Source organism: Sarcophilus harrisii, chromosome 3, assembly GCF_902635505.1.
Source record: "Sarcophilus harrisii chromosome 3, mSarHar1.11, whole genome shotgun sequence".
NCBI lineage: Eukaryota > Metazoa > Chordata > Mammalia > Dasyuromorphia > Dasyuridae > Sarcophilus > Sarcophilus harrisii.
The window spans coordinates 604,157,303-604,220,023 of NC_045428.1; the positions used below are offsets into that span (position 1 = coordinate 604,157,303).

The window sequence follows — 62,721 nt, forward strand, 5'->3', positions numbered from 1 at the left end:
GATCTTGTCTTTGTGAAGAAATCCACTTCCATCAGAATCCATCCTCATACTTTACTGTATATTTTTAGAACTGGAAAATGTATGTGACATATTTGGAAAGTATCCTAACAAAATCCTATACAACAATAAGTCACCATTGTAAGGCATCTAAAGAAAGAAAGAAAAGGAGATGCAGGTATTCTTAGAGCACGTGACAAGATCAAACACTTCAGACATTTATCATCATTAGATCCTCAAGATCAGCAGGAGCTGTCTTTTGGCCTCCTCTGTATCCCAGTGCTAGCAGTGCCTCGAACACAATAGGTGCTTACCAAATGCTTGATGATTAGCTGACTCATTGACCTCCAGATAGAGCCTCTAAAATAACTAAGACTCGAGAGTAGAATCAAAAGGCCCTCCTCGGGAGAATGCAGGAATTCAACCCGACCGGTCGACAAAGAAACATCAAATAATGATCATCTGGAGGGTTTGTGGATGGAAATCGATTTATGACGGCAAATGAGGATGAGGTCTTTGCCAGCAGTAACTTATCATGGCCCGAGTCCCTGGGACATCACACCGATTCCTACAAAGCGAAGAACGACGCTTTTGATTCCTTGTACTGGTCGTCTCCAAGCTACGTGGAACAAGAGCGTCCGGGCTCGAGACCTAGTAAAGAAACTAAATCACAGGGGAATAAGCCATCCCTCAGTGCCAGTGTTGTTTCTCAGAGATTTGGGGTAAATCTTCACCCTTGTATTCCCGTACAAAAAGGAGTCATTTATCCTGTGCAAGAACCCACAGAACACACAATAGAAAAGAAAGAGATTTGTCCCCGGGGATGCTTCTATCTAAACTTCACAAAGGCAAGGAAGGAAGAAATGGAGGGGGGGAGGAGAGGAGAAGGAGAAAGAGAAGGAAAGAGGAACAGAGAAAGAAAAGGGGGGTAGGAGGGAAGGAAAAATAAAGCAAGTGTTTATTAATGTGCTAGACAATGAACTAAGTGCTGGAGCTACAAACAAGCAAAAAAGCAGCTAGCCCCTGGCCTAAAGGAGCTCACACGCTAATGAGGAAAAGAACAGCCACCAGAGGGAGCTGAAAGGCAGGGGCAAGGGGAGATGGGGCAAGGGAACGGGAGTATTCTGGGAGAGTTTTGGAGACCTGAGGAAGTCAGGAGTAAGTCCAGAAGAGCAACGGAAAAATCAGCCTGCTAAGGAGCCCCTCCAGAGAGGAAGGAGAGGAGAAGGGGAAGGCACAAAGTGCGCAAGGGCAAGCAGGTGAGTGTATGTACTTTATGTAAGACATCTGCATCCTTTGTCCTCTGACACTTGAGAGATAACAGTATGTGGGATGAGGAGCAAAAGGGAGCCCCCTCCCCCAGCCTCCAAGCCCACGGGTGTGCGGGGCAACTTCTCATCGGTGGAGAGCTCTCCCAGCACGCAGGTCCACTCTCAGGGCTGGTCCAGAGCTTCGGACACATCCTTAGGTACAGAGACAGCAGAACTAAAGGAGAGGACGCCCCCCCCCGCCCCCACCGAGGAAAACTGTCCATTTCTAAAGCAAGCTACTGATGTAACGACCCCACAGTAGTCCCTCTCCCTTGGCCCTGCTGGGTGCTATATGGCACCGTGTGTAATACCATTCTTGGGGTCTCTGCGTCCTGGGGCAGGATTGGATCTCATCTCCCTTCCCCAATGGTTCTCTCCATAGGGGTTGGGGGGGGGCAGAAGGGAACTTCTGAGCTGGGGGGGGGGTGCACCAGATTCTTCCAAAGGGTCTCATCTCCCACAGGAGAGAAGGGGGACTGGCCGAGGACCCGAGCAGGCTGGCCCACTTTGACCCAGGTGTTTGTCACCTCCCCATCGTCCCCCCACTTTCTTCCCCCCCACCCCCCCTTCCCCTCCCCTTCCGCTGCCCCTTCCGCTCCCCCTCTTTTCTTCCCTCTCTTCTCTCCCTTACTCCCCCTCCCCTTCTCCTCCCTCTCCTCCCTTCCCCTTCCCTCTTCCCCTCCCTCCCCTCTCCCCCTTCCCCTCTTCTCCCCCCTTCTCCCTCCTTCCCCTCTTCTCCCCTCCCCCCCTCCTTCCCCTTCTCCCTCCCCCCTCCATCTCCTTCCCCCTGTCTCCCCCCTCCTCCCTCCTTCCCTTTTTTCTTTTCCCTATTTTTTCTTTTGTTTCCCTTTCGTTTCTTTTTCCTTTCGTTTCCTTTTCCAATGCCTTTCCTTTGGGAGAGATTCGTTTGTCTGGAGAGTTGGGGGGAGGGAGGCAAGAGGGGTTTGGTGGGGAGAAGGGACTGTTTGGGGGAGGAGGCGGATTTTTCGGAGTTGGGTTGGGTTTTTGGGTGGGGTGGGGGGGGTTGTTTTTTGGAGTTTGCCTGTTTTGATGGCCCCGGGGGAGGTGTTCTGAGGGGAGTGGGTTTGGGGGTGGTTGTGGGGTTGGAAGCTTTGCCCCTTTGGGGTGGGATCGATGAGGTGGGTTGTTTTGTTTTTTCCCTTTGTCTCTTTTCCCTCGAGGGCCAGGGAGAAGGGAGGGATGGGGGGGCAGAAGAGGGGAATTGGCTTTTCCCTACTTTTATTTTGGGTGAATTTAAGGGGTTTGCCGGGAGTGTTTAGTTTTGCCTTCTTTGGGTTTTGTCCCTGGTCCCTTTTTGAGACGACCTCGCGTTTTGCAGGCTTTTTTCCTTTTTAAAGGTCGGTAATGATTTAAGAGTGCTGGGGGAGAGGAGGAGGAGGAGGAGGAGGAGGAGGATGGAGGGAAGGGAGAAAGGGGAGGGGGAGGAGGAAAAGGGGAGTGGGAGAGGAGAGGGAAAGGGAGGGAAGGAGGGGGAGGAGGAAAGGAGGCGAAGGGGAGGAGAAGGAGGAAGGGAAGGGGAAGGGAACGGAGGAGGAAAGAGAAGAGGGAGGGGAGGGAGAAGGGGGGGGTGCAGAAGAAAAGGAAGGGGGAGGAGGAGGAAGGGGAAGAGGAAATGGAAGAGGAAAGAGAAGAGGAAGAGGAGGGGAAGTGAGGAAGGAGAAAAGTAAGGGAAGAAAAAGGAGGAGGAATTGAAGAGAGGGAGAGGAAGGAAGGGGAGGAGGAGAGGAAGGAAGAGCAAGGGGAGAAAGAAGAGGGACCTTTTAGAAAATGTTCTGGGGCTGTTCTCTGGGTCTGCGGCATTGCCACCGTCCCAGTGACCCCCACCCGTCCCCTCCCTTGAGACCAACGTGACGCGATACAGCCCGGCCGGCTCGGGCTTCTGGGCACTGCGTAGGGAAGGGGGCGGGGAATCCGTGACCCCGGAGCGCCCAGCCCAGACTACAAGTTCCGGCAGGCCGCACGGCGGCGGCGAGGGAGCGCGCACGACGTGACGCGTGCAGCGTGGGACCGAGTGGGCGTGGCCTCATGAGCCGCTACGTGCTGCCGCTGTCCGTGGCCGGGACCCTTCTGGGGGCCGCCGTGCTGCTCCGGTGAGTGGGGGCTGCATTCGGGGTCTCTCGCGGGAGAACTAAGAGCCCGTGTTTCGTCACCGCGCCCTCCCCCTCCTCAGTTCTTTACTCTACCCGAGTCTTTGCTTCCCGTTCTGTGAAATGGGCGCCTTCCTGCACGTGGACACGTGAAGCACCGGGGGAGGGGCGAGGGGCGTGGCCGTTCCCTTCCCCCCGCCTCCAGCCCGCCCAGTTTAGTCTCCCAGGATCCCTGGGACCCAGAAGACGGCCCATTTTACAGATGGGTCCACTGAGGCTCAGGGAAGAGAATGGCGGGATTGGAGGCCAGGGCTTTTTATATCCCCTTCGGAAGGGAGGGCTTCCAGCCTGGAACCTAAGTACTTAGTAAGAAACTTCTGTGTCCAAGCACCCAGGCCAGGAACAAGGGAGGGGTCAGCAAGTCTTGGGGGCTGGAGAGGACACCGAGTGGCCGGCCCAGCTTGGGACGTTTCCTCTCTGCCGAGCACCGGGCGGGTGTCCGATACTGATAGAATGATGCTCAGGGACGGTGGCGGCTGACCTGCAATGGAAAGGTCGCCAGAGTGGCTCACGGGATCCCCGCAACCGCGCTGGGGGGGAGGGAGGGCCCTTCTTATCCCCGTTTTACAGGTGAGCAAACTGAGGCAGGGGGGAAATGGGAACAACTGCCATCTTACTGACCTAGGGGACTCTTAGAGGGGGAACCTCTTCTAAATGAAAGCTGGCATCCTTTAATCTCGGAGATTTGTGGAGATCCTATTTCCCACACAGAGATCAAAGAAAGGGGCATAGGATTCTTCTGGACAAATATATTCACGGCGATTCTTTTTGTGGTGGCAGAGAATTGGAAACTGAGGCAATGCCCGTCAGCTGGGGAATCGCTGAACAAGTTGGGGTAGATGACTGTGGAGTGGGGTTGGTCTTTTAAGTATGGTACAGTCCTGTGGTCCCGTGCTATTGGGACACTGTGTCGTGTTCCTTGGCGTCGTCAGCATCGGGCCGTCCTGTGGCCCCGTGCTATTGGGACACTGTGTCCTGTGGCCCTGTGCTATTGGGACACTGTGTCGTATTCCTTGGCGCCGTCGGCGTCGGGCCGTCCTGTGGCCCCGTGCTATTGGGACACTGTGTCCTGTGGCCCCGTGCTATTGGGACACTGTGTCCTGTGGCCCCGTGCTATTGGGACACTGTGTCGTGTTCCTTGGCGCTGTCGGCATCGGGCCGTCCTATTGTACTGCGCTGTTGCAGTACTGTACTCTACTACCTTGATGTTGTGAGCACTGAATAATACTGTTTTGCTGTCCTTTTGTAATGCTGCACTGCACTACATTGTTGTAAGTGTTGTGCAGTATGGTTGTACCATATTATTGAAATATTTTACTGTCCTGTAATTACCTTGTGCTTTAAGAAGTGGTAAAGAGGATGATTTCAGAGAGACTTGAGGAGGCATGGATAAACTGAGGCAGAGGGAGGTGAGCAGGACCAGGAGAATGATTGATAAAACACCAATGACACCCTAAAATTAATCCTCTTGGGATTAATCGGGAAGCCAAGTGGGCTCTGCAATGACCCATCCAAGTTGCAGAGAATCTGTGAGGAGGGAAGTTGCCTACTCCCGGACAAAGACAAGGACGCACATGCAGTTGGAGCTTCCATTTCTGGACGTAGCCACTGTGGGAATCTGCTCGAGTCTGTGTGTGTTACAAAGGTTTTGTTTTTTTTTTTCTTTTGAATTGGAGATGCAGATGAGAGAGAAAAAACATTTTTGTTCATTGAAAAATAAAATAGAGGGGGCAGCTGGGTGGTGCAGTGGATAGAGCACCAGTCTTGGAGTCAGCTTCAAATCCAGCTGATACATTTAACATGTACTAGCTGTGTGACCCTGGGCAAGTCATTTAACCCCAACTGTTTCACACACATACACACACACACACACACACACACACACACACACACACAAAGGAAAAAAACAAAATAGAGTTGCTAAGAACATTAGTGTCAAACTCAAATAGAAATGGGGTCACTAAGCCATATAGAAGGCTTCCTGCTGGTGCGCATTGACTTAAAAAAACCATATAGTCACGTCTATGCTGTAGCATATTTTTAGTTACTTTGTTCTTCATTCTCCAGTTCCATCCTAATCTGAGTCACAGACACCAGCAGACCCCTGGGTCTGCCAGTTTGGGCTTAGATTACTGACAGGGTCTTGCCCAGCTGGTAGGAGTCAGTGGTTGGGTTTGACCTCAGGTCTCCCAACTCAGTCCTTTGCGACCTGCTGCCTCTCGTTCCTGCCATTATTTTTGTTATTCATGGAGAGAAGCAGCGTGCCTTTGCAGTGGATAGAGGCAGCTTTGGCCAGATCAATGGCCCTCATCTGTCCCGGACTAGCCATGGGACCCCGCTCAGTCCTAAGCTGAGACTAGAAGTAAAATGCGAGTTGCTGGCCTGTTACCGAGTTACTCTCCTTAGAGTTCTGCCCAACTATGATCATTGTCACGATCGGTAACAAAAGAAGTCAGGGCCCAGCTCCCTTCCGGACACCAGACTTAATCCTCATGGGGAAATACAGGAGTCACAGTGAGTCATCTGGCTCGCCCAGCTCAGCATAGGAAGACAGACCGGGAGGACAGGCTCAGGCCAGGAGCGCACAGTATGCCACGGAGAGACTGTACCAACCCACACTGGGATAGGTGCCAGCCAGCACTTTTGTCATTCACTACCTCTTCCCAGGTTACAACAGGGCAGAATGGGAAGGGGACCTGCACAGGATGATTGAGAGGCCCTGGGCTGTATCCTGAGAGAGGAGCAGAGCAGGGTCTCAGTTCCAGCTTCTAGCCTAGTCTGAAGCCTGCAGTGGAAGAACCAGTGCAGGAATCCCAGGCTAATGGGAAGCCATCAACTCTGATGCTCTGATCTAGCAAAGTCTTATAGCTGATTGACAAGGGTGGAGGCCAGCGGCATCTACTTACTCAACCAAAATCCAGGTCAGAGCTCAGACCTGGGAGCAGCAATAAGACTCTGCCCTAGATCAGATCCGTTGGCAAGTTCTGAAAGCTGGCAGGTCCCCAGCCTGGCCCTGAGATCCTGGAATAACACAACACTCAATACCTCAAGAAAACAGCCACAGGACCAGCCATGAATATGGCAGAATCCAGCACTAACATCAGATCTGAAGTCAGAAAATGAGCAAAAAAGAATCCAACCATAAGGTATTATGATCAAAGGGACACTCAAGACACAAATACAGAAGAAGAGAATGACTCCAAAACATTTGCAAACAATGACTCAGAGAAAAATACAGCCTGGGCAAAACTTAACTAGAATTCCTGGTAGAAATTAAAGCAAGGATTAATGTTTTTTTCATAAATCGGGAGGGGAAAAATGGAAAAGAAATGAGAACTATAGAAAAATAATTGAAATTAATCTTGGTAAAAGCCTTTCACGAGTCACAAACTTCAGAAAAACTAAAATGGATCAAAGAGAAGCCCATGCATCTAAAAGACAAAGCAAAATATTATAATAATGTAAAGACTGAAGATATAGAAGAAAATGTTAGGTATCATGGGAGTGAAGATGGGGAGGGGAGAGAGAGAGAAAGAGAAAAAAAAAAGTGGAAGTTGAAAACAGCTATTGGTTTCTCAAAGAAACCCCAAAATGAAAACATCCAGTAATATTTTGGCAAACATGCTTCAAAGGTCAAAGAGAAACTGCTTCAAACGATCAGAACGAAACAGTGTTGTGGGCAGGATCACACGGGATTTAGCAGCCATCACTTTTAAGAAGTGGAGAGCTTGGAATATAAGGTACCAGAAGGTAAAGGCTTATAGCCAAGAGTAACTTACCCAGCAGAGTTGAGTGTAATGCTTCCAGGCAGGGTTGGGGAAGGAGAATGAATCCTTAATGAAATAGGAAACTTTAAATGTTCCTGATGAAAATTCCAGAGCAGCACAGCAACTTTGCAGAACTGAAGAGAAGAAAAAGAGAAAGCGAAATAGTGATATAGGACTTCACAGCCATTAACTGCTTACATTCAGATATGGGGGGGATGATACGTGTCCCCTTAAAACCTTATCCTCTTCCGGGGTCATAGAAGAACTCGAATTAGACAAGGTCTCGGAGCGATGGTGAGGGTTTTCATAATTGGTTATTTTTTCATTTTAAACTTCCTTTTAAATTGTGAGTTCCATATTCTCTCCTTTGTTCTAGCTGCTGCTTTGCCCACTGAGAAAGCCAGCAATGTGATATCAGATATCATGTGAAGTCATTTAAAACATTTCCATGTTCATGTTGCAACAGCAAAAGGCGAGAAAAATTTAAAAAGCAAAAGGCAAATGCTTCGGTCTACACACGGTGCTTTGTCTGGGGACGGATAGCCTTTCCCTCCAGGAGTTCTTTGGAGTTGTTTTGGATTGCCCTATTGCTGAGAACAGCAAAGTCGTTCACAGCTTTGTGAACAGTCGTTCACAGAGACGATCACAGCTGATCGTCGTAAGGTACTGCTGTGTGCGCTGTTATCCCATTCCGCTCTTTTTCACTTTCCGGTAGTCCTCCAAGTCCGGTAGTTCTCTCACGATTATGTCACGGCTTGTTCAGTCATTCCTCAACGGCTGAGCATCCCTTCAATTTCCAATTCAAAGCTGTCACAAAAAGAGCCACTGTAAATATTGATGTAGAAATAGGTCCTTTCCTTTCTTCTTTCATCTCTTTGGAATACAGACTTAGTAGTGGTATTTCTGGATCAAAAAGCATACACAGTTTGTAGCCTTTTGGGTGTGGTTCCAAATTGTTCTCCGGATTGGTTGGGTTGGATCATTTCCCAGCTCCACCAATAATGTAGTGGTGTCCCAGTTTTCCCACATGCTCTCCAACATTTGTCCTTTTCCTTTTTTGTCACCTTAGCCAATGTGCTAGGTGTGGGGTGATGATGCTTTAGAGCATTTTTTCCTATGACTATTGTTACCTTTGATTTGTTTCTTCTGACAACTGCCCGTTCATACCCAGCGAGAGCAGCTGGAGGGCCTTGGGGCTTGTAGAGCTGAGAGTGCTCTCTCTTCCCGTGCAGGGACTCGCTTGGCGGCGGGAGCTGCCCCAGCAAAGCCACCATCCATGGGAAGACGGTCATCGTCACGGGGGCCAATACTGGCATCGGGAAGGAGACCGCCCGAGAGTTGGCCCGGAGGGGTAAAAGTCACCCAACCCCACATCCCCTCCCGGGGAGCGCTGAGGTGTAACGGAGGAAGGGAGCCCCGGACTTGGAGGCAGTGATGCCCCGACATTGGCCAGCCGCTGGGCCCTGGGTCTCTTTGTCTCTTGGATTCAGTGGCTTCTGGGGCCCTTTCAAGTCTGTGATATTCTCGTGCAGGGGGGTTTGTCCCAGTTTCCTCATCTGTAAATCCAGAGAGTCAGATGTCCGAAGCCCGTTCCCGTGGCCCTGTTTCTGGGTGGTCGCCCTTTAGCTTCAGGACCCCCTTTCTCCCAGCAGGCCCCTCCCCTCTCAGTTCCCCTTTTCCCTTGTTTTCAGGAGGCCGCATCATCCTGGCCTGTCGGGACATGGACAAGTGTGAGGCGGCAGCCAGGGAGATCCGGGGGGACACGCTCAACCACCACGTGGACGCCCGGCCTTTAGACCTGGCCTCTGTGAAGTCCATCCGAGCCTTTGCCAAGAAGATCGTGGAAGGTAGGAAGCCCAGGGGCCCACACCGGCAGGGGCGGCCTCCCCTGGGGGTCGGGGACTGGCCCAGGCCAACCTCTCGGAGCCTCGGGGCTTCCTTGTGTGGAGAGGGACTGGGGAGCTGCCCCAAATCAGACCCACGCCCACGGGACCCCATCCAGATTGCCGCCAGAAAGGGGAGGAATAGGGGCAGGGCGCTCACTTGCCCATCTACTGGGTAGGGGCAGGGAGGGGGGAGGAGCCCCGGCTCCCCCCAGGGCAGGGCCCAGAAGGAAGGGGCTCAGCTCCCTGCCCAGGACTGGGCATGGAGGGGCCCTGGAGGGGGGGAGCTCTGCCTGCGGCTCAGGGCCAAGGAGCAGGTTCTGACCAGCGCACAAGGGGGCGCTTTGGAACAGAATGGGGTGGCGTCTGTCAGGGGGTGTAGGCTGGGCCTTAGAGGCCTTGAGCAGGGCATCAGATCTCGGTGCACCCCGTGCCTTGAGGGGCCCCACGCTGAAGACCGGGAGCAGAAGGGGCCGGGGTGGAGGGCTGCCTGGGCAGGGCTGGGCTCCAAGCCATTCGGCCTTTTCTAGAGGAGGAACGTGTAGACGTTCTGATCAACAATGCGGCCGTGATGAGATGCCCGCACTGGACCACTGAGGATGGCTTTGAGATGCAGTTGGGGGTCAACCATTTGGGTAAGTGGTAGCCCCTCCTGGGGAGGTCCCCAAGCCCCCCAAGGGACTGGCTCCCGGCTCCCTTATCGAGGGCTACGGGCTGAAAGGCAGCCCCTGGCTGCCAGAGTTGGAGGGCGGGCGCCGGGGGGAATGACCGGGGGCCTCCTCCCCATGTCCCTCGCCCCACCAGGCCACTTCCTCCTGACCAACCTGCTGCTGGAGAAGCTGAAGGCGTCGGGGGCCTCCCGCATCATCAACGTCTCCTCACTGGCTCACGTTGCGGGCCATGTGGACTTCGAGGACCTGAACTGGGAACGGCGCCCCTATGACGCCAAGGCCGCGTACTGCCAGAGCAAGCTGGCCGTGGTGCTGTTCACCCGGGAGCTCAGCCGGCGGCTGGCAGGTGAGCCCGAGGGAGGCCGGGGGCTACCACCGGTGTGAGGGAGGGGCAGACCAGCCCACGCAGGAAAGGCGCGACATCGGGGGGTGACCCTCAGCTCAGGGTCCAGGATCCCAGGGAATGTGGTGGGCAGGCCACGGCTGCAGATGGCCATCTCCCCCTCCCCAACCCCCCCAGAGCTGCAAAGTGCCTTGCTGCGGGTGAGGAGGAGGAGGGGTCCCAAAGGCAGGACCCATGCTCTTCTGCCCCCCTCCCAACAGGGACTTCGGTCACTGCTAACTCCTTGCACCCCGGGGTGGCCGGCACTGAGCTGGGCAGACACACGGGCATGCACAAGTCTACCTTTTCCAGCACAGTCCTTGGTAAGTCCCTCAGGCTGCCCCCTTTCCCCCCCCGGGAAATGAGCGGAAGTTCTGAGAGCCCCCAGGATTCCCCCAGAACCCACTAGGGAGGCACAGAAACAGAGACGGGCCATCACCTGGTGGGGAGGGGGGCTCCACAAACGTCTTCCTCTCTGAGAGCCTCAGTCTCCCCACCTGCCAGACAAGGCATGTCTTTCAAGGCCTCCCTGACTCCGTATCTCCTGTGTGCCGACCCCAGGTCCCTTCTTCTGGTTGCTGATAAAGACGCCCAAGTTGGCGGCCCAGCCGAGTGTCTACCTGGCCGTGGCCCCGGAGCTCAGCGAGGTCTCGGGCAAGTATTTTAACGCCTTCCGGGAGAAGGACCCGGCCCCCCAGGCCCAGGACGACGAGGCGGCTCAGAAACTTTGGGCCTGCAGCGCTCAGCTGGTGGGGCTGCCGGAGGCCGGATCGCCCACGAAAACCACTAAAGTGCGGGGCTCGTGAGCCCTGTCTTAGGCCACTGGGGTCCCGTCCCCCCAGGCCCGCTCTCGTCTGCCCCTGCTCCTCAGCAGGGGCCTGGACCACCTGGGCACCCCTCTGGGAAGGCCTGGGGCCCCTCGCGCTCACCGGGGCATCATGGGAGGCTCCAGATGGAGACATTCTCCCAGAGCGCAGGGAGTTCCTGGCTAGGGGCCCGGCTCCCAGGAGACCCCCGGCGGCCGGGGCCAGGGAAGCTCGGCACCAAAGTCATGTGAGATTTCAGTGAAGGATTAGCAGAAATAAAGACAGTGACCTCATCAAGAACGTTTCCTTGGAGTTGCCTTCCCATCTGGATAAATGGGGAGCCTGGGGAGGAGGACTGGGGTCAAGGGGCAAAGGTCAGACCCAACTTCCCCTCTCAGCATCTCGGGGTCCTCGTCCAAAACGAGTGGAACTTATGTCTTCAGAGCCCAGCTCTCTGGCCTGCCTGGAAATAAGCCCCCTGACCCCCCCCCCCACGCCCCCAGCCAATCCCTCCGACTGGGGACGCCCCCTCCTCGCAGCCGGACCCCTCTACCCAGGGCCCATCTAGCTCTAGCCCTGACCCCTCCCCTCTCAGCCTCTGCTGGAGGCCCTCCCTGGGCCCAAGCCCTGATGAGAGCAGAGACGCCCCGCTTATCAGATGGGGCAAACCTGGGCAGGGCGGCAGATGCCAGGAGCCCCAAGAATCTGGACAGAGCGGGCCGGGGAAGTCCCTGAGCTGGACATCTCCTGGCGGGGGCTGGGAGACCTTGGGGAGGTCATGGGGGCAGGAGACCACCCTCCAGGGCTTAAGAAACATGGCCCGGAGCGAATCGGGAGGGAAGGTCTGGGCTGGCCCCTCACCATCCCCCAGGATCCCCCGACCGCCCTGGGGCCAGGCTTCAGGACAGTTGCCCAGAGGGCTCCAGTGCAGCCCAACTGTATTTTAGAGTTGGGAAACTGAGGCACAACACAGGGAAGGGCCAGGCAAGGGTCCTTTCTGGGGTGGGGGCCCTCCAGAGTCATACCGGTCACCGGACCCCTCTGGAGTCAGAGGGAGGGTGGAGCTGGGCCTGGTACAGACGCTGCCCGTCAGGCAGTCCCTTCCCCCTGGGCACTGGGAGATGAGGAAACCACCTACTATGTGCCAGTGCTCACATCGGCCCAGAGGTGGGGAAGCGATTAGCCCCGTTTTACAACTGAGGAGACTGAGGCAGAGAAAAGGGGAGCGGGGCGGGGCCCGAGGCCGCCCCACAAGCCGGAAACATGAGCCCCTTTCTCCCCCTCCTGCCCTGGGCCGACACCGGGGCTCCCTCCCGGTGAACAAACAGGGCCGGGCTCAGTCCCAGCCGGCCGGGCAGGTTCCACGCCCGCCCAGGGGGAGGGGACGGTTAATTGTAATCCCGGGCCCACCCTCGGGCACCTTCCCGGTCCGGGAGCTCTGGGCTGCCTCCCATTGTACGAGTTTAACACCCGATACCTGCGGGGCCCCAGGGTGGGGGCGGACGGGGAGCGCCCAGGCCCGGGATGCGCCAAGGAAGTGAATGTAGCGGGCGCAGCTGAAGGGAGCCTCGGACGGCGAGGGCCAGGGGTGGGCTCAGCCGGGGTCCGCGGGCCAAGGGAGGAGCAGCCGGGGTCCGCGGGCGGAGGGAGGGCCAGGGGTGGGCGCTGTTGGGCCCCAAACCATCCCAGGCCGGCTGTCGTTTGCAGCCGCTGCTCCCAAGTAGGTGCTCTGGCGGCTGTGGGCCGGCCCTGCCCCCACCCGGCCCGCCGCCCCCTCCAGGACAGGGCAGGCGCTCTCCCGCCAGCGCGGGGCCCGGGCCGGCCCCAGCCCCAGAAGGCCCTGCTCCGAGCCGCCTGGCTGAGGGTCCGTGGGCACGAGGGCTCCGCGCCAGGCTCCTCGGAGCCCCGGCTTTCTGCCGCTGGGAAGGACCATTCCCCCCCCCCCCCCCCCCCCCACTCCTAACTCCCGCTTCCCCCACGCTCCAAGGCTCCCGTGCTCCTTCAGGGGCTCAGGGGCAGGGACTCGGCCAGGCTGGCCCAGTCTCACTGGGAAGCGTGGGCCTGGACGGGGATGGGGGAAGGAGGGGGGAGGAGGGGGGAGGGGGGCGCCCGAGGCCTAGCGGAGGGGGCGGTATGGGCAGCTCAGGTGCCCCGCCCCTCTCCCGGTGTGCCCGGACTGACAGGTGTGCTGGCGGGGGCAGGGAGGGACTGGAGCAGGGGAGCAACAGGAAGCAGGGACTGGCTGAGCGCGGGAGGGAGGGAGGGACGTGGGGCTCAGTTTCGGTCACACCCAAGGCCAGCCACAGGCTGCAGAGGGGCCTCCTTCCACTGTTCCACTCCGTCTTCTGCTTCCAGGGACCCAGGTATCCGGATCCCCCAGTGCCCGCCTCCCTAAGGACCCAGGTATCCGGATCCCCCAGTGCCCGCCTCCCTAAGGACCCAGGCATCCGGATCCCCCAGTGCCCGCCTCCCTAAGGACCCAGGTATCCGGATCCCCCAGTGCCCGCCTCCCTAAGGACCCAGGTATCCGGATCCCCCCGCCTTCCTAAGGACCCAGGTATCTGGATTCCCCCGCCTTCCTAAGGACCCAGGCATCCTGATCCCCCAGTGCCCGCCTTCCTAAGGACCCAGGCATCCTGATCCCCCAGTGCCCGCCTCCCTTAGGCCTGGGCATCCCCCTGCGCCACCTCCCTTAGGCCTGGGCTCCCACTGGAGGAGCCCCAACCCCACTCCCAGAGCCACAGCCACGGGGTGAAGGCTTAGGTACGTGGGGAGCGGTGGGGCCCGGCCGCCCGGTGCAAGAAGGGAGCCTCTGGTCCCTTTCGGCTCCGGGGCCCCACGACAGCCCAGCAGCAGCGCCCGGCTTTCCCCCCCAGAGCAGGACCCGAAGGGCCCCGCCCCCAAGTTCCCGGGGTCTCCCGGCCCCACCTAAAGCCTCTCCTCTTCCAGGGCGCCTGGACTGGGGCCACCATGAGCAGCCCCGCAGGGTGAGTGTCCCCCCCCATCCCTTCTTCCTCTTGGTTCGGCCCCTCAATGGGGGGACGGGTCTGACCTGCTTCACCCTGTGACTCTCTGACCCTCCCCCCAGGCCCGCTGCAGCCCCCAAGCCCAGCGCCAAGTCCATCTATGGTGAGTCGGGGGCTGCCCCGTGGGGGGCCAGGCAGGGCTGGGGGCCGGGCGGCCTTGGCCGTAAAGGAGCTGCCCAGAAAGTGCCCCTGCCCGGCCCACAAGCTCCCCGAGCCCAGCCCAGAAGCTCGCCGGCCCGGCCCAAATGGATCCGCTGGGGCTGAGGGGAGGAGCTCTGGAGGTGGAAGGCCCCGCCCCATGCCCCCAGGACCCGACTCCATCTTTCCTTTGGGCCTCAGTTTCCTTGTCTGTAAGATGGGTGGGGGTGGGCAGACAGCCCTGTTAGCGCCTTCTCCCTCCAAGTGGAGGCTCCTCGGGTCCCTTCCTCACTGGCAGAGCAGGGAGAGTCTGAGAAGGGGGTGCAGAGCTTGGGGGGCGGCGGGGGCGGGAGCGACTGTCCCTTAGCTTCCCCCTCTGGTCCCAGAGCAAAGGAAGAGGTACTCCACGGTGGTCATGGCAGACGTGTCCCAGTACGCCGTCGGGGGGGGGGGGGGGGGGGGGAGGGAGCAGGGGAAGTAGGGGAGCCCGGGCTGACCTGCCTCGCCCCGCCCCCCCCCCAGCACCTGGTGACCTTCTGCTTGGGGGAGGAGGACGGGGTCCACACCGTGGAGGACGCCTCCAGGAAGCTCTCGGCCATGGACGCCCAGGGGCGCATCTGGGCCCAGGAGATGCTGCTCCAGGTGTCCACCGGCCACGTCAAGCTGCTGGACGTGGACTCCAAGGTCAGGAGGCGGGCTCTGGAGCTGGACCTGAGCCCCGAGGTCACCCTCCCGGCCCCCTGGCCCGGCTTCTTCCTGTGGAGAAGCAGAGTGGGGGGGGGGGTTCAGGGAGCTGCCTCTGGGGTCAGAGGGGACGGAATGGGGAGGGGGGCCGGAGACAAGCAGCCGCCCCCTTGCCAGCCTCCACGCCCTCCCACAGGAGGAGCTGGAGTCCTACGCCCTGCCCTCCATCCTTCGCTGCGAGACCGTGCTCCCCCCGGGCCAGACCCACTCGCTGCTCCTCCTGGTGTGCCAGGAGCCCGAGCGGCCCCAGCCCGACGTCCACTACTTCCAGGGCCTCCGGGTCGGGGTGAGCGGGGGCAGGGCTGGGAAGGAGGAGCTGCGAGCTCCCCCCAGAGCCCGGTGGGGGGCGGGGCGGGGCGGGGCCGGGGGGAGGGCCCCCGGGGCTAGCTAGTGCTGGTACAACCAGGGACAAAAAGGGGCTCAGGAACTCAGGGGGCAGGGGAGGGAGGAGCGAGGGACGCGGCATGAGGGGAGCCCGGCCCTGCTCCGGCTCTCGGGGGGCGTCTCCTGGGGGGCGTGCTCGGGGAGGGAGCCCGCCCCCACGTGGTCTCTGCTTGGCAGGCGGAGCTGATCCGGGAGGACATCCACGGGGCCTTGCAAGCCCAGCGCTCGGGCAGCGGGGATCGGCGGGCGGCCGCCCTCAGGTGGGCGGGGAGCCGGGCCCGCGGGGAGGGCAGGGGAGGGGGCGCTGAGATCCCGGGCCCCGCTGACCCCCGCCCCCCCACAGGGCCACGCAGGAGGAGCTGAGCCGCGCGCCCAGCCCCGGGCCCCGGGACGCCCCCTTCCAACGCCGGCCTTCCACTGCGGCTGCACTCCTGGAGTTGCCTTAGTGAGCTGCGGCCGAAGGGAGGAGGCGCTGTGGCTGAGGAGCAAGAAGGCAGGCTGGGGGAGCGAGCCCCTGGGAGCCCCTCATCTGCGGGGCCCTGGTCGGAGATTCAGCCCCTGGGGCCAGTCCAGGCACGAAGCTGCCAGCCGCGGGGCCAAAGCCGGCCAGTGGCGCGAGGGGCGGGGAGGTGCTGACGGTCAGCCCATGCCCTGCCTTTGCCTCCCTCCCCAGGTGCCCAGAGGCCGGCCCTGGACCTGGCCAGTGTGGAGGCGGAGCGCAACGTGGTGAGCCCCGGGCCGGGCAGGAAGCGGGGGCCGCCAGGGGTCCCCTCCCTGTCTCACCCTCTCCCGGCTCCTAGGACATCCTGAACCACATCCTGGATGATGTCGAGAGCTTCGTGGCCAAACTGCAGAAGTTGGTGTTTGAGGCCTCAGTCCCACACTGGGAGCAAAAGGGCTGGAGGGTCTATGGAGGGGCCAGGGAGGTGGGGGCCTGAGGGGGGGGCCTGGAGGGGGCCTGAGAGGGGGCCTGGAGAGGGGGGCCTGGAGGGGGGGGCCTGGGGCCTGAGGGGGGGGGCCCGGAGGGGGGGGCCTGTCTGTCTGTCGTGCTCTGCCTCTGGGTCTGTCTCCCCCATCCCCCTCTCTCTCCTGCCTTCTCCGCCCCCCAAGCCTCCCCGGGTCACATCCCCCACCACCCAGAGGCCCCCCCAGGCCGCGCTGGCAGCAGGCGGGAGGGATCTGCCTAAGCTGGGACGGGCCCGAGGGCTGCCTTGGGGCCCCTTCCCGCACGGAGATTCTCCCCGGTCTCTCCCTCAGAGGGGCTCCTGACCCTTCGGGCCAAGCCCCCCACGGAGGAGGAGTACACCGACATCCTGCGCAAGATCAAGTACTCCTTCAGCCTGCTGGTGAGCCCGCCCCGCCCCCGGGCCCGCGGGCGCCCGCTCCCTGGGATGGGGGCGGCTGACCCAGAAGCCTCTCCCCGCAGGCCCGCCTCCGAGCCAACATCACGGACCCCTCGGCCCCCGAGCTGCTGCACTTCCTGCTGGGCCCGCTGCAGATGGTGAGGGGCCCGCCGGGGGCGGGGCCGCAGGGAGGGGGCGGGGCCCGCGGGGGCGGGGCCGGATGGGGCACCGCCTCTGACCCCTCCCCCCCCGGCGCCAGGTGGTGGATACGTCGGGCGGCCCCGGCCTGGCGCGGGCCGTGCAGCAGCCCCGTCTGACCGCCGAGGCCGTGGCGCTGCTGAGAGAGACTCTGACCCCCCGAGAGGCGGAGCTCTGGACTTCCCTGGGAGACGCGTGGACCAAAGCCCGGTACTTGGGGCCCCCGGTCTGCCCGACGCCCCCGGGGGGAGGCCTCGCGGGCCGGAGGCGCGCGGCTCAGGGACCCTCCCGTCCCCCCCAGGCTTGAGCTCCCGCCGGAGGACGGCGCCCCCTACAGCCCGGCCTTCTACAGCGGCTGGGAGCCCGCCCCCCAGGCCCCCGGGGGCCAGCCCTGGGAGGACCCCGTGGAGGGGCAGCACCGCCATGAGAGGTTGCAGTGAGGTGCCTCCCGCCTCACTTGGGCTTCTGGGGTCCTGGGGGCGGGAAGACTGCCCCCTGTCCCTCAGCCCTCTTCCTGGCAGCAATCGGCCCCGCAGGTCGAGGTCAATGGTGAGTCTCAGGCAAATCTGGCGGGGCGGGTCTGGGGGCAAGGAGCTGAATGCGGGGCCTGGGGTGGCAGCCTGATCATGGGGCCATATCAAGGGCTGGCATGGGGTGGGCCGAGGCGCCAACCTCGGTCTCTGTCTCTCTGTGTCTGTCTCTGTGTCTCGGGGCCCGGCGGGGGGGGGCAGGTGGCAGAGGGGTGGTGAGAGGTGGAAGGGCAGGGGAGGGACTCGGACACGATCGGCGGGGCCATTGATTTTATGGTGAGGATGGGGAGACAGAGGGAGGGGCCGGGGCAGAGACACAGAAGCACACCCAGGAGGACTGGAAAGGGAACCGGAGGACGGACGGGGGAGGAGCTCCGGGCCGGAGGGGGAGGAATCAGCTTCGGGGAGCGGAGAGCCGAGGGGCCCATGGAAATACAACTCACCCCTGGGCGGCCCTTTGGTGTGGAGGTAGGCTCAGGACTGGGCCCGGACAAGCAAATTGAACAGGAGGGCTGAGGCCTGAAGACCCCTCCCTTGCACAGGTAAGATTGGAGGGCTCCTCCCTGCCCTCAGCCCCAGAACACATCCCTCCCACTGTCTCTCCCCCTCTTTTTTCTGTCTTGTCTCTTCTCTCTCACTTTCTCCCCTCCCCTCTCCATCTCTTTCCCCCCCTCCCTCTCTGTATCTGTCTCTCCCTCCCCATCTCTATCTCTGTCTCTCCCTCCGTCTCCCTCCCCTTCCCCCCCTTTCTCTGCCCGGTTCCGGGGTCTCCGTCTCTGCCTCAGTTTCCCACCTTTCACCAGTCTGTTCTTGAGGCCCTGGGCCAGCCCGGCTTTCGCTGCCCCGCCCCCGCCCCGCCCCCCTCGGGGAGGCAGCTTCCCTCTGACCTCCCCCCGCGGCCCCTCTCAGTCACACAGAGCCAGACTCCGAGGCGGAGCCCGAGGCCCAGGCGGAGCCCGGGGCGGGGGTCCCGGGGAAGTGGGTTCTCTGTAACTACGACTTCGAGGCCCGGAACGGCAGCGAGCTCTCTGTCCATCGAGGGGACCTCCTGGAGGTGACCAGACCCTGGGGCCCGGATCAGGGGAGGGGGGAGCAGCCGAAGCAGGGAGCAGCCGAAGCAGGGAAAGGGGGCGGGAGGCAGAGCGGAGACCTCGCCCCCCTTCGGCGGTCTCTCCTCCCCACCGGCTCCCCCCGGGGCCTGCGGCAAGGGCGGCTCCCTCCCCTTCTCCCTGCGCCCTCCTCGGGATCCCCCTGCAGCGCCCTGGGGGGGCCCTTCCACTCAGGCGGAGGCAGTGACCCCTCGTAGGAAGAAGCCCCCCCCCCCACCTGCCTTCCGCCCCGGCCCCCGCCCGTCCTTCCTGCTCCCCTCGCCAGGGCCAGGTCCTCCCCCTCCCCGAGGTCTCTCCGGGGGCCTCTGCGCTCCCGCCGCCCGATCCACGACCAGTTCCCTGCTAGTCTCTCCGCATGCAGGGTTTCCCAAAGCTCCCCCTAAAACCATCAGTGGCTCCCATGGCTACAAGCTCTGGCTGTTCCCAGGCTTCCACTTCCTGAGACGGGAGCCCCGCCCGGGCCTCCTCCCCGCGGGCTCTTGTGCCCGAGACAAGCCCCTCCCCCCATGCCCATCCCCTGGTGGTCAGTCCCCGGCCGGGTTTTGCTGCCCTGTGCTGGGGGAGGGGGACGCCTGGCCAGGGATGGCGGAAGGTCTCTATTAGACCCTGCCCTCGAGGGGCTCACATGGGGAGGGGCTGTAGCCGCCGAGAGCACTGGGGAGGCTTCCTGCAGGAGGGGGTCCTCCCCAAGGCGTCACCGCGGGCCTCCTCCAGTGAAGGAATAGAGGGTCTGGGCTCCTTCCGAACTGAGTCTGTCTGCCTCCCCCTCCCCGCCAGGTCCTGGACGATGCCCGGAAATGGTGGAAGGTTCGGGACCTTCAGGGACAGCAGGGTTACGTCCCCTACAACATTCTCACCCCTCACCCCGGGCCCCGGAGCCGAAAAGCCAGCCCTGCCGGGGCCCTGGTGAGCGGGGGGCGGGGATCCCGGTGAGGGAGGGGGGAAGCCCGCGTCCCGGAGGGGCCAGGAGGCCTGAGGCCCCCCCCAGGTAACTTCCTTGTCCCTGCAGGAACAGAGGACCCCGCCCCCGCCCCCAGCCCCAGCCCCTCCCAGGCCCCGCTGGGGCAGCACAGACAGCCTGGACTTGGACGCTGGGGAGAAGGGTATGGGGGTGGCGGTGGGACCCCGGGAGGGGGGGAGGGGGGTGGCGGTGGGACCCCGGGAGGGGGGCATGGGGCCCCTTCCATCCAGGACTGCTCCCTGAAGGCCCTGTTCTGGAGCCTGTGTCCGCTCTGCACATTCTCCGGCGCGGGGCTGCACCCTGGTGGGGGGGGGGCCCCCAGCCTTGACCTCACTTGCCCTCCCCCCATTCTGCAGAAAAGTTCGCCCACATGTTGAGCGTCAACGAGGAGCTGCAGGCTCGGCTGGCGCAGGGTCCCCGGAATTCCAGCCGCTGCTTCCTGGCCCCGCCTGCTGGCCCTCGATTACCAGCCCCTGCCTCCCTGCCCCCAGGTCCGAGCCTGGCTGCAGGCCAAGGCTTCTGGGCCCAGTGTGCTATGTAGAAGCGCGGGACCTGGGCTGAGGAGTGGGCTTTGGCTTCTGAGTTCTCTCTGCCCAGTGAGGAGCTATCCCTGGGAGGGGATGAGGGGGCTCCGGACGCCTGCGTTCTGGCGGGCAGGGGCGGGGGTGGCCCGAGGGGGGAGGGGCCCCCTGACCAGCTTCCCGTCTCCCCCGCCCTTCGATAGGACCGTGAGTGCTCTGGGGGTCCTAACGGGCGCCCAGCTCTTCTCTCTAAAGAAGGACGAGCTGCAGGCAGTGAGCCCAGAGGAGGGGGCCCGGGTCTACAGCCAAGTCACCGTGCACCGAGCGATGCTGGAGGCGAGTCCGGGGACGCTGGGTCCCAGGAGGGGAGGGGCAGGGCCCTGACGCCAGTGCTCCCCGAGGGAGGGGGCAGGGACCCTGACGCCGGGTTCCCCTGAGGGGAGGGTCCAGCTCCAGTCTCCTCTGATCCTGAATCGGAGAAGCTGTCGGAGCTCCAGGCAGTGATGGAGAAGCAGAAACGGAAGGTGGAGGGGAACACGGACGAGGACGCGCCGTGACCCTCGCGCCCCCATTGCCCCTCCTCCTTCAGAAGCACACCGAGCACCCCGCAAGAGACAGACGGGTCCTAGCTCCTCTCCTCGCCCGCCGGCCCCGCCCAACGCGCTCCTGATTGGCTATGGGCGGGAGGGGCGGGGCCACCGGCCCGGGGAATAAAGTGTGTTGTGTCTACTGCACGAGGCGTCCCGCTTGGCTGCGGCTCTTCACCCAGCATGCGCCGGGTCTGGGATCCCCCGGGATCCTACGCACGGGAGGGAAGGTGCCAGTTGGAGCGCAACTCCCCAACTCTGGGATGGCCACCAGGGGGAGCCACGCCGGATCTCCCAGGGGCCTTTCTACGCAAGGGCCTCGGGGGCCCCACCGAGCTCCCATTGGGACTCCTTCCATTCATGGGGCGCCCCGCCCCCCACCTAAGCTTTCCTCTCTCCAAAGTCCTGCCCGCTATACGTCCCGCCCCTGCGGTCCTGCACCCCCTTTCCCTCCATTAGTCATCTTGCCCCACCCCACCGATGGCCCCGGCCCCCAGTCTCCACACTGAATTCTCAAACCTCCAGCTCCCCATCTATTGTCCCCGGACACCCCAAACCGAGCCCAGGAATCGCTCCTCTCGACTTGCTAAATTCTCCTCCACTTTCTCTGCAAGTCTGCGGCACGCGCTCGCCACCCCCCACCAAGTTGCCACGGCGATGGTTCGGGACAACTCCCCTGCCCGTGCCACAGCCGGGCCGCCCACCTCCTCCCTCCTCCCTTAGCCCCCTCCCCTCACGAGGAGCTCCCCGAGAGGCCCGCGCACAGCAAGAGCCTAGTCCATGCCGACTCCTCCGGAGCAAGCCCCCAGCGCGCCCCCACACACAGAGCCTGACGCCCACAGCAAAGTCACACCCTTTAATCGCGGTGCCCCGTGGCCACGGCAGGTCTCAGGAAAATACTTTCTCTCAGCGTGGGTGCCCTCCCCCCACCCCGACCCCAGGCGGCGGGGGGCAACCCCGGCCACAAAAATAGAAGCCTCCTTCCCCTATTGCACATCATTAGTGGGCGTGGGGCCCCCAGAAAAAACCCACGCCCCTATATACACGTCCCAGCAGCCCCGGCCGAGGCTCGAGGGGGCAGGGACCATTGGCACATTCTTTGCTCCCTGGAGGGGGGAGGGGAGGAGGGGGTGGCGGCACACGTGGGGGAAAGGGACGGGGAGGGGGAGGGGTGGCTGGGGATCTCTCCGTGCCCTGCTCCCCAAAGTCTGCATCCTCCGTCTCCGGCCGCCCCGGGCCCCCTGCCGCCTCCAGGCAGCTTGGGGCCCGGCCGCTTTCATCCACTTCCTCCGGCCTTCACTCCCTTCGCTCCGTGCTGCGCCCCTCCCAGGGGCTGGTCCCATCCTTAGCGGCCCCAGCCCCCCTCTTCCAGCCCCCCCCCCCCGGGTCCCCAGGCTCCTTCCAGCCCAGGCAGCTGGATCCCCAGGGCCCTGAGGGGCTGGGGAGTGGGGGGGGGCGTATGGCTTTTTTAGGGGAGTGATTGGGGGGAGGAGATGAGGACGTCCCCTCCAGGTCCCCAAGTTTCACACAAAGGAATGGTTTGTGGCAGAAGCAGCTGCATAAATAGGGGTGAGGGGAGCACGGGGGAGCAGAGCCGGCCCCCCCACCTCCCGGGGTGGGGGGAATCACTTGGAGAGTTTGCTGATGACCCGGATCAGGGCTGCGTTCTCATCCTTCAAGCGCTGGTTGTCGGCCCGAAGGTCGGACAGGGCCTGAGAAGAAGGAGGGGGTCATTCCAGAGGGAAGTGGCAAGATATCCCGCCCCCGCCCCCAGCCACTCTTCTCACCTTCAGCTCCTCCTCCAGCTGGGCTGCCTTCCTCTCCAGGGCCCGCCGCTCCTGCGGAAGGGGCCCGTCAGACGAGGGGGACAGCGGGGCCAGCCCCCCCCCCCTTCCCTTTCCTCCCACTTACAAATCTCTCCAGCTCCAGCATGGCCGGCCGCTCCGCGAACTGCTCTTGTCTCTGGGCGGGGAGAAGAGTGAGGGGGCAGGGGAAGATTGAGGGAGGGGAGAGAGGGAGAGCTCGGAGCTGGAAGAGGCCTGTGAGGGCGGGGCGAGAGGACAGGGGGCAGGACAGGGGCGGGGCAGGGGCGGGGCGAGAGGACAGGGGGCGGGGCGTGGGGAACGCTGACCTGTGTGGCCCGCTCCAGCTCCACCTTGAGCTGCGACAGCCCCAGGGTGGTCTCCTGCAGGGTCTCCCTCAGCCTCTCGTTCTCCCCCTGCAGGCTCAGGTACAGCTGCGGCACAGTGGGGGCAGGGGCACCGCCCAGGACTCAGAGCCCTTGGAGAGCTGGGATGCAAGTCCCGCCCCCCAGAGCACAGGAAGCTCCCCTGGCCCCGCCCCAAGTAGCCCCCCCCAAAGACTCACCTTGCGGAAGTTGCTGCTGTCCCGGGGCCGGTCCCCGGGTTCCGCCTGAGGCTGGAGTCCCTTGGAGCCGTCCACCACGCTGGGGACCCAGGAGAGCCAGAGGCGGTCAGTCTGCAGGCCCAGGCCGCCTCCCCCACCCGCCCTCCCCCGGGGCCGCAGGTACCTGGAGGCCGGGCTCTCGGCGCAGGTCGGGGAGTCCGCGGGCTCCGCCTCCTCACCCTGGAAGCACAGGGGGGCGTGGGGACGGGCACCAAGTCCTCCGGCCCTCCCCCCACCCCTCCGGTCCCTCCCTCGGCCCTCACCTCGGCCGGCCCCCGATGCTCCCGCCGGCCTTTCCTGCGGTCCGGGGCCGCCTGCTGGCTGCGCCCTTGGCCCTCAGGTTCGTCTGCTGGAGAGAGAGGGGGTCAGAGCGAGACCCCCGCGGCCCACCTGCCCTCCCTGGTGAGCACGGGGGCGGGGCCTCCCCCCTCTCTGTACCTCTGGGGACTGCGGCGTCTGAGTTCTCCAGCCCAGGGACTCGGGGCCTCCAAGCAGGGTCCTGGAGGAAGGGAGGGGGTGTCAGGCAAGGCGGGAGCTGGCCCCGGCGCCCCCAGCTCCCCCCTGACCCCCAGCTCACCAGGCTTTCGGGGCTCCTCTCCTCCTTCTCCGGCGCAGAGGCCCGAACGCTCTTTTCTGCCTCCTTCAGGTCCGTCAGCGTCACCCCCTGGGGAATGGGGACAAATGAGGGGGGGGCCGCTCACTGGGGGGGGGGGGGGGCACTTGGGGGCTGGAGCCTCACCTGGGTGGATCTCCGGGACTGGCGCATGAGCCGGGAGCGCGCCTTGCGCTGGGACTCGGACTCCTCGTCCCTCACGGGCATCTGGTAGGATCTGGGGGGCAAAGGGCACGGTCAGGAGCTGGCTCTCGGGCACTGCCCGCTCCCGATGCCCACCTCTCCCCCTTCCCCATCCCGTTCCCCCTCACCTCCGCCGCTCCCGGGAATCGGTGGGGGCTGGCAGTGGCGTCGGGGGCTCCACGATCCTGGGGTTCGGGAGGGGAGATGACGGTGAGCACCGACATTTCGGCAAGGGCTCCTCACCCACCCCTGGTCCCCGCCCCCCCTCTGCCCGGGGTCTGGCGCACTCACGTTTCGGGGGGCTCGCTCGGCTTCCGGGAGAGCGTGGGGGTCACACGGGCCAGACGGGGCTCCTTGGTCTGAGGGAGAGAGGGTGGGGAGAGGGGAGGAGTCTCCTCAAAGGTCACTTCCAAAGCCAGCCCAGACCCCTCACCCAGATGAATCGGCCCTGCCCCCGAGCAGCCGGCCCTTAGCCCAGGCCCCTCCTCCTCACCTTGGGGCTGGGGGAGTCCGGGGTCTGTGGGGTAGACACTCCATTCAAGGCACTGGGCTCTGGGGGAGGGGGGCGGTCAGAGGTCAGCAGGACTCCTCCCCCCCGCCACCCCCCCCACCCAGGCCCCGGGGCCTCCTCACCTGGGCCTTCCTCCTCACCCTCCTCCTCGTCACGCAGTGGGGGGGCCCCGGAGCCCCCCGGCCGCCGTTCCTTGGAGAGATCTTGGAGCGAGATCTTCTCCCTGCTGCTCAGGCGGCACACGGAGCTCCTGTGGGGACACGAAGAAGGGGTGAGGGGCCCGGCGGGGGGGACCCCGGCCCGGCCCGGCCCAGGCCCAGCCCTACCTCCTGTGTTTGCCACTGGGCGGCGGCGGCGGCTCTGGGCCGGCCTCTGTCCCGCGCTCCTGGGCCAGGGCCTCCTTCTGATTCCGAAGCTGAGGAAAAAGGGAAGGGGGTGGCCGAGGGGTCCGGGGGAGGAGGCAGAGCGAGAGGGCCGCAGTCCAGCAGGCCCCGGGGAGGCTGGAGGGAGGGGGGCTCTGGGGGGGAGGTCAGGGGGGGACACCCTGGGGGGGGCCTAGGGGAGGGGTGACGGGGGAGACCCCTGGACCTCACATCTTCCTGCTTCTGGGCCAGCTCCTCCAGAAGGCTGAGCACGTCCTCATCCGCCAGGTCACAGGGACGCTGACCCTGGAGTGGAGGAAGGGAGGAGGATGACGGTGGGCGCCACGGAGGCCAAGCCCCGCCCCCGGCCCCCTGGGCACACATTGCTCCCTTCCTTTTGTGGACATTTATTTAACCCCTACTGTGTGCCACCCATTCGCCAGCCTCAGGGGCAGTGAGAAGGGAAGGTGCGTTTAAAGAGCGCCTACTGTGTGCCGGCATCCATTAGGCATTTACAAGTCTTGTCTCCTGAGCCTGCCCTCCAGGGAGACCCTTAGAATGCCCCCACATCTGCAGTTAGAGAAGGGCCCCCCTGGGGGCGCCCCGGTGCCCGCTCCGCCCTGGTGCCCGCAGGGGAGCTCAGGCCTTCCTTGGCCCCGGGAGCGGCTCTGTCCCTGTACGCTGGGCTGCCCGGGGGAGGCCCTAATGGGCCAGAGCCTGGTCAGAGCCTTCTGGCAACAGGGAGCCTGGATTTACTGGTAGAAACGCCCAGACAAACCTAGGGAGCTTCAGACAGTCTGAGCCCTAAGGGGCGGCCATGGGGGAGGGAGGGGGAGGGCTTTGGGGGAGGGGGACACGGGGGAGCCAGGACCAATGTCCCAACAGGAAGATTTCTGTCCGTAACCTTTATGCTTTGGTAGAGACAAACTGAGGTTCTGGGGATGGAAGAGGCGGGCCACAAGGGGCGAGGCGGACAGAGGGAAGGCTGGCCAGAGCCAAGGTCACCCGCCGAGGGGGCTGGGAGGAGGGGTCAGAGGCCGCAAAGAGCCGGGCTCTGAGGGAGCCAAGGGCCAGGGCGCTCTGTCCTCCAGGAGCCTAGGACCGAGCGGGGGCCCTGGGCACGGCTGTGGGCAACGCCTTGGGCACCGCCCAGGGACCTCTCTGCCACTCCGCCCCCCCCAGTCTGGTGCCCTTGACACCTCTGGGGCCCTGCAGCGACCTCGCTGGGCCCTCCCCCCGCCAGCTGGAGCTGACCACGTGGGCACAGACCCCAGCCCACAGTCAGGGAGACCGCCCGCACCCCTACCACAGAGGCTCCTCCCGGGGCAATGATGGGAAAGCCGGGCACGCAGCGGCGCCTCCCAAGTGCTCGGGCCCCACGGGCATGGACGGCCTCATTTACCCAGGGCCTTTGTTCCCCCAGGACCCCCCGCAGCCCGGCCCGCAGGTGCCCCCGGCCCTCACCGCGTGGGTTAAGGAGTCCATGCCGCCCCCGTGCTCGGCCAGCAGGCGGCAGGCGTCCTCGACGCCCCAGTGGGCGGCCGCGTGCAGCGGCGTCCAGCCGTCCCCGTCCCGCAGCTCGGGGTCGTAGCCGGCCTGGAGGAGCAGCCTGCGGGGACAGAGGCGGGGGGCTGACGGGCGGCGGAGGACCCCCACTCGGGGAGGGGGCCGCCCCCCACGCCCACCTGCCCCCCGCTCTCCCCGCCCGGCCCGGCCCCCACACCTCATGACCTCCATGTAGCCCTTGGCGGCGGCCACGTGCAGGGCCGAGGCGCCCGTGCGGGGGTGGCGGGCCTCGGGCATGGCGCCCCCGTTCAGCCAGCACCGCGTGTCGTGCAGCAGCAGCTCCTCCTCGGCCCGCTTGGCGGCCTCCACGTCCACGCCTTGGGGGAGGAGAGACAAGGCGCCGTCGGCTCCCGGAGAGGGCCCGGCCCCGCCGCCCGCGCGCCCCCACGTCCCCCCGCCCACCTCGGCGGGCGATCTCCGCCCTCAGCAGGCTCTCCATGGCGTCGGCCTCCGCCAGGTCCAGGGGCAGGTCCCCGTCGCTGTTCACGGCGGCGATGTTGGCGCCGTGGCTCAGCAGGTACCTGGAGGCGGACGGGGGAGGGGGTGAGAGAAGACCCCGGGCAGGAAAGGCAGCAGCCGAGGCCGGGGGCAGGGGCAGCCCCTGGCAGTGACCCCGAGTGTCCGCGCCTGGGGCCCCGGGAGGCTGGAGTTCAGGGGCACAATCTTGGCAGCCAAGTGGAGGAGGGGCTGGAGCGAGAAGGGCCCGAGGCCGCCAGGAGACACCCATGTGTCTCACTGAGGGCCATGTCCTCTAGAGGAAGAGCCGAGGGTCTGGGACCACCCCGAAGGGGTCAGGGAGTGACCCGGAGGAGGAGCAGTCAGGGAGGGAGGAGCACCAGGAGACTGCAGAGCACGTACATATTTGCACACGCTCAGCCTGAGGCACGGAGGCGCAGGCCAGGGGCTTTCAGCCCACCCGAGCTTTCTGCCCGGCGCTGCCCAATGACCTTCCATCCTTCTAAACTAAGGAAACCAGCAGAGGGCGGTGCTCCTCTGAGTCCGGGAGGGGCCTGGCGGGCAGGGCAGTGCCTGCTCACAGCCTGGCACGGGGGGAGGCCGAGGCAGGCAGCAGCTGCCACGGCCCAGGAGGCTGTTTGGGATCCATCCGCCACAGCCCTCATCCCCTCAGGGTCCAGAAGAACCTTCCCCTCCGTCTGCCTCAGTTTCCCCAAGTATAAAATGGGACCACAGGACCAGGGTCGCCCAAGAGCCCGGGGGCTCGCCCTGGGGAGCGGCTGTGGCATCCCTGGCGCAATGGGGTCAGCGCCTCAGGCGGACAGACACACGGGGGGCAGCAGGGCCCTTGGGAAGCCACCTCGCGCCATCCTTGTGGGCAGGGCCGAGACAAAGCAAGGGGTTCGGGCCAGGGCCATCAGGCCCGTGCCAGGAGACCAGAGACGGGCACACAAGGCTTGGGGGGTTCAGCAGGCAGCAGCCTCCATCCGGGAAGGCCGTCGAGGGCCAGAGGAGGCACCCGGAGGAGCCACGCCAGTCATCCCTCAGAGGCGCCAACAGGAGCCGGGCGCTCCCTCCGGCTAAGCCACGGGGGCCTCCAGGCTTTCCGGGGACTCCCCGCTCCCCCAGCCTGAACCCCCTTCTCTCAGCAGGGCCCCGCCCACCAAAAGCAGGAGGTCTGAGGGGGGGCAGGGACAAGCCCGGGAGGGCCCCCCCGCTGGGCCCCGGAGCCTTACTGGGCAATGTCCAGGTATCCACAGGAGGCAGCCACATGCAAGGGGGTCCAGCCCTCGTTGTCGGCCTGGTTGACCGAGGCCCCCTCCTCCACCAGGAAGCGGACGACCTCCAGGTTCTCATCAATGCAAGCCTGGCAGAGAGAGCGGGGGAGGCCGGCTGAGCAGGGAGGGCAAGAGCCGTGGGGGAAGGGGGGCCTCAGCGCCTTGCCCAGCCCCCGGCCTGGCCCTCCCGAGGTGCCTGAGGGGCAGAGGCCCCCCTCCCCTCAGCCCCCGGCCCCCGGGGCCCAGAGAGGAGGGAAGGCACCGAGGGCCAGCGGGATGAAGTCATGGAAACTCAGGCGGGGAGGGGGGGCTGGGCCATCCCGGCCTGGGAACGGGCTGAGCTCGGGCTCCGTTTATTTCCTCCCCGATGTCATGGAGACCCGGGGGGGGGGGGGGGGGGACAGGGGGCCTCCCCTACAAGGTCGTGGTGAGAGCGGAGGGAAGGCCGGGAGCCAGCTCAGCCAAGCAGCACCTGGGACCCGGGCCCTGCTGCCCCGGGAGCTACGGGCTCCGAGGCCGAGGGGCCCGCTGGACCACCCCGGGGTGTCGGGCAGTGACCTGGGGGGCAGGGGGAGGGCCTGGGACACGAGCTCCGAGGCCTCTCGCTAGGAGGATGCAGCAAGGGCAGGCCCAGTCCTCCGGCCCCCAAGGACCAAGGGACAAATGTGGCCACGGGGGAGGCCCAAAATCACCTACAGGCGGGCTGCTTCCCGCCCCTTGGGCAGGGGGGCCAGGCTGGGGAGAAGCCTCCCCCGAGGGGCCCCGGGGTCGGGCACGGGGCGGGGGCAGGACAGGACTTTGGGCGCAAGGGGGCGGGGGGGGGGGAGGGCCAGGGCTGCACAAGACTTGGGGCGGGGGGGGACCCCCAAAGCCCCAGGAAACCCCAGGGGCGGGGGCCAGGGAGGGTCCGGGCCCCGCCCGGGAGGGCCCCCGACAGACCCAAGGGCCAGAGCTCGGCAGGGCGGAAACCCCGGGCCCCAAGGGGCCGGCCGGGGGGGCTGGGGACTCGAGGGGTCAGAAGGTCCCGCCCCCAGGGCCCCCGCCCCCTGCAAAAAGGAGGGAGAGGAAGGCTTGCCAGGGCAAGCCGGGGGGAAAGGCTCTGGGCCGGGCTGGGCCCGGCCCCCCAAAGGCCAGCGGGCCGGTTCCCCGACTCCCGACCTTTACCGCGGTTTTCCACCCCCAGTGGGGCAACCCCCCCAAGCTGCCAAAAGGAGCCCAGGAGGGAAGGACCCTCTGCCGAGGGCAGCGGCACTGGGGGGAGGGGGGCTGCCCCCTGGGTGCCAGGAGAACATGGGGAGAGCCCTGGCCCAGCTGCACGGGAGGGGGCCGGGAGAGGCCAGGGCGGCCCCCCAGGCCCCCGGGGACCCGGCCCCCCCAGCCCCCAGGCCCCCCTCCACCCCTCACCCTGGTCCCGCCTGCCGGGGCCCCCGGGGTGCTTCCGCCCCGGGCACCCCCCTTTCCCCACCCCTGGGGCAGGGCACCGATGCTGAATGCTCGGTGCTGTCCAGCGGCCAGGGCCCCCCACCCCCGCACCCGGGGCTCTCCCATCCCGGGGCCCGCAACCAGTGCCCTGCACCGATGCTGTCCACTTGCTGCTGGGGAGCAGCCATGGGCCAGGCCCCGGCCCCAGCCCGTGTCCCCCCCAGCCCCCGGCCGCCCCTCCCCTCACCGAGTGCAGGGCACCGATGCTGTCCGCTTGCTGCCGGGGAGCAGCCCCGGGCAACCCCACCCCCTTTTTCCCCACCCCCTCCCCACCCCTCCCCGGGCCCCCCCCCTCCGGTGCCCTGCCCAAATGCTTCCCTTGGTGCTGGGGACCCCAGGCCCCCCCCCCACCCCCTCCCCCCCCCCGGCCCCCCTCCCCACCTGGTGCACGCCTGATGCCGTCCCTTGGTGCTGTCCAAAGCCCCAGGCCCCCCCCCGCACCTGGCCCCGCCTCCTCCAGGTCCCCGCCGCGGCCAGAACTCGGCGCGCGCTCCCCGTGCGGCCCGGGCCCCCCCCGCCCCAGGCTCCCGCGCCCGCCGCCCGCCCCTGCCGGCTGCTCCTGCCGCCCTCCCGGGCCCGCCCCCCCCCCCCCGCCTCCGGCCCAGGCAAACATCGCGGCCCGGCGTGGCCCGAGCGGGGAGCCCGCGCGGGGATCCCCGGCCGCCGCCGCCGCCGCCGCCGCCGCTACCGCCGCCGCCGCGCCCGACCCTCCCAGATCCCCCGATCCCCGGCGCGGGGGCCGCCGGGGGCGCCCCGCCCAGCCCCCGCGGCCCCCCAAAACCTAGTCCGCACCCCCTTCCCCTCTCTTCGGGACGCCAGGAGTGTAGTCCGCACCCGCGCTTCGCGCGCCTCTCTTCGGGCCGCCGGGAGTTAGTCCTCAAAACTGTCCCGGAAGCCTGTCTGCACCTGCGCCTTAGGAACCTGAGCCCCGGAGCACGTCGGGAAGCGCAGTCCCAGATCCAAGCAGCCCGCGGAGCGTGGGCGGGGTGGGCGGGGCCGGCTCCTCAGAACGTCTGCGCGGACCGCGGCATGCCGGGAAACGGAGTCCGGGCGGCTCGTGGTAGGAGATGAATTTCTCCCTCCCAGCCGGTCTGCCCCCCCAGGGCCCCTGGGCCCGCGGTCTCGAAGGGAACGGGGGCGGGGGGGCGGGGGCCCTGCTGGGAGCTGGGGAAGCGACGGCGAAAACTGGCCCGCGGCCCCTGGATCCCCGGGGCCTCCCTGCCCTGCGTCCCCCGCCCCCACTCCGCGCCGAGGCCCCCCGGAACCCCGGGCATCCCGGGCTCTGCGCTCTCTCGCGCGGCCGCAGCCCCTTCTCGCCCGTCAGCCGCGCGCCCAAGCGCCCCTGCGCCCGGGCCAACCCCTCAGGGGGGCCCGCCCGGGCCCGGGGCCGCCACGGGGAAGGACGGGGCGCCCCCACGCGGGCGGAGACGGCCCCCCGGTGAGGGGCCCAGGCCCAGCGCCCCCAGACGCTGGGGAAGGACCGGGCGGAGCCGGAGCGCTGGGGACCCGGGCAGACGGGCGGCAGCTGCCCCCCCCCGGGGCCCACGGAGAGGCGCCTCGTTCCTAAAAGAGAAAGGGCGGGGCTGAGAGGAAGGACCGCCCGGAAGGGCGCGGGGCAGGAGGGCGAGTGAGAGAACCCGAGGGGAAGCCCCCCGTGTTCCAGCTGCTCCCGGCCCTTGGCTCGGCCCCCGCGTCCCTCGCACAGAGCGGCCTTCCGGGCGCCGGCCTCCCCCCCCCGTCGTGTGCCGTGCTCCCGCCCCCGCGTCCCAGGGGATCATCCTCCCGTCCCCTTCCTCCACCGCCTGATCCCGTGCGGTCCCAGAGCTCCAGCCGGACCCCCTCCCCCGCCTCGCACGGGGCCGCTGGGATTCTGGTTCCGGAAACTCGCTCCATCCCAACTTGCGTCCCCTCCTTCCGACCCCCAGCCCTGCCCTCGGGGCCGCAGCCTCCCCGGGCGCTCGGGGCCGCCTCCGGATCTCGGCCCCCCGCAGGGCAGGGCGGGAGGGCCCCCAGGATCTCGGGGCGGGAGGGCCCCCAGGATCTCTGCTCCCCGCAGGGCGGGCGGGAGGGCCCCCAGGATCTCGGGGAGGGCCCCAGGATTCTGCTCCCGCGGGCCCCAGGATCTCAGGGGCGGGGAGGGGCCCAGGACTCTGCTCCCCGCAGGGCAGGGCGGGAGGGCCCCCAGGATCTCTGCTCCCCGCAGGGCAGGGCGGGAGGGCCCCCAGGATCTCGGGGCGGGAGGGCCCCCAGGATCTCTGCTCCCCGCAGGGGAGGGCCCCCAGGATCTCAGGGCGGGAGGGCCCCCAGGATCTCTGCTCCCCGCAGGGCAGGGCGGGAGGGCCCCCAGGATCTCGGGGCGGGAGGGCCCCCAGGATCTCGGGGCGGGAGGGCCCCCAGGATCTCGGGGTGGGAGGGCCCCCAGGATATCTGCTCCCCGCAGGGGAGGGCCCCCAGGATCTCTGCTCCCCGCAGGGCAGGGCGGGAGGGCCCCCAGGATCTCTGCTCCCCGCAGGGGAGGGCCCCCAGGATCTCAGGGCGGGAGGGCCCCCAGTTTAAGGTTCTTTCTTTAAGGTTCTTGCAGCTCTTTCTGCCCCAGCCAAAATTCCGGAGGCTGTTGCCCCCAGACCTGGGGTGACGCCTCTCAGGAAGAGTCTGGTACCTGGCTCAAGGTGCTCAGGGACAACATGGGATGGACTCTGCTGAAAGCTATTTTCCAGCTTACTCCCGATCTCCTCCACCCCACCGCCCTCTCCTGGCCCTCCTCCCTCTCTGACTGCTCCGCTGCCCCCTTTGCCGGATCCTCCTGCGAGTTATGCCTTCTGACCCCAGGTATCCCTCTTGGCTCTCTCTGGGGCCCTGGAGCACCAGCCCTGGAGTCAAAGCCGAGTTCAAATCTGGTCTCGGTCACTAATGCTAGCTGTGTGATCCTGGACGAGTCACTTACCCCAGTTGCCTTACAACCCCCCCTACACCCCAAAACGTTTCTCAGATCTCCCTCTGCTCAGTCGACATGTTCAAATATAACTCACGTTTTCCCCATCCTTCTCCTCGTCCCTTCCCTGTCACTGTAGAAGGCAACAGCTCGGGCTCAAAGCCCAGGGCCCATCGCGGATTTCTCTCTCTCACATCCCGTGTCCAGTGTGGAGCCAAAGCCTGCCGAGTTCCCTTCTGCAGCATCTGTGGAATGAGCCGGCTTCTCCCTGACACGGCCCCTTCCCTCATCCCCTCACACTGATTATTGCAGGATCTGCTGGGGAGGAGGGTCTCGCCCGCCTCCAGGTTCTCCCCATTCCGTCCTCCAGCCACCAAAGGGATTTCCTAAAGTGTTGTCACCTCCCTTGCTCAATAACCTCCTATGTATCAACCCCACCTTCAGGTTCAAATAATAAACCCTCTCTGAACTTCAGGCTTCTTCCCCCTCTGCCTTTCTAGCCTCACCCTTACTGCCCCACATCCATCTGGGGACTCCAGCTGCGGCTGTTCCGTGACCCTCCCCCTCCTGGCTGCAGGCATTCTCTCCGGCTACCCCTGTGCCTGGAATATTCTCCATCCTGCCTTCTTCCTTCTAGTCCCAAATAAAATCCCATCTTCAAGGAGGGGAGGACTGGCCGGCCCAGGGCGATAGAAAGGTAGAACCATTAGGTCTGGCCCTGCCAAGGCAACGCAGGCCACAATGAGCTGAGAGCAAAGGCCTGCAAGCTCCCACTGCCGAGTCGGTAAGTCTGCATGGCCCAAGAGTGATGCTATAAACATCCACATGAGCCTTGGCAGAAAAAGGAAACGCTCCAGGAAGCCTTTACCAACCTAGTGGTTTGCTTGTTGTCTGCCCCTTTAGAGCTCCTTGAGGGCAGGATTGGCTCCCAGGGCTTAGCGCATGCCTGGAGATGAGGGATTCTCAATGGTTTCTCTGCCTCGCCTCTCCCCAGTCCAATCCAGCCCCCAGGAAACTACGGGAGGCATTTCCTTAAAGTAAGGTTTGGACCACATCACTTCCATACCCAATAAACTCCAGTGGCTCCCTATTACCCCTGGGGACGGGTAGAAATTCTCTTTGACATTAGGTCTCCTCCACCTGGCCCTTCCTCGCCACTTACTCTTTTCACATAATTCTCTACACAGGCTAAATGCTCGTGTGCTGCTTCCCTGCTAGGTTGTGTCTGGCTCTCTGGCTCTGGCTGTCTTTGTGCGTCTGTCCCTTCTTCTCTGTCTTTCTCACCTCCATTTCCTTCCTCAGCTCAGCTTCACTCCCTGCACCACAACCTCATCAACTGCTTTGAGCTGACCATGGATCGTTTCCATTCTGGTCACAAACCCCAGACGACTCAATGCTGCCCTTGTTTCTGGATGCAGTGGCTCAGTCTATACCCGTGGTCCTCTCCCCATCCCATTCTTCTTCATCATCAGAGCAGCTTTTGTCTAGTGCTACGAGATTTGGTCACAAAACGTTTTGAGAACAGTCTCTCACTTTATCCCACGGTCCTCCAGAGGAGGTAAGTCAGAGGCGCAGCGCCCTGTCCAGGGCGGTCCCACGGGAATTCCCAGCCGCAGGTCCCCTTTGCCACCTACGGCACCCCGGCTGCCTCGGCCTCATCAAAGTGCCCCTTGCTAACGAGGATCCGTATCGCCAGTGGTTAGCACACTTCCGGGCACACAATAAATACTGAAATCCTTTTTTCATCCGATCCCCTGATACCTTCGATGAGAAACACTGCCTGATCCCCCCCAAATGAGCTGGCATTCTTTGGGTATACATTCGGTACCTCCGGGGCCACCCTGTGAAGGTGAGCCAAGCTCCCGAGCCTTCAGGACCCTGGACAGCCGCCACCAAGTCCCTTTAAGTTCTAGCCCAGGCTGACACTGAGCAAGGAAGAGCAGCCCATTTGGGGACTTTAAAAGGAGAAGGGACTTGCACGCATCTCTCCCCCTCACCAGCAGCTGCTCCCGCATGAGGCACACATGAGCATTGCCTCGGCCCTGGACCGTGGCTTCGGGCTCCCAGCTGTCCGTTCTGCTGAGCTTTCTGTCCCCCAGAATAGGCGACTGACTGAGGGGATCATCTTCAGCCTTAGGAGTTGCCCTGGTGGGGAAGCTCTGCCCCACTCCTGGAGAGCAGACCGGCAGTGACAACTGCCTTCTGCAGCCACAACCTTTTATGAGAACGCTGACAACCAGGAACCCCAGACCGGGGTGGGGGGGACAACCCAGAGAGCCAGCCCGGAGGGCCAGCCAGGACCAGGGGTATAACTCCAGGGAGATAAAAGTTACTCATTCATCTCCTGACCCTTTGTCAGCATGAGCTGGAGCCCTTTGTATTAAAGATGTTCTTTTGTGTGGAGGGGGAAACAGCTGCCCCATCTGTAGTGCCCGTTGCTTTCTTGGCTGTTCCTTTTGGGGAGGAGCCTAGATGTGGACCAAAACTCAGCTCTTTAAGTGCTTTCCCTGGCAGTCTGGGCGAGGGGCCGATAAGAGCCCAAAATAAGACGGCTTAGCCCAGTGCTTGGCACGTGGACGCTTATGCTGTTGGCTAACTTAAAGGCCTGTTGGCTGAGATCCCAGCCCTAGTGAGGGCAGCAGCCCTGTGGCACGGAACAGTGCTAATGCTACAGTTGTTTTCATATTCTTATATACATGTTCCCCCTACCCCCCATTCGGATGCGAGCTCTCTGAGGGCAGCAACTCCAAATTCTCTATGCGTTCCACAGAAGGCAGCACTCAGTGCCCTCTTTGTCACCAGGATCCCAGTCTTGGGGCCAAGGAATCATGGGGGATCCCCCTGCCTTCCAGAAGAACCAAAGATCGAGTCTTGGCAGACTACCCAGGAGTGAGTTTATTCAAGAATAGCAGGCAAGAAGCGAAGGTGGGGATGAGGGGGCTGCCTGCAGGGTCGAAGGAGTGGGGCCATCTCGGGACCAGATGGGAAGGGCCACTGCGATCCTCTCCAGGCCTCTCCTTGGATGGAAGGCTCACTTCCAGCGTCCGCCAACACGACCCTTGCCGGCCCCCTTCCTACTGCTCAGGGAGAGGAATGGGAGTCAGAACTGGGACTGGATGGGAGTCGGAACCGGGGCTGGATGGGAGTCAGAACCGGGGCTGGATGGGAGTCAGAACCGCGGCTGGATGGGAGTCAGAACTGGGGCTGAATGGGAGTCAGCCCTGGGTGGATGGGGTCCCAGGAAGCCCACCTCCCAGCTCTGCAAGCACAGGCTCACAACCACCAGACTTGCTGTCCATGGGGGCTCAAGGACGGCCAGCTGATATTTGTGGGGTTTATTGGATCAATATGAGCCAGCTCTTTAGTGAGCCATGGCCTGGGGGGCTGTTTCATCACTGTCATGGTCAGTGGACTCGGAAGTGTCGGAGTCCTGCTTGCGAGCAAGGGGAGGGGAGGATCTAGGCTGGTGTATAGCATGGGGTGCGGAGGGAGGAAAGGAGGGAGGGGAAGGACAAAATGAAGTGTGGAGGGACCCAGAGCCAGGGAGACAGATCCAGGGAGAAACAGATGGGGAGACTGAATCTTAGGGAGAGACACTTTAAGCGACAAGATGCTGGGGGGTACTGAGAAGACATGCTCAGCCTGAGACAGAAACAGACAGAGACAGGTTGGAGTGGGAGAGAAAGAGACAGTGGGAGAGAGAAAGAGGGGAGAACAACGGAGAGAGAAAAAGAGGGGAAGAGATCCAGACAGAGGGAGGGGAGAGAGACAAGAGGAGGAAGAAAGGGAGTCAGCTGCCCCCAGCCTGTGTCTATGCTAGCCCTCACTGCCCAGAACTCAGCAAGCCATCCAAGAGAGGCTTGGGCCTGATGCCCTCGGCCCCCTTGTGGCCAGGACACTTTTCTCATGGAGCTAGAGCTCTAGCTCCTTCCCTGCTCCTGGGCTCGGATCTTGTATGTCCCTATTGAGTTTCCTTTTTGTCCTGCACATGACACGGTTACCTCATGCTGAACTTGCGGCCCACTACCGTCCTCAGATCTTTTTGGATTCATGATTATCTATCCATGTGTTCCCTAAAATATATTTGCAAGAGTTTTAATTTTTTTTACCCTAAGCATCAATTATTGACTTAGATACTGCAGAGAACGAGTAATCTCACAGTATCCTACACTTTCTCACAGAGGATGTATTTGGAGCCTGCTCTATGCCCTACCCGCCTTGGGTACCAGCAGGCCGTGTGCCTGGTCCCCAGGGGCCTTGGGTACCAGCAGGCCATGGGCCCGGTCCCCAGGGGCCTTAGGTAAGGCTGTGTATCTGCTCCCCCAGGGGCCTTGGGTAAGGCTGTGTGCCCGGTCCCCCAGGGGCCTTGGGTACCAGCAGGCCACGTGACCAGCCCTTGCTCCCCCTCAGCACCAGACCACTTTCTTCTCCCACGGCCATCTCTATGGTGTCATCCTTCCCACCAACCTTGGTGTTGAAGCCTCGGCCTGTGGGCCACTGCCCCCCACTGCCCACTTCTCTATGGTCCCCGGGGCGGTCTTCCCTCCAGCTCACTGGACACAGGCGTCCCCCCGGCTCCCAGCCAGCAGAGCCTTGGAGCCTCCTCACTTGCTTGATGGAAGAAGCTGGCGCCCAGAGTGGGGCGGCCCAAAGTTGTTAAGTGTGAGGGTGCGTGGGAACCCAGACATTTTCCCTCACTGCACCATCACTTGTACATGACCAAGGGATGCTCTAGCTAGAGGCCTGGGCCTGGATGCGGGGGAGCAGCTCGGGGGCCCCAGGAGCCCTGCCCAAGGCCCAAAAGCCATGTAGGTGCGAGCCCATCTCCCACAGCCCGGATGTCCTGAGGAACCAGCCTCCGGCTTGGCCATCCCGCTGCATGTGAGACCACAGAAGGCACACTCTCCGCACCCTCAGCCAGAAAGTGTCCGTGTGGCCTTAAGCAAGTGACCCCCCTCTTTGGAGACCTGTTCCTAGCGGGTAAAACCATCCTCTTGAACTCAGTGGCTCCTTCCAACCTGGCGTCTGGGAGCCACCACCCCCGCCACGGGCCAAAGGCTAAGCCGGGCCTTCCCCTAGATTTCCATCCCATTAGATTTTCCCCAACCTCCTGGTCACCAAGGCGCTTCATTGCCCCAAAAGGTGCCTGTTTTACCCCTTACGGGGGATATCCCGTGACTGGGGGAAAGGTCGTCCCGCAGGGCTCACCCCGCAGGAGCCTGCTTCCGAGGGGGCCGGGACCACTGACTGCCCTCACATCGCCCTCCCCAGCCCCAGGCCGGCCCTCAACCACGGGGCCCAAAGGCACACGCCCTTCAGCCCTGTCCGATCAAGGCTTAGTCCGTCCGAGAGGAAAAAGGCCGTCCTCTAACCCCAAGGCCCTTTTTCTAACTCCATTCCATCCTTTCTAACGAGTTAAATCCATACCATTAAAAACTCACTGTTGGGGAAGGAGGGGAAAAACACACAGACAACACACAAGGAAAAGAAAGGGAACCCCTGGGAAGGGAACAGAAAAAAACCAAAAACAAAAGCTCGGGGCAAAACCCACCCCAACTTTCCCAATCCAATTTAAAAACTTATCTGGGTGAAAAAATTCAGAAAAAATATCCCCCTCAAGTCCCCCCTCCCCCCCCCCGCCCCCCTCACCTCCCTCTCTTTACTCTCAATCAAATTTCAAACTCCCTGTAACCATCAAACACCTCCCTTCTCCCAAACGGGCCACCAAAGGGCCCCAACTCCCCACCCCGGCCCCCCCCCCTCCCCCCCCCTTTGCCCATCCCCCCGGGGCCCCTAAAAAACACCCCCCCCCCACACAAAAACATCCTCCCAATCCCTCCCCCCACCCCCAACCCCATCCCTCCCGGGGCAAAAACCCCCCCCTGTCAAAAACCCCCCCCCCTCAACCTCACCTCCCCTTCTCCCCCCCCCCTTCCCTTCTCCTCTAAACCCCCCTTTTGTCCCCCCATTTCCCCCCTCCCCCAAACTCCCACCCCTCTCCCCCATGGTATTTCAAAACCTTCCCCCCTCCTAATCTCTCTTCCCGTCGCCTTCCCCCTTTTTCTCCCCCGAAAAAACCCAACCCCCCCCAACCCCCCAAACCCCATTACCAACCAACCCCAAAGGGCCCCATGTTAAAAAACCTTCTTCTTCTTTCATCTTCAACCCTTTTGCCTCTTCCCTCCTCCTTCCTACTCCAAACGCAAAAATAAAACCCTGAACTTTGAGACAGGGAAACCTTCGTCCTTCCCTAACCCCCCCTCACCGGCCCCCCGCCGCTCTCAAAAACCCCCAAAACACCCCAAAATTTAAAAAAACTCCAAAACCAGCAAAAAAAAAAAACCCCAAAAATTTGCAAAAACCCACCCCAACCTCTTCCCTTCTCTTCCCACTTTTTCCTCTCTCCTCCCCTTCCCTCAGAAAAGAAAATTCCCCTCCCCCTCCCCTCCCTGAAAAACCCTGAAAAATAAAATAAAAACAAACATTCTTTCAAAAACCCCCCAACCTCTCCCAATCCCCTCCCTCCCTAACAAAACATCACCCAAATTTTTAAAAAATTTAAAACCTTCACAAATTTCTCATTAAATCCCAACAAAACAACCCCCGGGAAATCAATCTTCCTTTAAAAAAAAAAACAAACCATAAAAAGAACCCCGTCACATGCCCTCATGCTCCCAAACAAAAACTAAAATCCAAAAATCCTGACAAACCCGAAAGGTTGAAAAAACAACAAAAAAAATTTCCACCAAATTTCTTTTAAATAAACAAACCCTCCATCTTTTATTTCCAAATAAATTCATCTTTAAAAGAAAATTTTTTTCCAAATTTAATTTATATCAAAATTGGGATTTTCCATTTCTTGCGAAATTTGCAACCCCAAAAAAAAATTCTTTGCCCAAATTCCCCCCTGCCTCAATTTCCTTGTAAAAAAATCCCAAAAACTCCATTTAAAACCTTTTCTCAAACGCTTTAATCCCGGCAAAAATCCAACCCTAAACTGCCATCTCTCAAAAACTTCCCTTAAAACCAATCCCTTATCCTCCAAGCAAATTCAAATCCCAAAGTACTTTCCCCAACACTCCAATCCTTCCCAACCCCAATCTTTCTTCCCTCTCTCCGTCACATTCAAAGCTCCTCCAATCCTTCTCCATCTTTCCGGGAAATGTCCCTAAAGTAACCACAAAAACCAAAAACATTAAGGTCTCTCCCGCTTCCTCCGCCCCACCAAAAAAAACTCCCGCTTCCAACCACTCAAAAATTTCCCATTTAAAACCAAAACCCCCAAATTAAAACCCACCCCCTTAAAACCCTCCACCCCCAGCAACACCTCCTCCAACTCAACACAAACAAAGCCACCCCACCAAAACCTCCCAATCTCCTCCCTCCCCACTAAATCAACCTCTCTCCCTCAAATCTTTGAAAATCAACACCAAAACCTCTGGCAAGAAAACAACAAAAGTAGAACTGGAAAACCTCCAAAAAAAACCCCTTTCCCTCTTCTCTTCCCCAAATCTTGAACAGAAAACAACAAATTTCCAAAACCAAAACGCTTTAAAACCCTCCACCCCCCCCAAAACCCCCAAAAACCTTAGAAATCTCACTCAAACCTAATCGCCCTCAAACTTTTCATTAAAGCAAAACTCAAAACATTTCCCCTCCCCCCCCACTTCCTTCCCAAAACCTGTCGAAACGCTTTATCTAACCAAAACACACCAAATTTTCCTAATTCCCAAACAATCACAAACCAAAAAAAAAAAAAAGAAAAGAAGAAGAAGAAAAGGAAAGAAAAAAAGGAAAAAGAAGAAGAAAGAAGAAGAAAGGAAAAGAAAGAAGAAGAAGAAGAAAAGAAGAAAAGAAAGAAGAAAGAAAAGAAAGAAAAAAAGAAGAAGAAAGAAAAGAAGAAGAAGAAAGAAGAAAGAAGAAAAGAAGAAAAAAGAAGAAAAGAAAGAAAAGAAGAAGAAAAAAGAAAGAAAAAAAAACACCCACCTTTTGCCTCCCCTCTTCTGAAGAAAGAAGTGAAAAAAGAAAATTGAAAAAAAATTTTGAAAACTAACCATAACCCTACTCAAAAATTGGGAAAAATCTAAATCGTCCATTCTCCCCTCAAAAATAAAAAAACCCCAAAACACCATTCACAACAAAAATTTCCCCATCCCTCCATTTCCCTTCCCGTCCCCCTGCCAAAAACCCCAAACTCCCCACTAAACCCTCCCCAAAGGGCCCTACCCCCCTCCCCCCCCCCCAAATCTCCCATTTCCACCCACCCTCCCCAACCCAAACATCAAACCTCCCAACCCCCCAACCCCAACCTCCTCCAAAACCCCAAACCAAATAAAAAAAAGAAAGTCCCAAAAACCAAATTTTAAAACAACACCAAAACGCAAAAAACCTAAAAATCCCCCCGGAAAACAAAAAAGAACCACCTACCCTTTCAAACTCCCTCCCTCCCAAAGAAAAAAGAAAAAAGGGGAGGGTCCCGCCAATCAAAAAAACAAAAACAAATTGTCCAGGTGGCATTTCCCCCACTAATCCCCCCCCTTCCCCCTCTCTTCCCCCCCGGGGACCCCAAATCTCTAACCCTCCACCACATCACCCACATGAACCCGCTTCCACCCCCCCCCCGCAACTCCGGCACCCCTCTCACCCCCCCAACCACCTTCCTCCTCCTCCCCTCCTCCTCTGGGTCAGAAACCCCACAATAAAGGAAGGGAAAAAAAATTGTCCACGTGGACCCTTGCTAAAATTAAACCACCCACCCCCTCTCCCAAGTCTGGCTCTTCGATTCAGGACAGAGCAAAATCCAACCCCAACCCCCACCCTCAACCCAAAGTCCCCTCCTTTCCTCCCCAACCCACCCCCACCCTTCCTGCTGTTCCCTAGAGATTGGGGCAGGAGAGAGGCAGAAGTCAGATCATGCATCCAGGTGCGCCCTCTCCCCATCCTCCCCCCCATACTTACTCCTCATAATCCTGCTCCTCGGCGTCTGACATCGTCGGGGGAACCTGGGGAAAGATGAAGGGGCAGGAGAGTCCCCGAGGGGTGGGAGCCCTGGCCCGTGTGGCCACTGAAGGGATGGGGGGGGCAGGGCTGGGCCCTTCCCCCACCAGCCCCACCACCTGTCTTCTAGTCTCGGGACACGGGGGGATGGGAAGGAACCCGATCGGGGAGATTAGCCCTGGGCATTCTTGGACAAACAATAGCCGCCCCCGTGCCCGCTCCCGCTCCTATCCAGTCAGAGGCTATTTCTGGGGGTCTCGGGCCAGGGCCAAGGCCAGGATGTGTCCGAATAAGGATAGAGTTACCCCAGGCCCTGACTCACCGCTGCCCTTGTCTCCTCTCACCAAGCCCCTGACCTTAGGCCTTCTCTCGGGCCATCCCCAACCCCCCCCCCAAGCCTCGTATTCTTAGAAGCTGAAGTTTGGGCTTCCCTCCCGGAGTCTTACAGATAGGGAAACTGAGTCCTAAGGAGGGAATGGAATTTTTCAGGTCATCGTTAAGTCAATAATACTCGAAAAGAAGGTTCCTGGCAAGGAGTCTGGTTCCCCCTCCCCACCCTCCTCTCCCTCCCCCATTTCTCTCGGATTCTGACAGCTCAGTAGTTTCCTCTCAACCTATCCCCCCCACCCCACCCCTACCTCCAGCTCTTACTGGAAACCGTGTCTCCTCTAATCCCGTCTCCCACTGTTTGCGGCTGTATCTGTCCCTGTTTATGGCGGTCGGCAACCCTGACCCCATCATTGTCTCTCTCACCGCCCCTTTGCCTTTTTCTGTCTCTATTTGTCTCTGTCTCTGTCCATCTCTGTCTGTGACTGCCTATTCATCTGTCTCTGTCCGTGCCTATCTCTCTCTTTATCCCGTGTCTGTCTCTCGGTCTCTGTCCCTGTATCTGTGTGTCTGCCCTTCAAGCTTCTCCCTCCCCATTATCTCCCCATGTCTCTCTCACTGTTTGCCTCTGTCTCTGCCCCCTCTGTCTCTCTCCCATTGTCTCTGCTCCTTCTCTGTCTCTCTTTCTCTCTCCCCTTGTCTCTGCCCCCTCTCTGTCTGTCCCTGTTCCATCTCCCTTGTCTCTGCCCCCTCCGTCTCTCTCTCCCCTTGTCTCTGCCCCCTCTGTCTCTCTCCCATTGTCTCTGCCCCCTCTGTCTCTCTCTCCCCTTGTCTCTGCCCCCTCTTTGTCTCTCCCTGTGTCCATCTCCCTTGTCTCTGTCTCTATCCCTCGAGCTCCCCCCTCCCCTGCTATCTCTACCTCCCCATGTCTCTATTTTTCCGTCTCCCATCCTCTGAATCTCAGAGCTGGAAGGGACCAGTCTCTCCAAGCTGTTCCTACAGGGAGAAGAACACAAATGGGCTGTTTCCAGGGTTATTTGACCCGGAGCTGTCCCAGCAGGCAGAACTCACTGGTTCCGGGACCGCCTTCCCTCTGGGGCAGCTCTAACCATTAGCCCATGTCCCTGAGCAGAGCCTGGCCCTGCCACCCTCCCTTTCCCCGGGGACGTCTCCCTCTCTGCCTCCGTCTCTCTCTCTCTCTCTCTCTCTCTCTCTCTCTCTCTCTCTCTCTCTCTCTCTCTCTGCAAGATGTCCCAGCGTGGAGGAGGGGGAGGCTCCATTACCTGGGGCTGAGGCTTCAGTAAAGTGCAGGGGTTTGCTTGCAGCTGGGACAGTGGCTGTGAGTCAGGGACAGAGAATCAGTGCTTTATAGCCTCAGCCTGGGGGAGGGGAACCTCCCAAGGTACGCGGGGTCTCTGAGGCAGGGCTGCCATGGGCTCCACCTCCCTTCACCCCGGCTGACCCCTGGCTCCCCTTGGCCCGGCCCGGACCCTCCGGCCTTCTTGTTGGCTGTGTGATGGGGAAGGGGAGGGGGTTTCCTCTCCTCTGTGGCTCAAAGAATCCTTTTTCTTGTGTTTCTGCCTTGGGATTTCTCAGTCTGTGTCTCCATCGGTCCCAGTCTCTGTCTCTCCTTCCTCTTTTCTCCGTCCCTTGTTCCTTCCTTCCCCTCCTCCTTGCCTTTCTTGGTTCCCTTCTCTCCTCTCCCAGAGCCCCCCTTTCCCTTACCCTGGCCCATACCCCCTCCCCCTGCACAGGCCCATTTCCTGGACCCAAGTCTTTCCCTACTCCCGTATACCCTCTACTCTTAACAAAGTGATGTCTCTAAAGGGCAGCTCTGTCTCTCTCTTGTCTCTCTGTCTCTGTCTCTGTCTCTCATTCTCTCCCCACCCCCACCCCATGCCAGGGCCTCCTTATTACCTTCAGGATGGAAAGGGAAATAATCCTATTTGACTTTTAAAGCCGCTGCCAGACTTAGTTTCCCCCACATACACTCCCCCTTTCCATGTTACATTTTACTCCCCTCCACACGCTGTTTGATCCAAGGAAACGACCTCCTTGCTATTGCTTGTGCAGGACATTTGGTGTTCCCAGCCCCTGCCTTTGGGCCCCCAAGGCTCTCCCTGCTGCCCTCCACCTTCAGTCCCACCCCGTGCCCCCTCCCCAGTTCCGAGGTCACCCCCAAACGACATCACTTGTGTAATGTTTGTTCTCGTCCATCAGCCTGGGAGCTCCTGGAGGTTAGATTTTTGCCTTTTCATCCCCAGGGATGAGCTCAGGACCTGACACCGAAGAAGTGCTTTAAAAGATTCTATGGTGTCCCCGTAGTCTCGCCCCCCATCTGACCCCCTCTCTGCTCTCTCAGTCTCTCCTTCACACTCAGTCTCTTCTCTTGATCCTCTCTCTCTCTCTCTCTCTCTCTCTCTCTCTCTCGGTCTCTCCTCAGTCTCTTTCTTGGTCTCCTTTTCCCTGTCTCAATGGTCCCTCTGTGACCCTGTAGCCCAACACCCGCCTGACCAATGATTCCTCCTCTCCTACAGACTCAATCCATCCTTCAGTCTCTACTCGAAGTCGGGGCAGAAGCCTCCTCCCCTTTGGCTCTCTGCAGTTTTCCTAGCATCAGGCCTCATGTACCCATTGCCCTTCGTTCTCCTGTGACCCAAGGGAAGAGAGCTAATTCCTCTTCCAGCAGCTGGCCAAAGGACGGGCTCTCCCCCCTGCCCCCAGGCTGGTTCTCTCCAGGCTAAACGTTCCCAGCTCCTTGATCGGTTGTCCCAGCCCGGGATGTGTTTGTGCTTTTTTGTTGTCTCCATCTCCCCCTTGTTTTTCTGCTCCATTTCTCCTCTATCCACTTGTTTGTTCCTATCATTGTCTCCTGTCCCTCCCCCCTGCTTTGTCTCCCATCAAAATTTCCCTTTGGTGACATCAGGCCCTAAATGGGGACGACAGGTGTGTGGGGGAGGGCATCCTGGCGGGAGGCGGCGGCCGGCCGGAGCTGGGACAGTCCCGAGCCCACAGCCGTGCCCCCCGTGCCCCCGGCCGCCTGGCCCTGGGCTGGCTTGGCCAAGGCCCCGGATCTCCTCCCTCTGGGCCAGAGCTCGTAACCGATGCTGCGTCGAGCTTTGCTGGGACCTAAATAAAACTACTGACAGAGCTGGGAAGGCCCGTGGGTGACTGGCTGGAACCCCCACATTACAGGGGCGGCCCCCCCGGGAGGAGGCGCAGGGCCGGGATCGGGACCCGGACCCTCCTCTGGCCAGATCAGGGCTCACTCTGCCCCGAGACCGAACCGGGATCACGGAGTTCGGGCCAGGAGAGCCATGTCTGCCTAGCTGCCGGCCAGACGGACACAGTGCTGGGTGACCTCTGGTCAGCGGCTCCCGGGACCTGCGCGGCCTTTCACTGACTGACCAGGTTGCCCCTCCCAAGCCTTCGTGCGAGTGCCCCCTCCCAGCCTTTGCCAGGAGTGGCCTTCCTCTTCGCTCCCTGGGGACCTCCCGGCTCTGTTCCTCTGTGCCGGCCCCTCGCCCCCATTCTGTACCGACCTACGAACCCTCCCGGGATCTAGGGGAACAGGGCAGGAGCGGCCACACTTCGGGGTCTGGATCAGCTCGGAGTCTGGCGCCCACCAGCTCCCCACCTTCGCTCTTTGGAGTCGCCGATAGCCCCAGGCCCTCCCTCAGGCAAGTAAAGAGCTCCAGGATGGGGGTTACTCGCAGATCTCCCAGTGACCGACAAGACAAGCTGGGAGGATCGCCAGAGGTCACTGGGGGCAATCCTCATTTCACAGGTGGATAAACTGAGGCTCAGAGACTGGAAAGGAACGGGCTTGACCGAGATCACAAGGCCAATAAAGGAGCCTATCGGACCCGAGGGACCCGAGATTGTGGTTTCTTCATCTGTTTTCCGGATCAGACACCGAGGCCCGAGGGGGCTTTGACCCTCCCGGGGGCACCTGGAGCTTCGTGCCCGGCTCCCCCACCTCTGACTCCCAGAGACTTCCTCAGACAAACCCTCGCCGAGCCAGACTCAGAGAGAAATTTATTCAAGGCTGGGCGCGGGCCCAGGTTTGTCAGAGGGAGGCTGCCGCCCGCCTGTCAGCCTTCGAACTTCTTCTTCCGGCCTTCCATCCCGCTCAGGGCATCGATGTTCTTCCTCCAGTCTCCCACCTCTCGGCTCTCCTGCGGGGAGGCGGCCACGCTCAGAAAATCACTCCCCGGCTCTTTGTCCCCCACGTGCCGGGACTGCATCATCGCCTGCCCCCGGCACCCCACTTCCTGGCCAGCCCCCCCGCCCCACTTCCCGGCCAGCCCCCCTGCCCCGCTTCCCTGCCTGCTCCCCCCTGCTTCCCGGCCAGCCCCCCCTCGGAGCTGGGGGCTCACATCCAAAAAGCTCCCCTCCTTCCCAGGGATGGCAGCCCTGCTCCTGGCTCATCTCCCGGCTCCTCTCCCCCATCTCCCAGCCCTGAGCTCCCGGCTCCCAGCTCCCCGAGCTGCTGGGTCCTCGCTCTCCTCCGGGCCCAGCTGCCCAGCTCTGCGGGGATCTCCGGGCGAGCGGAGGCTCCGTGTCCCCGGGGTCAGCGCGGCACTTGGCCTGTTCCAGAGGCTCGGGGGGAGGGCGGACGAGGGGCTGAAGGAGGCCGTCCCCACACTGGGTCTCACCTTCTCCGTGTCATCCTTCTTCACTTGCTTGAGGTGAGCTCTGAGGTCCAGGGACTCTTTGGCCCGGGCGCCCAGCAGGGCCTGCATCATGGCGTCCGCTGAGATCCGCACCCTCCGCAGCGTGGGCCGCTTAAACTTGCCCCGCAGGTCAAAGATCTTCTGGGTCAGATCGGCAATCTGGGGGCGGGGGAAGGGGGCAGACGTGGATTCCTGCCCCGGCCGCCCCCATGCCCCAACCCCCTGGGCCACAGAGCCCCCAGAGCGGGAGGGCTCCACGCCCATCACAGCATCTGGGCTCGGGTCCATGCTTTGCTCCTAGCCGGGACCTGGAGCAAGTTCCTTCTTTGAGCCTCAGTTTCCTCATCTGTAAAACGGATGGGGTTGGACCAGGGAACGTCTAAGGGCTCTCCCAGGTCTCAGTCTTGTCCCTCCATCTTACTGAGACTCACTTTCCCCTGTGTCCCAAAGCCAGCCCTCGGCCAAGCTCCGGGCAGGCTTGTCATGGGAGATGCCCTTTGTAAACTTAAACATTCTTCTATTTTCCTAAATGTTAGTGAGCCCAGCTCCCGGCGCTCTCCACACCCCACGTTCCCCGCTGCCTCCCTGCCCGGAACCTGCTCCTGCTCCCGGCTTCCCGCAGGTCCCGGCCTTCCCCAGGAAGCCCCTCCTGGGCCTCCTTCCCTCTGGGACTGCCGCCCATTTCTCCGCTCGGGCTCCTCCGCACAAAGCTGCTTGTGCCCGGCTCGGCCGTCAGACCGGGGTCTCCTTGAGGGCAGAAGCCAGCTTTGCCTCCTCTGCATTTCCTGTACTTAGCACCGCGCCTGGCAAGTAAACTTTGAAGGGCAGTGGGGAGGGCCGGGCAGCGGGGGAGGGCCGGGCAGCGGGGAGGGCCAGGCAGTGGGGAGGGCCGGGCAGCAGGGGAGGGCCGGGCAGCGGGGAGGGCCGGGCAGCGGGGAGGGTCGGGCAGCGGGGACGGCCGGGCAGCGGGGAGGGCCGGGCAGCAGGGGAGGGCCGGGCAGCAGGAAGGGCCGGGCAGCGGGGGAGGGCCGGGCAGCGGGGGAGGGCCGGGCAGCGGGGGAGGGCCGGGCAGCGGGGAGGGCCGGGCAGCGGGGAAGGCCGGGCAGCAGGGGAGGGCCGGGCAGCGGGGGAGGGCCGGGCAGTGGGGGAGGGCTGGGCAGCGGGGGAGGGCCGGGGGGAACAGGCTCCCCGGCAGCTCTAAAGTGGAGTTGAATTAGTTCCCCCAGAGTCACGTGGGGAGAAGAGGGGAGAGGGGCAGGGGCAGAGAGAGGCCTGGGAGGCTAAGAAATGGAGGTCCGGGTGAGCGGTGAATGACACCAGACTGTGGCTCCCCGAGGGGGGTCGGCAGTACTGAGCCCGGGGATGCTCCGTTTATCTGGGGCTGAGGGTGAGGCCGAGGAGCTCATGGGAAGCAGCAGGGGGAAGGACAGATGGTTTGGGATACCTGGGGGAGGGGCTGTGTCTCCCCCGATGAGGGCAGGAGTTGGGGAGGAGAGAAATGTTGGGAACCAGGGACCAAACACATGGAGGGAGGGAGGGGAGACACGGCTCCAGGACTGTGACTGGGGAGGAGCTGTGAGGGGCAGAGGCTACTGAGCGCTGGAGGAAGGGGGGCTCTGGAAGCAGCAGGGGGGAGCCTGGACCAGTGAGGGAAGGGGGGGCAAGGAGGGTCCGTCTACAGCTTTTGGAAGGGGGGAGTACATGGGAGGAGGAGGAGAGGAATAGATGAAGCTGAAGGTTGTTAATGGAACAGGCTTCCCAGAGGGCACAGAGCCTGGGGACTTTGGGGAGGGAGAGTGGGGGGTGATGGGAAGTTGGGGGGGTGATGGGGGCACGTTTGGGTCGTCATCTGCGAGGGTGGAGAGTCACCGGGATGGGAAGGGTGTGACCAATCACTCCCCATCGAGTGAAGGACCCTGGGAGGCCCCCGGGGAGTTTGGGTTGGCGCAGGAGGCTGCGCAGGTGGAAGATGCCCAGCTCCGCTCATGCCCCTGGCTGCCTCCCATCAGGGTCGCGCTGTGCCCGGCGGGAGATGCGAGGCTCAGGGCACCCTGGGCGCGAGGGCTTCTCACTGCAGAGGTGCTGAGGAGGGGGCGGCAGGAAGCGTCGGGGAGACTCTTTGGGGCACCTGGAAGGCAGCCAGTCTGGCTCCCAGAAGCCTTTTCTCTGGAGAAAGGCTTCGTCTGGTGTGGGATGTGGAGAATACAAAGCCAGCAAAGCAGAGGCGCCCCTGCGTGGGCGGGTCACAGCCCCTGGGACTGAGTGGGCCCTGCCCTCAGACAGGTTCCGGTCTCGGAATGACCCCATGTCAGAGGAGCGGGGCTTGGAGCCAGAGGGAGCTCAGAGACGCCCCGGGCTTCTTGCCCTGTAACCCAGGAGCCACAGGTTCTCTAGGCGCCTCCTTTTGCTGATGCTGAGCCCCCGAGCCTGAGCCCCCGAGCCTGAGGCCCCTGAGCCCCCAGCCCCCCCCCCCCAGCCCCGAGCCCAGGCCAGGGGCCCCCAGCTTTCTACCTCGGTGACATTCTTGGTCACTTTGGCCTCCAGATCGTATCTCTCTTCGTCCACCTTGTCCACCCTGGCGTGCAGCTCCCGGCACAGCTCCTGGGGGGGGGGGAGGCCTGGTTCCCTAAGGGACATCGTGGGGAGCCCGATGCCGGGCACCCTGGGGGGAGAGGGGGGAGGGGAAGAGGGGGGAGGGGGAGAGGGGGGAGGGGAAGAGGGGGGAGGGGGGAGGATAGAGGACACCCGGGTCTCTGAGGGGCCGGAAGCCGCTGATGGGCCGTGGGAGGGGGAGCCAGGACCCCCGCGGCCCCCGGCACCTGCAGCTCGGCGACCCCGAGCCCGGCCAGCTCCACGGGAGCGCAGCGCTCCCCGAGCACGCGGCCCTTCTCCCCGCTCCGATCGTCGCCCTCACGCTCCAGCTCCTGCTTGGCTTTCTGCAGCATCAGGGTCTGCGAGGAAGGCGAGCGGCGGCGTGGGCCAAGCGGCGCCCAGGGAGGCCCCGGCGCGCGGCCCCGCGCCCGCTCTCGGGCCCCAGGCTCCCCACGGACCCGCACGGCCGCTCCCGGCCCCACCCTCACCTTCAGCTGCAGCTTCCGAGAAGCCGAGATCTTGGACTTTTTCTGCGGGAGGAAAAGCCCGCGGTCAGGATGGGGAGCGGAGAGAAAGCGGACCTGGGAAGGGCTTGGGTCAGGGGTGGGGGGTGGGGAAGGGGGGGACGGGGGAGAGGGGGTAGGGAGGGAAGTGGGGGTAGAGAAAGGACAGAATCCTGGGGGACAGTTAGAATTTGGGGCGGAGCCAGAGCCCAAGGGGTGGAGCTAGCGTCACGGGGCGGGGCCAGAGCCCAAGGGGTGGGGCTAGCGTCACGGGGCGGGGCCAGAACCCAAGGGGTGGGGCTAGCGTCACGGGGCGTGGCCAGAGCCCAAGGGGAGGAGCTAGCGTCATGGGCGGGGCCAGAGCCCAAGGGGTGGGGCTAGCGTCACGGGGCGGGGCCAGAACCCAAGGGGTGGGGCTAGCGTTATGGGGCGGGGCCAGAGCCCAAGGGGAGGAGCTAGCGTCATGGGCGGGGCCAGAGCCCAAGGGGTGGGGCTAGCGTCACGGGGCGGGGCCAGAACCCAAGGGGTGGGGCTAGCGTCACGGGGCGGGGCCAGAACCCAAGGGGTGGGGCTAGCGTTACGGGGCGGGGCCAGAGCCCAAGGGGGGGAGCTAGCGTCATGGGCGGGGCCAGAACCCAGGGGTGGGGCTAGCATTATAGGGCGTGGCCAGAGCCCAAGGGGTGGAGCTAGCATTACGGGGCGTGGCCAGAGCCCAAGGGGTGGAGCTAGCGTCATGGGGTAAAACCAGAACCCAGGGGTGGGGCTAGCGTTATGGGGCAGGATCAGAATTCAAGGGACGAATCTCTTCTGGGGGCGGGGTCAGGAGCCCAAGGGGTGGGGCTAGCATTATGGGGCGGGGCCAGAGCCCAAGGGGTGGAGCTAGCGTCGTGGGGTAAAACCAGAACCCAGGGGTGGGGCTAGCGTTATGGGGCAGGATCAGAATTCAAGGGACGAATCTCTTCTGGGGGCGGGGTCAGGAGCCCAAGGGAGAATGTCCCAGAATTCTCCCCAAAGGGCTGGGTCCCCGGGGCCCAGGTGCCGCCCCACCCCCACCAAAAGCTGGCGCCCTGCCCCCAGGGGCCGGCCTCTCACCTTGGCGTGCGGCTCGGTGGCATAGGCCCGGTAGTTGACAGAGGAGCGGCGGCGCACTGGGGGGGCCGCTGGACTGGGTGCGGGCAGTGACGCCGGTAACTACAGAGGACCCGGGTCAGCCGGCCTCGGAGGCCCCGACCACAGGGGCTCTCTCCTAGGAAACCCAGAGCCCCGCCCCCCCTGCCCGGGCCTCCAAGCCTCCACCCCCCATCCTGAGGACCCCGTGTCCTCGTCCCATCCCGGCCCCTCTTCAAGGATCCAGGAGTCCCTGTCCCCAGCTCAGAGGCCCCGTTCCCTTCTCTCACCGTGTCGCTGCTCCTGCAGAGAGAAGGGGGGGGTTACTGGACCGGCGGTGGGCACCCACCGGGCCTCCTCCCTACCCTCTCAGACCTAGGACAAACCAGGACAAACTGATCCCCACACAGGGACGTTGGTCTCGATTCCCGCCCTCCAGGGACCCAAGCGTCCGTGTCACCCAGACGGCACTCACTCGTCCGCCATGTTGTTAGGGGCCCGGACGAGTCTCCGGGGTGACCTTGGGGGGCCGAGGTCCGCTAGCCTCCGCTCTCTTCGGGCTCCTCCGGGGACAGTGTGTGACAAAAGCCGAGCGGAGGCTAAATATACTACCGCGGGGGAGATAAGGGGGCGCGGAGGGGGCGGGAGATGCCCCGTGTCTGGCAGGTCCCTCCCTCAGGGCCCCAGGGAGCCAACAATCCGGCCGGCCAGCCCCTCCTCCCTCAGGGACCCAGAGGCCCTCTCTCTGGGGGCCTCAGAAAGTTCTCGGCCACCCTAAGGGGCCTCCCCTAGTCCCTCAACAATGCAGGCACCTTTCCCCCTCCCATCGGGGAGCCGAGTCTCTTCCTCGGCGGCACCTGTTTCCTAGTCCCCAGCCCCTTCTCCCTGGGGACCTCCCCGGCTTGATTCCAGAACCGAGGTCCCTGGAACCCCAGCCTATTCACGTCTCCGAAGCCCACGCGGCTGCTCTCTAGCCCATTCCTCTCAAAGACCAGAGGACCCAGACCCTCCGCCCTCGGGAAGCGTCCTGAGCCCGAGCCATTGTTCTTGGGGACCCAGGAGTCCTGACACCCCTGTCCCTTAAGGCGGTGGCGACGTGCCGCACTCTCTCCCAGATCACAGACTGATGATGGGGTCTGATTCTTTATTCTAACAAGTTCCGACTCCCTGGGACGCACAGGGGACTCCGGGCCCCAGAAATCCAGGGGGACGCGAACAGAATCTTGGGGCCAAGATAGTCGTGGGGTGGGGGAGGGGCAGGGGCCTAGGAGAAACTGGAGAATTCGGGGACCGAGGGGACCCCTCTAGAATTTGGCGGCGACGTCAGGGTCACCTGAGCCTCGGGATCTGGAGCCAGAGTCGTTGGGGGAAGGGTTCGGAAATGCCGAAGGTGGGGTCAGTCTTGGGGAAGAAGGGGCACCGGATTCCCCAGAGGGCATTCCAAGATCATCAGGACCCTTGGCAGGTCCCAGAGTGCCCGGGAGGGTGGGGGCGGAGTGCCCAGGGGGCGGGGCCCAAATTCCAGAAGGCCCTAGCTCCGCATCTGTGGGCAGGCTCAGAGTCTTTGAGGGGGGAGTCACATGGCCGAGGCGCGGGTCCCTCATGGCCCCTACATCTGGGCTAGTGGCTGGTCTAAGAATGCCATAGGGAGCGGGCTCAGAGGCCCCAGGAGGCGGGGTCAGTGCTCCAGGAGCATCAGCACTGGAAGAGGGGTTCTGAATTTCAGAGGGGGCGGGCTCACAGGCCCCAGGAGGCGGGGTCAGTGCTCCAGGAGCATCAGCTTGGGAGGATGGGCTCAGAATTTCAGAGGGGGCGGGGTCAGAGCCCCTAGTAGGCGGGGTCAGTGCTCCAGAAGGATCAGCCTGGGAGGATGGTCTCTGAATTCCAGAGGGGGCGGGCTCAGAGGCCCTAGGAGGCGGGGTCAGTGCTCCAGAAGCACCAATTAAGAGGGGGCTCAGAATTTAGAGGGGGCCCGGGCCTTAGGAGGCTAGTCCAGGAGCATCAGCACTGGAAGAGGGGTTCTGTTTCAGGGGGCGGGCCAGAGGCCCCAGGAGGGGGTAGTGCTCCAAAGCATAGCATTGGAAGAGGGCCCAGAATTTCAGAAGGGGCCCACAGGCCCAGGAGGCGGGTCAGGCCCAGGAGCATCAGCACTGGAAGAGGGGCTCAGAATTTCAGAGGGGGTTCGAGGCCCCAGGAGGGGGTCAGCTCCAGGGCATCAGCATTGGAAGGGGCCTGAATTTCGAAGGGAGGGTTCAGAGGCCCCAGGAGGCGGGGTCAGTGCTGCAGGAGGATCAGCTTGGGAGGATGGGCTCTGAATTTCAGAGGGGGCGGGCTCAGAAGCCTTAGGAGGCGGGGTCAGTGCTCCAGAAGCATCAGCATTGGAAGAGGGGCTCAGAATTTCAGAAGGGGCGGGCTCACAGGCTCCAGGAGGCGGGGTCAGTGCTCCAGGAGCATCAGCACTGGAAGAGGGGCTCAGAATTTCAGAGGGGGAGTGTTCAGAGGCCCCAGGAGGCGGGGTCAGTGCTCCAGGAGCATCAGCATTGGAAGAGGGGCTGAATTTCAGAGGGGGCGGGCTCAGAGGCCTTAGGAGGCGGGGTCAGTGCTCCAGAAGCATCAGCATTGGAAGAGGGGCTCAGAATTTCAGAAGGGGCGGGCTCACAGGCTCCAGGAGGCGGGGTCAGTGCTCCAGGAGCATCAGCACTGGAAGAGGGGCTCAGAATTTCAGAGGGGGAGTGTTCAGAGGCCCCAGGAGGCGGGGTCAGTGCTCCAGGAGCATCAGCATTTGAAGAGGGGCTCTGAATTTCAGAGAGGGAGGGTTCAGAGGCCCCAGGAGGCGGGGTCAGTGCTGCAGGAGGATCAGCTTGGGAGGATGGGCTCTGAATTTCAGAGGGGGCGGGCTCAGAAGCCTTAGGAGGCGGGGTCAGTGCTCCAGGAGCTTCAGCCTGGGATGAGCTCTGAATTTCAGAGGGGGCGGGCTCTTGAGGATCAGGGGGCGGGGTTAAAATCTCTGCGTTAGTCTCCTCAAGGGGCGGGGCTTTGGCCTTCTGACAGACACTCGGGACCTCCCCTTCTGGCTGGGGCTTCCGAGAGAAGCGCGCGAAGGTTTCGGGGGGACCCTCGTGGGACTCCGGTGCGAAGCCAGCAGCCTCAGCCAGCTCTCGGACCCGATCACAGAAACTCTCCAGCTGGTTAGGCCGCAGATCCACAAGGTACCTACGGACGGATGGGAAAGTCAGGGCTCCCAGAGGCCCCACACCTTCAGCACCCGGGCCGGGCGGACAGCGCTCACCTGGCCAGTTCCACAATCAAGCGTCCCCCGGGAGCCAAGCAGGCCCCGAGCTCCGGGCTCAGCTGATGGACCATCCTGCAGGGAGGAAGCCAGGATTAGAGAGCAGGAGAATGGTGTTCCCAGATCCCTTGGGGGGGGAGGCCATTTTTGTTCGGGATCCCTGGGGCATGAAGGGCTGAACACCTGCACTTGGGTCACTGGGGCAGAGGTCTGGGGAGTCGGGACTCCTGGGGTCCCGGGAAGGAAAGGACAGAGCTCTTCGGTCCCGCGGGAGGACGGGGAGGTGGGGAATCAGTGCTCCCGGAGTCTCTGGGAGGATCCGTTCTCCTGCAGGAGAGGGCCACGGAACAGTGCTCCCGGGCCATCGGCAGGAGAGGGCAGGGGATCAGAGTTCTTATGTCTCTGAGGGAGGAGGGACTGAAACAAGATGCCCCCCCCTTTCCTGGAGAAGAGGGCTGGGAATCTGCTCCTGTCTCTTATGGAGGAGTTAGAAATGGGGATGATGCAATCCCTGAGAGGAAGGGGTTGGTTTACTCCCGAGTCCCTGAACAAAAAACTGGGGGCTCAAAATTCCCGAGTCTCTAAGGAGGAGAGGCCTGGATGTCAGGACGCCTGGGTCTCAGGGAGAAGGATCAAGATTCCTTCTGGTAGAAGGAGGGGAAAGGGGTTCAGGACGCCTGAGACCCTGAAGGAAAAGAGGCAGCTTGAGCGGGGGAGGAACTTGGGGACTTAGGACTGCCCCCGGACCCCTGAGGCGACCTGGGCCAGGGGCACGCCCTCAGTTACCCGCAGGACACGTAGAGAAGGTGGAAGCGGCTGCTGTAGCGCTTTCGGTGGTGCAGGGTCGGGGCGGCCCCCAGGGGCAGGAAATGCACCCGGAAAGGTCTGGAGCCCGCCGGGTCTGAAGGCGAAGGAGACCGGGAGAGAGAGAGGGGCACTCAGTGCCAGGCAGCGGCAGAGAAGGAGGGCCCGGAGCTGACTTTCCTGCCCCGCCTGTTACACACAAGCACAAGCTCCTCCCGGGCGCCCCCTTGCCCTCGGCAGGACTCCTATCCCCCTCCTACTGGCCTCAGTTTCCCCTCTGGGAATCCAGATGGTCTCAAAGAGCCCTGAGGCGGGGAGAGGGAGCGGCTGGGACTCAGGAGGAAAGTTGGGAGCCTCCCTTCCCCGCTCACCGGACTCTGGGGCCCCGCCCTCCGCCTCGGTCTCAGGCTCGGCCCCAGACCCCTCCTCCTCCGCAGCCACTAGGCTTCGAAACAGCGAGGTCACGTTGTGCAGGGAGATCTCACCAGCGCACTGTGGGAGGGACGAGCAGGACATGTGGGCGGAGCCTAGAGAAATGGGCGGAGCTGTGGAGTGGAGCGGTTGGGGGGAGGGGGGAAGAGGCCCAGAAGGGGCAGACTTGGGGAAAAGAGTGATATAGATGGAAATGGGACCCGAAGTCTTCCCGGAGGAAACTGAAGAGACACTCGGAGCGGGAAACCGGAGGCCGAGGGACAATCCCGAAGGCAAAGCGAAAGGGGGAAAGCCAGAGACGCTGAGGACCAGGGATGGAAACACTGAGGGGGAGCCAAGGAGACAGAGAATCGCGGCCACAGAGGTGGAGAGTCAGGGCGGCCAGAGTCGGACCAGGCCACGGCCCGGGAAGGAGCAAGAGGAAGGGAGAAGGCCGGGGGGTGGAAGGGAGAAGGCCGGGGGGTGGAAGGGAGAAGGCCGGGGGGTGGAAGGGAGAAGGCCGGGAGGTGGAAGGGAGAAGGCCAGGAGGTGGAAGGGAGAAGGCCAGGAGGTGGAAGGGAGAAGGCCGAGGGACGGGGCTCCCTGGGCACCTTCACAGGGGTTCCGTTGCAGCTCTTCAGGATGCTCTCATCGTCGGACTCGATGCCAAAGGCCACGAACGGCCCCGTAGCCACGTCCCCCCAGTAGCCTCGCACAGCCACGCGCTCCCCTCGCTGAGGTTGGGGCAGAGACATGGATCAACTTGTGGGCATCTGGGACCCCCAGGAGACCGACAAAGGGGCACTCGAGCCCGCAAATGTCAGAAGCTTGGAAGGGGGGCTGCTGGGACCCTGGGGACCCAGATCTCCTGCAATACAGGGTGAGGGAGTGGGCAGACCAGAATTCCCCAGCAGCCCTGACAAAGTGGGCAGAAACCAGAACTTTCCTGAGGTGCAGACTTAAGGTTAGACTCCCACTGTCCCCTGAGGTGGCGGCTCCATTACTGGGTTACCAAGGGCTAGGAGGGATTAGGGGCGACCGGGACCCCTTGGGAGATAAGTCTGCACCCCCAGCAGCTGGGAAACGGGCAGGGAGCCCAGAGCACGCACATGGCTCATCAGGCGTCCTGACGCTAGCGTCCGGTTCGGGAGCTGATAGGCCGAAGCATCCCGAATCTCGAAGGCCACGCTGGTTTCCCGCCAGCGACGAAACTCTCGGCTGTTGATGACCCGGGCCTGAGAGACAGAGGAGCTCAAGGACCCGGCCATCCTCCCCACCCTTTGACCTTCCCACTTCTTCAGGCCATCAGTGTCCCAATCTCCACCCTTTGGCTGCCGGAGGCCCCCATGCAGAGGCGCCTAAAACTACATTTCCCAGCATCACCCGGGAGAAGCGGGGGGGGGGGGGGGCTTCCAACAACACTCCCCTGCAGCCCCTGGAAACGGTAGTTTTCTCTCCCACAAGCCTCCCAGGGACCTCCGCAGTCCAGGCGCGCTCACCCCTCGTTCATGCAGCTTCATGTGCAAGTCCCAGTCGCTGACCCCGATTCGGGCGTCGTAGCGGGAGCCCAGGTAACCGCGGAGTCGAGCATCCCACAAGCGGCTCAGGGGGAAGGAGGCCTTGGCCTCGGAGGCCGCCCAGAAGGTGAACACGGCCTCCAAGGAATCCCGCTCCCGGTACTGAGAACCGAAAGAGAGGGGGGCGATGGGAGACCGCCTCTGCCACATGGCGGGAGGGGCGGGACAAGAAGTGGAGCTGGAAGGAGGCTCCTTCCAGGGGCTGATGCTGGTCTTCTCTGTTCCTCCCCAAGCCTGACCCCAAGAGGCACCCCACAACCGTTTTCTCTCCATCCATCATCCATGCCCCCGCCCCATCCATCCAGCCTCCAGCCTCCAGCCTCCAGCCTCCATCCCCCTCTATCAATCAGCCATCCACTGCATTTCTCGGAGAGCCGGCACAATCGTTCGCGTTGCCCTTGGACCCCTGACGCCCGACTCATACAAGCTCTCCATCTCCCCATTCCCCAGATCCGTCCCTTGAGATAAGGACAGATGGCAGATCTGGCGGGATCGGAGGAACAAGACCAGTCTAACTCACCACAGTGGGGAGAACGAAGAGGGGCGGGGTTGGGGATAGGAATGGCGAGCACTAGAGCCCAATGGCCAGTGGGGGCGAATGGCGAAGGGCCTGGATCACCGATGGGAGTTTCTAACGGATCTTGGAGGTAATGCTAAGCCCCTGGATTTCGTGCAGCAGAGTGTCGGGTGGTCTCGGGACTGGCGCTTTGGAGCCCAGTGCAGGAGGAGCGGGGGAGGGCAGAGACTCGGGGACGCCCCTTAGAAGCCATCGGCCAGGTCAGAGTGGGGGGCGATCAGACCCGAAGACGGCTCGGCAGCGGAGGGGAGAAGGGGTGAGAATTAAGGGGAAGGGAAAGGAGAGGAGCCGCCCCACGCTCGAGCCCACCCCCAGCCCTAGGGCGGGAGCTGCGCGCCAGCCTGCGGGCATCGGCTCCGCCCCCTTGCCCACCCCCAGCGCGTCCCCGACCTCAAACCTTGAGCGCTTCCAGGCTGAGCCGGGGAAGCTGAGCAGCCAGGTCCTCCGGCTCGGGCAAAAGGCGGCGCATGCGCTGCGCCTGAGCGCGAACGTACTCGGCCACCTGGGTCCGCACGAGCCCGTTGCCCCAGAGCTCCAGGAACGTCTCGCTCTTTTCTGTGGGGAGGCGGGGGAGGGCGCTGGGACCGCTGGGTCCCAGAGGGAGACGCTTGGGTGTCCCACCGGCCGGAGGCTAGGAGCAGGGACGGCTGGGTGCCCCAGGGCAGGGACTGAGGATAAGGACGCGGGGATTCCCGGCAGCGTTGGTTGGGAGCTGGGACGCCTGAGTCCTGGAAAGGAGCGGGCGCCGGGAACATGGATTCCTGCCCCCCCCCAGGGAACTTCGGACACCTGGGTCCCGGCCTGGGTTGGGGGGGCTCGACTGCAGCCTCCGGGCTCACCTTGAAGGCCCATACTCTCCGGAGGCTCGAAGGCCAGGTTGAGGATGAGAATCTGGCGCGCCACCGCCTCCAGGTTGTTCTCCAGGACGAAGAACTGGGAGTCCGGAGGAGGAAAGATGGGGGAGCCCAAGATCAGGAATGGCCGCCTTCCCTGGCCCCTCCCACGCTCCAGGCCCCCTCCTGGGGACTTTCATTCAACCCAGCGGGCACCCCCAAATAGTTGTTTGTTTTGTCGTCGTCGTTTTGCTGAGGCAGTTGGGGGTAAGTGACTTGCCCAGGGCCACACAGCCAGGAAGTAGTAAGCGTCTGAGGCCGGATTTGAACTCGGGGCCCCCTGACTTCAGGGCCCCCAGATAGTTTTTAGGTGCCTGCTCTGTGCAGGACATACGGAAACCATCAGTAGAAGAGCCCGCCCCCGCCCCTCCCCCAGCCCCCAGCCTCCCGGGGAGCCCCGCTCACGTTGAGCTTCCGAGGGGGCCAGCGCCGAGTCTGCGCCAGGGTCCGCAGGATGTGCCGCGCGTCCACCGAGCCCAGGAGAAGGATGTCGAGTTCCTGGGGGTCCCCGGGGCTGGGGGCATCGGGCGGACCTGGGATGGGGCAGGGAGGGGGTCGGACCACACGCCTCATGCGTCGGGCAGGCCCGGCCTCCTCTCCACGCCCAGAGGCCTCTTGGCACTGAGAAGGGGGCGGGGAAAGGCGGGGGGGGGGGGGCTCACATTCCGCCTGCAGATCCAGCGCCGGGGACAGGCCCCACCAGGCCACGGAGCCAAAGCCCTCCCCCGAGCCGGTCACCGTCGTCATCGACCTTCGGGGCGGCTCCGAGGCTAAGCAAGGATCTCCAAGCGTCTCCTAGGAGGCCGAGCCTGCCGCGTCCTGCCGCTCAGGCCCCGCCGCCGTCCCGCTCCTCCAACTGAGAGGGAACCGATAGACTGAGCCCCGGTAGCCGGGGAGCGGGCCCTGGAAGCCTTTGCTTCTGTGCGCCCCCCTTCGCCCCCAAACTCCCCTCCCCAGCCCTTCACCCGGGGCGCTCCGGCCAGGCTCGAGCTCCCCTTTGCGCCCCCAAAGACGCTTCTCCCCTCCGGACCCGCCCCTTCCAACCAACGGGTCAATGGAGGCGCGCGGAGCCCGACTTGCGGCCAATGGGAGAGAGCAGCGGGCCCCCCAACTCCCGTAGCGACGGAAAGGACGCCGTTGCTCCTGGCAACGGAAGAGCCAATAGCAGCGCGTGGTGAGCCCTACGGGGCGGGCTCCGAAGGCAGAGCCAGCTGGGAATTGGTCGCCCTGACAGCTGCCGGACCAATGGGGGCCCGGAGGCCTCGGACCCGTTGCCCAGGGCAACCAGGGGCCGAGGCTAACGCGCGGGGAGGACGGACTCCAAGCCGGCAGGCGGTCTGCGTTAGGCCGGGCCCAGTGGCGTCTCCGGCTCTGCCCGCGCGTCCCTCGCTCAGCCGCCTCTGCCCCGTCCCGCCCCGGCCCTCCCCGTGCGTCCCCCACTGAGCCGCCGCCCCTGCCCCGTCTCTGCCCGCGCATCCCTCACTGAGCCGCACGTTCCTGCCCCGTCTCTGCCCGCGCGTCCCTCGCTCAGCCGCCTCTGCCCCGTCCCGCCCCGGCCCTCCCCGTGCGTCCCTTACTCAGCCGCCGCCCCTGCCCCGGTTCTCCCTGCGCATCCCTCGCTCAGCCGCCTCTGCCCCGTCCCGCCCCGGCCCTCCCCGTGCGTCCCCCACTGAGCCGCCGCCCCTGCCCCGGCTCTGCCCGCGCATCCCTCGCTCAGCCGCCTCTGCCCCGTCTCTGCCCGCGCATCCCTCACTGAGCCACACAAATCCCGCCCCGGCCCTCCCCGTGCGTCCCCCACTGAGCCGCACGTTCCTGCCCCGTCTCTGCCCGCGCGTCCCTCGCTCAGCCGCCGCCTCCGTCCCGTCCTGCCCCGGCCCTCCCCGTGCGTCCCTTACTCAGCCGCCGCCCCTGCCCCGGTTCTCCCTGCGCATCCCTCGCTCAGCCGCCTCTGCCCCGTCCCGCCCCGGCCCTCCCCATGCGTCCTTCGCTCAGCCGCCGCCCCTGCCCCGTCCTGCCCCGGCTCTTTGTCGCCCCGGGAGTCCGAGGTTCCCCTGCGGCCGCCTCCTTTCCATCACCAGCTGTTCCTCGGAACCCTCCAGCGCCCGCCCTTGCACAAGCGGCTTCCCAGACGGGCCCGGCCCGGCCGTGGCGGCCTTTCAGCGAGGGGGGCATCCTAGCAAATGGCGCACACAGGGATAAACGAGAGGCCCCGAGCGCCGGGAGATGTACAATGGACGTGCTGGTTCCGTTAAACTAAAAAGGGGCCGAACAAATAACAGCGACGTAGCCAAGATGGAAGAAAAGCAGAAAACGGGCTGAGGCGTCTCTCAGATAAAGCGGAAACGTATGGAGGGCTTCCTCAAATCTATGAGCACATGGGCCACGTCCTCATCAGTAAATGGTGGAAGGACATGAAGTTTGTCGATGAAAAAATCAGAACCGTGCAGGCATGTGGGAAAGCTCCCAGTCACTGAGTAGAGAAACACAGCTTGGAGGTACCATCTCCCACCTGCCAGCCTGGCTAACATGATAGGAGGGGAAAACTACAAATACTGGAGAGGATGTGGGGAAGGTGGGACACCGATACCTGTTCGTGGGACTGTGAATTTACCCGTTTTGGAGAGTAAGCTGGCATGACGCCCAGAGGACAATCAAACTCTAGGCCTTTTGGCCCAGCGATAGCACTGGATCTGTTTGCCGAAGTGATCAGGGAAAAAAGAAAAAACCCTATGTTTTCTAAAATATGCCTAACAGCTCTCCTTGGGGGGGGGGGCAAAGAACTAGAAATCCACGTGAGCCCCCACCATCCGGGAATGGCCGAACAAGTTTTGTGATGTGATTACGATGGGATACTACTCGGCGCTATAAGGCCGAGCCAGATGATTTCAGAAAAACGGGGTAAGACTTGCATGGAAAATGAAGATTAAAATGAGCAGAACCCAAAGAACATTGTGCATGGTACCAGCCATATTGTTCAAAGAAAACTGAGTATTCAGATGAACTACAAAGGAAGATGGTTCCCACCTCCAGAGAAAGAAATAATAAAAAGAAGGATCGATAGCATGATTTTGCATATATTTATAAACCGTATCAGAGCACGGTTTTCTCTAGTGGGAGATTGGGGGGGGGGGAAGGCGGGAGATGGTTCAAAACTTAAAATTTAACCAAAAAATTAATTCCTAAAAGAAATTATTTATCTCGATGTACATCATTTTGCAAAGAGCTGTGCAAATGGTAGCTGTGGTTTTAACTACAGTTGTGAGTTTGGATTCACTTATTTGTGTATATAGTGTATCTACTAACACACACACGGCTTCTTGGGGCAGGGCAGGGTTTATTTTTGTCTTGTATTCACAGTGCCTAGGAAAGTGCCTGGTACATCAATAAATGTTTAATAAATTTTGCTGACTGAAATGGAACAGAAGCAATCCCATCTCTACTCCAGTCTTCCTGCCTCCTAAGGACTTGGTTCTCATCCCTTCCATTCTCCCAGACGTCCCTTTCCTCTCCAGTCCCCCAGTGACTAAGAGGTCACAAACCTTGAGCCTCTACTCCCTCGATCCAGTCTCTCAAGGATTCATGAAGCACCTACTATGTACAAGATGATATCTAGATATTTGGAGACACCTTGTTTCGAGAACAAAGGCCCAGCAAGCAGGCTGTGCCCTGACCTCGGCATAGCAAGTTATTGCACCCAGGATGATCTCACCCTCTGGTAAAGTGTATTGCTTTGACCAGCACCAGGAGCTCACTGGGATTTGTGACTTTAGACTTATTGGAGTTGCCCCTATTTCCCAGGGACCTGAGAGCCAGGAGCAGGTGATAGCTGCAGCGGAAAGCTTCCATCCCAGCTCCTGACAGCTAACGATTCCTGAACTCCTGTGCTTGCGGAACGGAACCAGGGATGGCTGCATTCACGCTCCCGCCAAATTAACCGGTTCTGAACCCAAGGCTCAACAGCTTTGAAGACTGGAGACCATCACCCTGGACCAGATTGTCCCCACAGGACCCAGGAACCCCTGCATTGCCTATGATTAAGCCTGTCATGGAAGTGCTAATCCATGCAAAAGAATGATTGTTATAGTCAAACCCTATCTCTCTCTGTGTGTATATTATGTAAGATATAAATCTAATACAGAATATTAAATTATAATTATTACTGCACAAGCCTCAGCATGTCGAGCCCTCCTTCTCAGGATGGGGGGCTTCCACTTGTGTTTTTTCTCACTGGGACATAAACTGCTACTGGATTCCTGACACACCTGCCTCTGTCTTGCTCCGCTCGGCTCCAGCCGTTCCCAGACTAGAGGCTGGTTCTGGTCCAATTGACAGGATTAAGCATAAAGAGACATGAAGGAGACATTTCCTGTCCTCCAAAGGAATCGGCATCTCACTGGGGGTGGCGGGAGACCCCGGAGAATCAGAGACGTGGAGCAAAAAGACACCTTAGGGACCGTTCCGTCCAACCCCTGCATTTCATAGTCACGCAAAGGTAAAGTGACCTTTCCCAGGTAAGCATCTGAGCCAGGATTTGAATTGAGTTCTTCCCGTCTACTAACATGTCCAATGGTGGTTTCTGAAGGCAGAGAGGCTAGCACCAGAGGGCAGACGGAAAGCTCACTGAGTGTATAGGGCATGGCCCATGAGCTGAGTCC

General features: G+C 62.4%; 5 protein-coding genes and 1 long non-coding RNA gene across 7 annotated transcripts; 3 read left to right on the forward strand and 3 right to left on the reverse strand.

Moving 5' to 3' along the window:
- Positions 1-3,020: 3,020 nt before the first annotated feature.
- Positions 3,021-11,296, forward strand: RDH13 (retinol dehydrogenase 13). Its single transcript, XM_012546817.3, has 7 exons — positions 3,021-3,418; positions 8,475-8,593; positions 8,934-9,089; positions 9,656-9,760; positions 9,930-10,142; positions 10,400-10,501; positions 10,740-11,296. Exons 1-7 carry the CDS (start codon positions 3,354-3,356, stop codon positions 10,982-10,984), a joined length of 1,005 nt encoding a protein of 334 aa, XP_012402271.1. The 5' UTR covers positions 3,021-3,353; the 3' UTR covers positions 10,985-11,296.
- A 1,987-nt stretch (positions 11,297-13,283) lies between these two features.
- EPS8L1 (EPS8 like 1) lies at positions 13,284-20,495 on the forward strand. Its single transcript, XM_031961794.1, is given in 24 exon segments — positions 13,284-13,347; positions 13,388-13,507; positions 13,934-13,971; positions 14,073-14,113; positions 14,535-14,591; positions 14,669-14,832; positions 15,029-15,178; positions 15,454-15,536; positions 15,620-15,721; positions 15,832-15,905; positions 15,950-16,002; positions 16,077-16,202; positions 16,536-16,622; positions 16,703-16,777; positions 16,879-17,027; positions 17,119-17,260; positions 17,339-17,370; positions 18,257-18,401; positions 19,234-19,362; positions 19,466-19,559; positions 19,774-19,903; positions 19,905-19,940; positions 20,142-20,274; positions 20,409-20,495. Coding segments are annotated over 22 exon segments (2,106 nt in total). The 5' UTR covers positions 13,284-13,347; positions 13,388-13,507; positions 13,934-13,954.
- Positions 20,496-21,366: 871 nt separating this feature from the next.
- On the reverse strand, positions 21,367-29,191 carry PPP1R12C (protein phosphatase 1 regulatory subunit 12C). Its single transcript, XM_031961795.1, has 23 exons — positions 29,064-29,191; positions 28,596-28,695; positions 28,372-28,504; positions 27,858-28,119; positions 26,569-26,687; positions 26,324-26,483; positions 26,065-26,209; positions 24,832-24,906; positions 24,565-24,653; positions 24,361-24,488; positions 24,221-24,279; positions 24,019-24,086; positions 23,856-23,912; positions 23,671-23,761; positions 23,509-23,595; positions 23,370-23,430; positions 23,195-23,277; positions 23,056-23,111; positions 22,893-22,971; positions 22,657-22,761; positions 22,437-22,487; positions 22,313-22,363; positions 21,367-22,237 (listed from the first exon to the last, which is right to left on the reverse strand). The coding sequence occupies exons 1-23, from the start codon at positions 29,189-29,191 to the stop codon at positions 22,151-22,153; spliced, it is 2,274 nt and encodes a 757-aa protein (XP_031817655.1). The 3' UTR covers positions 21,367-22,150.
- Positions 29,192-31,554: 2,363 nt separating this feature from the next.
- Positions 31,555-37,415, forward strand: LOC116422944. 2 transcript variants are annotated; one of them, XR_004233436.1, is made up of 4 exons: positions 31,555-33,097; positions 33,217-33,350; positions 33,616-33,871; positions 35,116-37,415. It is a non-coding gene; the product is annotated as an uncharacterized LOC116422944 (long non-coding RNA). The 2 variants fall into 2 exon arrangements; XR_004233435.1 differs by having other exon boundaries at positions 33,616-37,415.
- An 8,236-nt stretch (positions 37,416-45,651) lies between these two features.
- Positions 45,652-51,114, reverse strand: TNNI3 (troponin I3, cardiac type). The gene is made up of 8 exons (XM_031963507.1): positions 50,991-51,114; positions 50,806-50,818; positions 50,501-50,599; positions 49,394-49,435; positions 49,133-49,264; positions 48,825-48,914; positions 46,296-46,472; positions 45,652-45,815 (listed from the first exon to the last, which is right to left on the reverse strand). Exons 1-8 carry the CDS (start codon positions 50,999-51,001, stop codon positions 45,732-45,734), a joined length of 648 nt encoding a protein of 215 aa, XP_031819367.1. The 5' UTR covers positions 51,002-51,114; the 3' UTR covers positions 45,652-45,731.
- Positions 51,115-52,764: 1,650 nt separating this feature from the next.
- Positions 52,765-59,467, reverse strand: DNAAF3 (dynein axonemal assembly factor 3). The gene is made up of 11 exons (XM_031963506.1): positions 58,729-59,467; positions 58,472-58,599; positions 58,013-58,106; positions 57,571-57,728; positions 56,519-56,698; positions 56,129-56,254; positions 55,631-55,753; positions 54,980-55,100; positions 54,591-54,705; positions 53,805-53,879; positions 52,765-53,728 (listed from the first exon to the last, which is right to left on the reverse strand). The coding sequence occupies exons 1-11, from the start codon at positions 58,811-58,813 to the stop codon at positions 53,050-53,052; spliced, it is 1,884 nt and encodes a 627-aa protein (XP_031819366.1). The 5' UTR covers positions 58,814-59,467; the 3' UTR covers positions 52,765-53,049.
- Between the last annotated feature and the right edge of the window lie 3,254 nt (positions 59,468-62,721).

Excerpts from the sequence above, each read along its gene's own strand:
- DNAAF3 (XM_031963506.1), bottom strand. The coding sequence starts at position 58,813 with ATGACGACGGTGACCGGCTCGGGGGAGGGCTTTGGCTCCGTGGCCTGG. Across the intron at positions 58,107-58,471 it reads GGCCCCCTCGGAAGCTCAAC|TTCTTCGTCCTGGAGAACAA; the intron begins GTGAGCGGGGCT and ends CCGGACTCCCAG. Across the intron at positions 53,729-53,804 it reads TTGATTGTGGAACTGGCCAG|GTACCTTGTGGATCTGCGGC; the intron begins GTGAGCGCTGTC and ends ATCCGTCCGTAG.
- RDH13 (XM_012546817.3), top strand. The coding sequence starts at position 3,354 with ATGAGCCGCTACGTGCTGCCGCTGTCCGTGGCCGGGACCCTTCTGGGG. Across the intron at positions 9,761-9,929 it reads GTTGGGGGTCAACCATTTGG|GCCACTTCCTCCTGACCAAC; the intron begins GTAAGTGGTAGC and ends TCGCCCCACCAG. Across the intron at positions 10,502-10,739 it reads CTTTTCCAGCACAGTCCTTG|GTCCCTTCTTCTGGTTGCTG; the intron begins GTAAGTCCCTCA and ends TGCCGACCCCAG.
- TNNI3 (XM_031963507.1), bottom strand. Across the intron at positions 48,915-49,132 it reads TCGGGGTCGCCGAGCTGCAG|GAGCTGTGCCGGGAGCTGCA; the intron begins GTGCCGGGGGCC and ends CCCCCCCCCCAG. Across the intron at positions 45,816-46,295 it reads AGAAGGATGACACGGAGAAG|GAGAGCCGAGAGGTGGGAGA; the intron begins GTGAGACCCAGT and ends GCCTCCCCGCAG.
- PPP1R12C (XM_031961795.1), bottom strand. The coding sequence starts at position 29,191 with ATGTTCTCCTGGCACCCAGGGGGCAGCCCCCCTCCCCCCAGTGCCGCT. Across the intron at positions 28,505-28,595 it reads GGGCGGGAAGCAGCCCGCCT|CGAGAGGCCTCGGAGCTCGT; the intron begins GTAGGTGATTTT and ends GCATCCTCCTAG. Across the intron at positions 23,913-24,018 it reads CCGAGCGAGCCCCCCGAAAC|GATCGTGGAGCCCCCGACGC; the intron begins GTGAGTGCGCCA and ends CCCGAACCCCAG.